This window comes from Equus quagga, chromosome 5 (assembly GCF_021613505.1).
Source record: "Equus quagga isolate Etosha38 chromosome 5, UCLA_HA_Equagga_1.0, whole genome shotgun sequence".
Classification (NCBI taxonomy): Eukaryota; Metazoa; Chordata; class Mammalia; order Perissodactyla; family Equidae; genus Equus; species Equus quagga.
Genome location: NC_060271.1, coordinates 20,836,998 through 20,908,593, shown reverse-complemented (window position 1 = coordinate 20,908,593; position 71,596 = coordinate 20,836,998).

Below are 71,596 nucleotides of genomic sequence, written 5' to 3'. Positions count from 1 at the left end.
GCACAGGCATGGCCTGGAGCAGGTTTTCTCAATACACACTTAGGGAACTGATTGTTATCACTTTGTCCCTCCTTGCCAGTCTTACCCAGTCCAGTAGAGCCAGGACTGTCCCCAGGAAGAAACTGAGGCTTGGAGGGGAGGAGACTTGCTCAGGTCCATGTCAGGGCCAGGAGGAAATGCCAGTCTCTCAGGTGATGGGGAGCAGGACCCGCAGTATGGGGCAGAGCACCCCCAGGCCTCCAGCAGAGGCAGGAGGAGGCTGGGAGCCTCCACTGAGCTGGTCACGTTCCAGCCGTCAGACCAGTGCGGACCCAGCCACAGCGGCCATAGTGTTCCCGACAATGTCCTGACTCAGAAACTGCTTTGAAATTCTCACAACTCACTCTGCCGAGTGATCTTCCAGAAATGGACCTGAGCAGAAGCTCTCACGGAATGAGTTGGCCCAGAGTCGCCTCCTCACACCCACTCTGAGAGTGGAGGCCTGCTCTCCTGGTGCGGGGGGCAGGACTCAGAAGTGGCACTCCAGGCCTTGCGGACCCAGGGAGCAGAGACTGTGGGCAGTCACCCGTCCTCCGTTGTCACCACCTCCACCACCCCTCTACTGGACTCTGTCTCAGCCCTGTCCAGAGAACACCTGGGGTCCAGCATCCTGACCCCTGTCCCAGCCGTAAGCCTTGGGCGTGTGTGCAGGGCCAGGTTCTCCCCAGCAGAGCCAAGCATGCCCTGGCTAGGTGCTTAGAAAATGTTTGATGAACTTGCAAGAATGGTGGCTGGTCTCCACTCGCTGCTGGAGTGAGCTCTTCTTTGTGATCCTGCAGGGAAAGTTGTTTAGCTGCTCCTTGAATACCTCCTGAGATGGGGAAGTCACTACTTAATCAAGTTCCAGATCTTACTTTGGGTTTTCTAGAAGCGGGCCCTGAGACAAGGATTCAAGTGCAACTAGCTTTTTGGGGAGGTGACCCAGGAAACACTGGTAGGAGAGAGGGAACGTGAGACAGCGAAGGGGAGGAAGCCAACACCGAATGTGACGTGAACAAGCTGCCACCGTGGGCAAGTGGAGCGAGCATAATGCTGCTGCAGACAGCTGAACTCCGCGTTACCCCAGTCGAGGGGCGGAGAAGCTGGGTGCTTATTCACCGACTCCCATCAGTCATTGGCTGTCGCTAACTTCAGCACTTCCAGACTGCCCTGCGTACACTCAGAGCACGCTCCCTCGATCAAAAAGAGTCACAGGTGTTGGCAGGATGCTGGGGGCCGTGGCAGGACTCTATTGCAGAGGGGGTACCTTCCGACTTTGTATTTCTTCTTAGGGAGCTGGTACCCCCGAGCTGCATCACTCATTCTCTCCCTCACACCCCCCTCCCATATCATGATTCTACCCCCAGAGCTCTGCTCCCTTCTCTCTGGCCTTCTGCCCCACGCCGGCCCGGGTGCGGTCCCCTCTCCCCTACCCCCGGCTCCCCGGCAGTGTTCCCGTCTCCTGTCTCAGCTCACTGCAGTCTGTCTCCTTCCCTTCACAGCTGCCAGCACGAGCTTTCTAAACTCCCCTGTCACTGTGCTTTCCACGTTGCACATGCACTGTCATGTGCTGACATGGCCTGCTGTCCAGTTGGTGTCCCCTGTTTGCAGACTGTGAGCTCAGGGGGTAAGATCCGGGTACTCCGCCCGCCCCAGGCATCTAAGAGGTGCTCAGTAGGTGTTGGTTGAACTGAACTGACTATGCAAACTTGATCATGGCCCTCCGCTGCTCAACAGTCTTCACTGGCCTCCCCCAGCGACTTGAGCAGAGAGCCCAAGCTCCTCAGCTCAACATATAAGGCCCAGCATGGCCTGCCCCTGCTGACCTCTCCAGCTTCAGGTTCCATAACCTTCTCTCCCAGCCCTCCATTTGGCTATGCAGGAGCCTCAAGGAGCTTTGTGCATCCCTTCCTTTCCTTGACTCTAGCAGAGTGACAGACTCAAAGCCTGCAGAGGCCAGGCTAGAAGGCAATGAGTGAAGCAGACTGGGCGTAGGGCAGCAGGGCGTGGTGGTGACTGTGGAGAGAGCTCGTGTCCCACCTATGAGCATTTACGTCCAAATGCTCAGAAAACCCAGGGCCTGCCAGCCCCAGGGGGGATCTGGCCGAAGGAATGCAGCCTGGACCATGCAGCTCTCTTTGTCTGCCCTGCCCCCTTCTGCCTCCCCCAGTGAAATCTAGCTCCTCCTTCAGAGTCCAGTTCTGATGTCACCTCCTTCATGAAGTCGGCCAGGATTCTCCCAGCTGGAAGGGCTGTTTGTCTACTCTGTGCTGTCACCACCTCTGGAACTCCTAGCAGTACTTGTGTTCCCACCAAAAAAAAAATTGAGCACTTACTCCCGTGCCAGGGACCTGCTACATACTTTATCTTATTTAATATGTATTTTAAAAATTTAATATTTTGTTATTGTTAGTGAGCAACATAACACACAAAGTTCATAAAATATAAATGTACAATATAACAAGAAATTATAAAGCAATCATCCATGTAAACACCACCCTGGTCAAGAAATAGAATTTATGTCATTGGTGAGGAAACGTGGGCCCAGAGAGGTTAAGCGATTGCCTTCTGGTCACACGGTCAATGAGTGGGAGAACCGGAGTTTGAAGTGGAGACCGTCTGACTGAGGTGCGTGTTTCTATCACATCGCAGCTGCCTCACCTATGACTAGGTTTGTCAGATTTAGCAGATAAAAATACAGGTTTGTTTTTGTGAATTTCAGATAAACAATGAGCAACACTTTAGTATAAATATGTCCTCCAAATTTATCCTCAATACTGATTTGTTACTTATTTAAAATTTGAATTTAACCGGGCATCTTGTATTTTATGTGTCAACCGACATCTCTTGGTCTTTTTCGTGTGATGGTCAGTTGAGTCTGTGTCGTTCTGCTCTCTTTTTGGGCTGTTCTTACATACAGGGCTGTCCTTTGCCTTGTTCCTCATTCACACTCCAGGCCAGACTCAGAAGGTGTTCAGCAAGTGCCACTTGTATGGGGTGGGTACAAATGGTTATCCTCGGTCAAGACTCTGGGGCATTTTCTCCTGAACTTGGCCCTGCCGCCCTCCTAAGGAGACCGTGGATGCTTTGGAGAAAGGAGATGAAAGGCAGTGGGGTCCCCTTCTCTTCCACCGCGACTCTTGGCTCCGGCTCTGGCTGCCTGCTCCTGAGACTCGAGTCCACCCCGGGAAGACCAGCTGGGACAGCAGGAAGGACCTGGAGTCCTTGAGCTGAATAGGCCCCTTCCACCTCAAGAGCATGGAGGGTCTGAGAAGTAAAGCGTGTTGTTCCCATTTTGCAGATGAGGAAACTGAGGTTCGGCAAGGCTAAGTGACCTGCCAGAGGCCACACAGCTGGTTTGTTTATGGTTATTTATATTCTGAAGGGATTTTCATAGCTCGATGGAAGTGGGGTTTAGATCAGGTCTTTCTGACTCCAGTTCTGTCCAGTTCCCTCCCCCACCTCTGGACTGAGGATGCCAGCCTACAAGGCCCTTCCTGGTGAGGGGGCAAGCCTTGGGCAGGTGGACAGTGGGGGAGGGGGGAAAATAGAGGCCTCCCTTGCAGACACAGGTGGGGAGGGTCTGGGGACAGTCGGCTGACATCCCAGTCACAGACACTCCTGGGTAGACACTCTAGGGGTATCCTGTCACCCTCCCTCTCCTTCAGGGAAGGCCACGTCTGCCAGGAGAGGCGAGGGGCTGGTTAGAGGGTTGGCTCTCTCGCTGTTGATGTTCCAGAGCAGACCCCAGGCTCAGGTTGTCATTGCTTCACTCCTATTTCACCTCATTAGCCAAAAAAGCAAGTCATTCATCAGCTGCTGCTTAATGTAGAACGGGGCCAATTGCAACCAGGTTCTTGTCTCTTGGCTTTCCAGCTCTGCTGGAGCTGAAGACCCTAAGGCGCTTGTATGTGTTCCCCAGGACAGGCTCAAGGCTCCAGTCATCCCTCAGCCCCAGCCCCAATGTCACCCTCATTCTCTGCTCCAATGTCAACTCAGCCCAGATCCATCGCCTGTCCCAGCCCCAGCCTCAGCCTCAGCCCCAGCTCCAGTCCCTCCCCAGCCTCTGGGGTCTGGAGACACCAGAATCTCTGGCCAAAGTATCCTAAGGGCACTGGGCCCAGGCTTTGCTTTCTCTGGGTCCCCTTGCGTGCTGACTCCACCCCTCAGCCCCACCAACACAGCAGCCGTGCCTGCAAACAGGACACTCCTGGGTCACCCCTGGAAGGGCCAGTCTGAGAACACTGAGACTGCATCCAGCCAGCTCTACCAGGGAGCTCTCAGATTCATGACCTTCTCTGGGGGCCAAGGGCCTGGAGCTGAGCCAGGCATCCTCTTGGTGTGAGGCCAACCCTCCTCTGCAGGGGTCTGCCCTTTGATATCACTTTGAGGAACAGGGTAGCATGTGTGTCTCGATGGTGTTTGTGTGCATATGTGTAAAACTAAACACGAGCATGTACAAGTGTATCTGCACAGGTGTGTCCACATGTGCCCCGCCCCTACACCACTCAGAGCACAACTGAAGTTGTGTCTCCTCCAGAACCCTGGCTATAGAGTGAGTCCAGAGGAGGGGAGGCTCAGGAAGGGAGGGGACTCATCCTGTGAATCTGTGTGCAAGGGACAAAGGGAAGACACTCAGCACCATGAACAGCAGCTCCGTGATCCGGGCTCCGGGAACAGAGGCTAGGATTCTCGATCCAGGTGGGCTCTGGGTCAGGGATGCAGTTGGGTCCTGGGCGGAGATCACCGGGCCTCCGGTCCTGGGCTATTCCTGGTAACCAGAGGCCGTGAAATGAGGCTTTTCAGTTCCCTGAGCCAGAAATGGGCAAACCACAGGGAGGATGGTTTCCGTATCAGATTCAGCAGCTCCTGCTGGAGGCTCCACACCTGAGCAGCCTCTTCTCTCCTCATCCCTGCAAAGCTGGTTGGCTGGACCCACGGAGGCCTGGGCAGGGTTGGAATCACAGTCCCCTGATCATCCTTAACCCCCTGGAAAAGTCAGGACAGGAGCGCCACCCCACCCCCTCCGCTCCCACGGACCCTGCAGCTGTCTGTGTGCTGCGGCCCCTGCCCCACAGCATCAGCGCCTCATCTTAGTCCACTCAGGTGATGGGTCTTTATTAAGCATTTCTTCTGATTTATGTATTTAGATATTTTTCTAGGTGCTGGGGAGCACAATAGAAAAACCCTTGCACTCCTGAAACCATCCTTCTCGAGGTGGGGAGATAGACCACAGACATTAATAAGTAAAATAGAGGGTGTGTGTGATGTGACAAGTTCCATGGGGAAAATGAAGCTGGGACGCAGGAGGGAGTGTTAAGCGTTGCGATTTTAATTAGCCTGGTCCAGGGAGGGGACATATGAGCCGAGATCTGAAGGAGGCAAGGAGAGACCTGCGAGGATTCCTGGGGGAGGAGAGGGCCAGGCAGGCGCTGGCCGTCTCCCCCGGTTCAAGGGCACACGGTGAGGAGGGACCCCTCTGTCGGGGGCTTGGGTCTGGGGAGGGAGTTACAAAATCAGAGACCTGTGGATTCATCATCTTGCTGCCATTTATTGAGCCATTTTACCGGCCGAGTTCTGTTCTAAGTTTCTCTACAATGTCGTCTCAGCCATCCCACGATGACCATGGGAGGCTGGCACTAGGATCCTTCCCACTGAATAGATGGGGAAACTGAGGCTTGCGGATGTCACAAGACTGTCCGAGGGGACAGACCATGACAGAGCCCTGATTAGAATCCAGGCTGGTCAGAGCTCAAATCCCATCCTCTTAAAACTTCAATGTCTCTCAAAAACGGGGAAAAAAGCTATTATTTATTAAACCTATCTCTACTCTGGGGAGATTTTGAATTTAGTCCCTTAGGGTTTCCTCTGGAAGGTAGCCCCTAGGTCAGAGCTTTCTGGGTGGTTGCTTCTTCCTGAATTCCCCCTGTCTCTGCTTTTAGGTGTTCTCTGTTTTCATAGACCTAACACCCTTGGGCTGCTGAAGTCTCCTTGGGTTCCACTAAGTTCTGTCTACCATTCTGCCTCCCCCAGGAAGTCTTCCCTGATTGAGCCATTGACACCTGGTAGGGGCCTCTCTCTCCGCTGGCTCCTGACACTGAATAGGTCTTTAACCCGGTTTCCCTAATTGCCTCCTGTTGTAGGTAAATTGTGTCTCCCTCCACCCCCCAATTCATATATTGACGTCCCAACCCCCAGAACCTCAGAGTGGGGCTGTATTTGGAGATAGGGCCTCTCAGTGGTGGTTAAGGTTAAATGAGGTCACTTAGGGTGGGCCCTAATCTAATATGACTGGTGTCCTAATAGGAAGAGGAGATTAGGACAGGGGCACACGCAGAAGGAAGACCTTGTGAAGACACAGGGAGGAGACAGCCACCTACAAGCCAAGGAGAGTGGCCTCAGAAGAAACCGACCCTGCCGACACCTTCATCTCAGACTTCCAGGCTCTAGAGCTGTCAGGTAATAAGTTTCTGTCGTTGAAGCCCCCAGGCCTGTGGTACTTTGCTATGGCAGCCCCAGCAAATGAACACACCTCATTTCCCTTTTTCTAGATCCCTGTTCTGGAGGGGAGAGCCAGGCCTCGTGGGCGCTCGCTCCCCTGCCAGGAGCACAGCAAGCCCCACGTCCCAGTGTTACATGGCCTGGGTCCCAGGGAATAGGGGTCAAGCTTACCAGCTCGCTGCAGCCTCGGGCCCTGCTGACATTCCCATCCACCGACAGCCTGTCAACACTACATTCCCCCGACTGACACTCCAATATGCAGCTATTCCGCCACGCTGCCCTTCTGACACACAGGCGCTCTGCCGCCCTGTCATTCTGATCTGTCGGCCGTCTTCCTCGCTTACATTTTGCCCCAGCAAAATTCCACAGAACTGACACTCGACACGTCTACTTTGGCCACAGCTGTGCTCCCCCCTGGCCACGTTCTGCCATGCTGACATTGTGCCCCGTGGACATTTGCGGTGCTGGGGGACACCGACCCCTCCATAGGCTGCCGTTTGTGTCAGAGAAGCTCAGGGTTGGTTGACCTTCCCAGTTCACAGGCTAACGAGAGATCTGTGCGTTTATCTCTTTCTCTGTGTGTAGCTGACCTGGTCCTCCAGCCTGCCCTCTGCCCCATAACTTCATTCTTTTCACCCTCACATGTGACCCCTGCATTGACCTTACCCCACATCGCTTCCTCCCATGGGCCCTCCCCTCCCCCATGACGTCCTATATTAACTGCTTCTGTTTAACCCAAACGCACTCCCCACATTTCAGGCTGCTCACCGCCTTCTGGGGTCGTGCTCGCCCCATCCCTTGCCGAGTGTACAGAAGGCCACGTGAGCCGCGCCTGGACATGACTGATCAGAAATGGATGCTTTGCCCAAGGAAGGCCTTTCCAAAGGTTGGCCACGAACCGTTGTACTGTTTTTACTCACAACACTTCTGACACCAAATATGTGGGGTCTTCCAACATCAACAACCAATCCTCTGATTCTCCAACTCCAGCTGGGGATCCAACCATTCACCTCCATTCTGACCCTAATACCCGGAGTTAGTGTCAGACACCACAAGTTAAAGGGCTCCATCCCACGAGACTGCCCCCCACCTTCAGATTCTGGGCTTCTTCTTCTTCTGGCTGACGGGCTATAAATCGGGGGCTCTCATGACCCCCTCCTCAGGTTTGATAATTTGCTAGAACAGCTCACAGAGCTCAGGGAGTCACTTTATTTACATTTACTAGCTTGTTATAAAGGCTACAACTGAGAAACAGCCAGATGGATGAGATGCACAGGGCAAGGTCTGGGCGAGGGGCTCGGGTCTTCCGTGTCCTCGTGTCCTCTCAGTTTGCGTGCCTCTCCCAGCGCCTCGATGTGCTTACCAACTTGCAAGCTCTCCAAACCCAGGGGTTTAGGGTTTTTTATGGGAGTTTCATTATGCAGGCATGATGGATTAAATCACTGGCCATTGGTGATTAGCTCAATCTGCAGCCCCTCTCCTCTCCCTGGAGGTCGGGAAGTGGGGATTAGGGGGTGGGGCTAACAGTTCCAACCCTTTAATCAAGCCTTGGTCTTTCAGGTGACCAGCCCCCTTCTGAAGCTTTCTAGGGGCCCAGGCTCCAGTCATCCCAATAGCATACAAAAGACCCTCTTAATACTCTGGAGATTCCAACGGTTTCAGGAGCTGTGTGCCAGGAACCAGGGACAAAGACCAAATATTTCTTTTTTGTTGTATCACACCCATGCACGTGTGTAATTTCGGCAAATCCCTTTTTCCCTAAAGTAATGAATGAGTCCGTCTGTTGCCACGGAGAGATCCCCAAGAGGCCCCTTTTTCTGGGCTGGCTTCCAATATTCCCCTTTATCTTTTCTTACTCCTTCAAGCCATCCCGGCAACTCTGGAGTCCTGGGTTCTAAACTAGCTGCTCTATGTACTGGTTGTGTTTTGGGCAAGTCCCACCCTTTTTCTGAGTCTCAGTTTCCTCATTTACACAATGGAAATGGTACTAAATAGTACCCACCCACCCCGTAGGGTTGTTGTGAGGAGCCGATGTGCCATGCGCGTAAAGCACTGAGCAAGAACATGGCCTAAAGTAAGGGCTCAATAAACGGAGGTGGTTTGGGCTCTGGAGCCAGCCTCGAGCTTCCCTGCCTGGGTTTGGATCTAGGTACCATCACTTACTAGCTGTGTGACCTTGGGAAAGCTGCTTAACATCTCTGGGCATTATATGTAAAATGAATATACCAGTGCTATTCACCTCATAGAATTACTGTGAGAATTAAAAGGCTTAACATGAAAAGGGCTTAGATCAGTGTCTGGCATCGAGTAAATTCTATACAGGTGTTAGCTGTTAGTGGTCATATTATTAGTTACGTTAGTGTCATATATTGTTAATCATAGTGACATGAGTGTTAGCTACTATTACGCTCCACACTTCCTAGGAATGACACCATTTCAATGGAATCATCCCACTCACAACTTGTGATGTCAGGGGGACGGCCCTTTGTCACTCCCGGAAGGCCCGTCCTGCCATAGTGTTCCACCACGTGGCCCCTGCCCCTCTGCCTGGGTGCTCCTCCCAGTTTCGCTTGGACAATCCCTCGTGCGTCCCACCTCAGGCCACCAGCTGCTTCCTTAGGGAAGCCTCTGAGCTCTTGATAGCTCGGCCCCTGTTCACGTGCCCGTGAGACCACGTGCCTCTGTACCTCACACTGACGACGATCACCGTTTTACTTCCATTTCTGTGACTACGCGATTCCAGCCGGTCTCCTGCCTTCCCTTCTCGGTAAACTCCCTGAGATCACTGACCTGTCTGTCTTTTGCTCATCTTTTTACTCCCAGTGCTGATACTTCGCACGTAGGTGCCCAATAAATACTTGCTGAACGAAGGAGGGAATGCAGGAATGAGTGAATGCGTGAAGGCCCCGTGCCACCTTCTTCCTTCCTTGTCTCCTCCAGCCCCTGGGCTGGCTCCCTCTCCTCGGGGGCTGCATCAGAGCTGGGCTCCTCAGGCCGTTCCACCGATGTCAGTCTCTGAGCTCCAAAGCCGGGGAAGAGAGAAGGAGAGCATTAGCACAGGGTCTGGGGCACCAGAGGAGCAAGCAGGACTCACAGCTGGACACACAGGCAGGAAGCAGCCCCGTCCAGGAAGATCCGGGCTCAGTATTTTCAGCCCTGTGTGGGCAGGAGACGTTCTTATCCGAAGGTGACAGCTCATCATTCCTTTTATTTCTGGGCTCCCTTCCTACCATCCCCACCCCCTTCCTGGCTTAATCTTCTGATTTCAGACACTCTCAAGTACTGCTGTGTTTTTCTAGAAGCGTCTCCTAGCCTAGTCTGGGGGTGAGAGGAAGTCTCTGAAACGCTGGGTCCACCTGTCAGTCTTGCTTTGAAATTCTGAGCACGGCTGCCTGGTCCAGCTGTCATCACTCGCTCTGCCGTGCTGGGGGAGGGGTCGATTCCAGAGACCCTGCGACCTCTGCTGCTGAGGCGCTGGCTCCAGCTCTGAGTGCAAAGTCCCTCTGGCTCGAGCGTGAGCTGTGGGCCACGCATCCTCCCACCTCCTGGGGTCGAACCCCCGCACAGGGCGTCTCACGGGTCAGAGTTGTGTCTGTGCAACAAATGGGTTTGAGTTCCAGCGCTGCCACCAACTTTCTGACCTTGGGCCAACTGTGTCACCTCTCCAAACCTCCGTTGTTTCCCTTCAACTCGTACTTTCTTAGGAAGATTTATCCAGCAAGAGGCTGTACGGGGGACATTTGTAAATGGTGAATATTGAAGCCATTTACCTCCAGCCTGCCCGCTGCCCCCAGACCCTCTGACACTTTATGGCTTCTGGGTCGCCATCCACCTCCTCCTCCTTCTCTTCTGGGCCTGGCCCAGCCCCTCCCCACATCCTGGGTCCTCTCCGCTCCGTCAGTTGAGACCCCGCCCATCAGTGCAGCTCCGGTGTGTTATTTTCTGCACAAACCCCTGCCTTCACGGGTCCTCCAAGCATAAAGGCCCTTGAACACAGCACCTCCCTCTCCACACACACGGCTTATCTTCCCTCCGCGGTCAGATTTCTAGAAGGAATAGTCTAGATGTTTCAAATCCTGCCTGTACTTGCAGCTGTATGCCTTGGGCAAGTTCCTTTATTTCTCTGTGCCTCAGTTTCCTCATCTGTAAAGTGGGGCTAATAATATTTACCTTACAGGGCTGTTAGGAGGATAAAGTGAGATAATCCATATTGAGCCCAGGCACAGTCTGGCACATAGTAAGAGCTAATTAAATATCTAGTGGCTACTATTACTGTCATTGTTTTTATAGCCCCATCTCCCATGTTATGCTCAATTAGCTTGGCTTCCTTTCCCACCTGAACATAAACCTCTCTGGGTTGACTCACTGATGACGTTCCAGTGGCTGTCCCCATCTCCCTTCTCAGGCGCCCCCCCCAACTTCTCTTCAGTCTCTGGCACTACAGTGGGAACTATCCAGGCCAGGTGGAAGGCTCCAGAAGTCCTGCAGGGAATGTCAACCTGTGGCCGGTGGGGAGCTCCTGGGATAGCCCCACAATGAACGAAGGGCTGATACAGGGCTGGTCGCGTCTTCGGGGCTCAATGTTTGTTGAATCAATAGAAGGCCCTGCCAAGAGGGGCTCTGAACGTATAAGGAACAGAACTGCCACGAGTTCCCACATGTTTGGAAATTCTGCTGGGCTGAGGATCGACCGTTTTGAGGATGCTCAAAAGGAGTTTGGATGGGCAGCCTCTTGAGGGCAGGGCCCATGTTTTATTAGACTAGCACAAAGGAGAATCCACAATTCTCTGTTGAATGCACAGGAACAGGGCAGCGTGTGCCCGAGAAACAGGCATGCAGCCCGGTCTGTGCCGTCGTGACGAGGAGCAGGGGTTATGGCTTCGTGGGGTGAGCTCTCAGCTCCGTCTCTGCAGTTCCGGGGCGGAATCCTTCCCTTTTTAGCTCAGGCAGCCTGGCTGCTGCACTGCACAGAAGGCTGGTTTGATCTCTTATTTATTACAGAGAATATTCTCTGTTATGGTGAGTGTAGGGAATGGAGTTTCTGGAGCGTGGGTTTTCACTGACTGCGCCAGCAGCCTGCTGGGGACCCTGGCACCTCCCGTGACCACTCGGATGCTGCATTCATTCTCTCCCTCATTCGTTCTCTCATTCGTCAGTGTGCTGAACACCCGTCTTGTGCCAGGTCCTGAGCCAGGTGGACAAGACACCAGAAGTGGAAAAACGGAAACTGTCCGTGGCAAGCGGAATAATGGCCCCCAAGAAACCTAATCCGAGGAAGGTGTGACTCTCACCTTATATGGCAAAAGGAACTTGGCGGATGTGATTAAGGATCTCGAGATGGGGAGATTATCCTGGACTATCCAGGTGAGCCCTACAGGTAGTCCCAAGTGTCATCACGAGATGGAGGGAGAGGGAGATGTGGCCCAGAAGAGGAGAAGGTGCTGAGGTCCTGCCGTCCTGCTCTGTGAAGATGGAGGAAGGGGCCACAAGCCGAGGAATCAGGCGGCCACTGGAAGCTGCAAAAGGCAAGAAAGTGGATTCTCCCCTCAGGGGCTCCAGAAGGAAGCAGCCCTGCCGACACCTTGACTTTCGCCTGGTGAAATGGATTTTGCATTTCTGACCTCCAGAAGAGTAAGAGAATAAATGTGTGCTGTTTAAACCACTGAGTTTGTGGCAATTTATTACAGCGGTGATAACAAACTAATATAGTGTCCTAAGGTATTCAACACCTAGGGCAGGAAATGGACACCTCCACCCAGGGTAAGTGCCATAATAGGGTACAAAGGAAGGGGGACGGGTGAACAGAGGCTGTGACCCACCCTGTGGGGTGGGGAAGGGGGTCTGCGAGGGCTTCCTCAAGGAGGAGCTGCTTGCTGAGCGAGATCCTGAAGAATGGGTACGTACTCCCCAGGTGGACAACGGTGGAAAAGGGAGGGGAGCCTTAGGAATGAAAAATAGCATGCACCCAGGCAAAGCTGGAGTGTGAAATAACGAGGCATATTTGGGGAGCTGTGGAAGTTGGGGAGTGGATGGAAGTTCAGAGCAACAGGAGATGGGAATGAAGAGGTGACAGGGTCAGCTCCTGGAGGGTCTCTGTGTCAGGGAGTTGAGACTTGACCCTTGGGCCGTGGGAGGCCGGTGCGGTGAGTTGCATTAATGGCCCCAGTCCTTCACCCCTCTTTACCCATGCCTGCCGCTAGGTAACTGCGCGTATCCTCCCATCCAGGGCAGAGTACGTTTTCTCACCTCTTGATACTAGTTCAGCTGTGTGTCTGGCTTTGGAAAACAGAATGATGCAAATTGACTGTGTGTCAATTCTGAGCCCACATCTCAAGATGACTCGCATGTTTCTGCTGGCCCCGGGAAAGGATGAGTCCCCGTGAAGCCAGATGAGAGCTGAGTCCCTATCTTACCTGCAGACCGTGAGTGACCCCAGCCAACCCACAGATGCCCGAGTTATAACAAATGACAGTTATTCGAAGCCACTGCGTTTTGGGGAGATGCGTTGTGTAGTTAATGCACTATTGAAGGGTTCTGAGGAAGAGAGGGACATGGCCAGATCTGCATTTCAGCAAAACCTCTTCGGTGTTGTGACCCTGGAGGGTGGAGTGGAATGGGTGAGACTGAAGACAGCGATCCAGGTGGCAGGTGCCGAGGGCCTTCCTGGAGGCAGGAACAGTAGAAGGAGGAGACAGTACAAGCATGATTAAGGGACCAATTAGCCCATAAAGCTAAGTTACAAATTAAATATAGGGGTTGGGGGAAGAGAGGAGAATTGGGCAATGCCAACATTTCTGGCACTGGAAATTGGATCAGAACAGGGTCTGCGTGAGGACAAAGCGATAAGATAATGGCTGGCTTTGATGTGTTGGTTTGTGCTGCGACCAGGACAAAGGTATAATTACAGGTCTGGGACAGGAGTCTGGGCTGAAGACAGAGACTAGGGAACCTTCAGAGAATTAGTGAAGCGAATTAGCGATGAATTAGTGAAAGTGGAAGAGGGTGTTTACAATAAGCAGAAAAGAGTTTTGAACCCTGGGAACGGCCGCCACTTGCAGAGCGGCGGGGGGAAAAGTCTGAGAGGCGATGGAGGAGGCGTCAGAGAGGAGAACCAGGGAATTGCTGGCATCCAGAAACCCCGGGAGGGGGCACTCGGAGGAGGAGGAGGAAACGCCATGTCACGGGCAGAATGTCATGGCCCATGAAGACCAAGGAGGCCACGGAGTGAGCCTCGGATCTGGCCAGTGGACGGTCAGGAGTCACTTTGATGAGAATAATTTCAGAGGCAGGTGGCAGTGGCTTGAGATGGGACTGGGAGGTGAGCGAGTGGAGACAGTGAGTGAAGGAAAACCCTTTTAGACCCCTGAGGCAGAGTGGAGCCGGGAGAGGGTGCAGCTGGGGCATTGCTTTCTCTTCGGTTGCAGGGACCCTGGCACGGTTTGTGGTTGAGAGTTCTGAGCAGAGGAGAGAAAGGGTCTCATTTATTTTTTTTAAAAAATCACTTGGGCAACAGCGTGGCTGCAGACGTAGGGTGGTGAGTGATGGGGGGCAGGGGACCAGCGGAGACTGCCTTAATGGTTCAGGAGACACGATGGTGGCTTTGAGCAGGGTGGTAGCTGTGCAGGCAGTAAGAAGGGGTCACATTTGGGACATTTATGTGTATGTGACATTAGGACCAGAAGGACTTGGCTATGGAATGGATCGTGTGTGTGTGCGCACATGTGTGTGTGCGTGTGTGCACAGTGACAGGAATGTGGCACGACTTCCAGGTTCCTGCCTGAGTAACTGGGGAGGCTGGAGGAGAAGTGGGAACAGGATCCATGGAGGGGGAAGGTGTGGAATTATTTTGTCTTGGAGACGTTGAGTTTAGAATACTTGGTAGAAATGCAAACGTAGATATCAAGGAAGCCACAGAAAACGCACGTCTGGCGTTCCCGGGAGAGATGGGGCTGGAGACGCAGCTTCAGGAGTCGTCCAGAACACGGAGCTTTTCCCTCCGTGTGACAGAGGGAGAGTCCTTGGGAGAGAGTGGAGCTGGAAACTCTTGCCCAGCGTCATCTTCTGTGTTAGACTCCAAATGCCATGAAAGCCAGGCCTTGTCTGCCTCGCGCATGGCTCTGCGCCGGTGCCTAGAACAGTGCCTGGCATACAGTAGGTTCTCAAGGAGCGCTCCTTTGAGGAATGAGATAAGGGAGTGTTGTGGGGGTTGGTTAACTCAAGGAAGTGAGAGGTGTGAGTGGTGAGGGCCTGTGGGCGGGAAGTTACCTGCTTACTGTTCAGGAAGGAACCATCACGAGCCCTTTCTGAGTCTCCCACTGCCCTGCTTTTGCGTTTGCTGTTCCCTCTGCCTGGAACTCCCCGGCACCCCTGGCCCCAGACTCACAAGGGCAAACCGTGCTCACCCTTCCCTCCCAGCCATGATGAACCCCCTGAGCGGCTCTGCCATCCGGCGCCCTAGGACCCACCCACGAAGAAGCTGAGAGACTGCTTCAAGCCCCCGGAGTTTCACTAGGTTGACAGGTCACTTGACAGAATAGGAAATTTGGGGGAACCTGTGCTGGGCCCCGGGGATCACGAACACGACTTGCCTTCTGTGTGTGCACAGAGTGGAGGTCCTGGCCCCTTGCCAGGGCGGAGGTCAAGTTAGGAAAAGGCACCTTTGCCTCATTTTGCCAGATGAAGAGATTTGGCTTGTCTGGAATATTCTTGCTCCTCCTCTGTTCTCCAGGATTTCTCGGGCTCTCTCATCTTCTTGGATGGAAATTTTCCCGGGGTTTGAGATGCATCTTAAGCTTTTTCCTGTTGTGTTTCAGTCCCCTTGGCAGTTTTGGCGGCCTTGGCAAGCCAGTGGTTTGGCGGTTCCAGTGGGTCTGTGGGGGCTCTCTGCCCTGGTCCCCTGCCTTCTGCACAAACCCCCTTTAAATCTGGGTTTCCCGGGGAGCTGCCTCCCCAGACAGACCTCCTTGACCTCCTTAACCAGGATTACTGCAGGTCCCGTTCACTGTTAGATTCCCATTTTCCCCTCTGGAACCATCCTCCTCTGTGAAGACCCAGAGAGGGGCTAGCATCTCTACGAGGAAAACGCCTTACACCTGCCTTTTCCTAGCGGAGGAGCATCTCTCAGACTAAGTTCTGCTCTTCTCCTCCCTGGCCCACCGGGGCTGGTACAGCCGAGGCCCTCGGTGCCTCTCGCTTCTTCTTCCCTGGCAGCGACTTACTGGTTAAAGTCTGTCCGGAGAAGTAGTTACTCTTCTTAGTTCTTTAGCAGATCTGAGCCTTGGTTTCTTCATTTATACAATGGGAATAATAACCTGCCTGCCAGGGTTGTTCCAAGGATTAAGTGAGGCCGTAGATTTGCGTGATCCCAGCACAGGCCAGACACCTGCAGGCCCTGATTGATGCGCATCGGCTCCTCCCTTTCACGCCTCTTATTCCTGTTCCCTCTTCCTCTGCCTTCTTGTTGTGAAACTGTCAGAAGGAGTCACCTAAGCCGCGCCCAGGCTGCTGGGCGGAGGGTGGAGGAGGATGACCCCATTCCTGTGGACGGCCCCAGCTGGCTCATCTATGGGGGACTAACCATCGGGGTTTGCCTAGAACTGCGGGGTTTCTGAGACATCTGCCTTTTCGTGCTAACGCTTTATCTGCATATTTCTGACCCCGTCTTGGATAAGTATGCAGGGCTGGCACATTCTAAATCTTGCAGTGCCAGCCTTGGCCAGGGGCACCGGTTCTTGGCTCTGCCAGCTGGGTTACTGTGATCCTCTCTGACTCCCTACTCATTCGGGGGCCTTCCATCTCCACCCCTGGGGAATGGCTCAGAGGTGCAGGCCAGCAGCCCTGAAACTATCAGAGGCACCAGGGTTGGCTCCCTCACACCACTGGTCACTGATACTCCCCATCACTTCCGGGGGCGCTGCCCAGCACCAGTGCGCCATATGCGCGTCAATTACCATGTACTTCCCCAGGAGCGCATCCTCAATCTGGCTCGCTGTGATGTTATCAGGACTCTTCCAGTGTTCTACCTGTCAGTTCCTGGCTGACCCTGACAAGAAGGTCTCTGAGAAGCAGCTGTCATTTCTGCTGCACCAGCCTGAGCTGGGGCTCCTGGACCCTTTATATCAGCTCCAGGAGGCCAGGCCTCTAGCCCAGCAGCCTGGCCTGTGCCAACTGGTGGTACATCCCCCTGGGAAGGGCCCATGTGAACAGGTCTCCAGGTTCCCCTGGGCATGAATGACCTGTGGACGTCGAGGCCTTTGACTCAGAAAGACCTGGTTTTTATTCCCAAGTCCACCATTTACTCACTGTGTGACCTCAGGGACATTAACCACCCTCTCTGATTTTGCTCCCTTCTTTATCTGTAGAGAGGGTAGTAAGACCTTCCACATGAGACCACTAAAGGAAAAGCACTTGTCACAGGGTGAGTGTGATACCTAGCAAGAATCTGGTGAGAGTCGGCCCTTTCTTGTCTTATTTCCCTTGTTATGGGACCTTGATCTGTCTGTCTGTTTTTTTATCTCGCTGGTGTTCCCATATCTGCCAGAGTCAGAGGCAGATGGGATAATAATAAGCAGAGACAGTCATGATTTGGCTTCTTTTTCACAGGCCTAGGACAAGTCAACTGAATTTGACACAGCCTTTTAAACACGGATCAATCACGCCCAGCTTCGTGAGGGCATTGGGGGTGGGGCACAGGACGTTGATGACTCGGTCTTGGGAGGGAAGAGAGGCCTCTTTGGCCCCCCCTTCCTCCTTCCCTCCTCTGCCTTTGCCTGGATGTCAGGGGGGCAGACTGGCGTCTGCGCTGGGCTTGGCCTCAGGATGCTGTCACGCTCTCTCTGCTCTATTGGCGAGCTGGTGTCTCGGGAGGAGCCCTTAGGTTTTCCTGCGCTTCCGTTTGGTTGTTGGTAAATTGGGGATATTAATGTCTACCCAGTTGGGGTTGCGGGGGGCTCCAACAAGACAGTGGGGCAGAAATACTCATTGAAACAAGCAAAGTGCTGGGTACATGGAGGTGCGAATATGGTTATGACGTGACTTTTAGGGAAAAGCCAGTTCAGTGTCCTGCTTTTCCTTACAGCCGTTTCTGGGGCCAAGGATGGGACCCAGCGGGGGTAAGTTTTGATGGTAGACCATGGGGGTAGGATAAGAGTGGGGTGGACCAGCGAGGGCCCTGGGAGGAGGGGGGCACAGGGAGTGGGGCAGAGGGAGTGGGTCGACGAAAGGCCCACTGTCCGATTGTCTGGGGCCCGGCTTGTCTCTCCCTGCCTCGCCCGCTCTGCCTGGCTGAATTGATTTACTTGAAAGTTTTTAAAGGGTTATAATTGGAAAAGCCCTGGGTGAGATTTGCATATTGATTTGACATTTAAGTATATGATTAAATAAAAGCTGACTGAGGTCATCACTTCACTAAATTGGCTTAATGAGTGTTGATTACCCTGTGCATGTTAATTTCATTCACCCTGATTGCTCCATCTATCTTTCTCAGGGATCTATTAGCACCTTTGACTCAATTGTACTTGATGGGACAAGAAGCAGGACAGGGGTCAGTGGGGGGTGGTCCCTGGTCTGTGTGCCTGTCCACCTGGTTGTTCGCTGAGCCCAGAGGCTCTAACCCACTGTAGCATCTTCTCTCTCTCTCTGTCTCCCACCCTCTTCCTCCTAATCATACAATCTGATCACTAACTCTTTCTAAACAGGAGTGTCACCACTCTGCTGCCAGAGAGAAATCAGGTGCTGTGGGAGGAAGAGGAATGTGGGCGAGCTGTGACACCGATGAGAAGGGTCTCCTCTTCCCCCACATTACACCTTCCCCTTTCGACACACACAAAAACACAGCTGTGTTGTCTGAGCCCTCTGGGGCCACAAGAACTGGGCTGCTCCCTCTTCCACGGGTGGCACAGCATTTCTGAAGGCAGAGATCCCTACCGCTGGCTCCTACGGCTTCTATTTGCCCCTGCAGACCCACTCTCCATCCTTCTCCACCCTGCTCACCTCTATGGACCCTTAGATGGGCTCCTTTGCCCTCTGGCTTCCCATTGGGTTCAGCCAACAGGGACCCCCAGCAGGAGAGTGGAGGGAGGGAGGAGAGTGAGGCTGGGGTGTTTCTTCCCTGGCTCCCTTCTGCCGGCTGACCAAAGGTCTCAGTCTCAGTCGGCCAGCCCACGTCAGGACTCTCTCTCTGGGTGACTTTGCCATCCCTGCCCTTGCCCCTGGAGCCCCGGGATGGTAACACAGTTCCAGTCTCCCCGCAAATCAGCCTGAGCGAACTGCACTGCCTCTGTGGGTCCCCCACGCTCTGCCCACACCTTGGTAAATAGACCCTTCATAAACTCTCCTTAAATTACCCAATTTGAGTGTGCCATCTGTTTCCTGCTGAGACCCTAACTGAGACAGCAGGCAACATATTTTCCCACTCAAAAATCTGGATGCATGATCTAAGTCCCAGTGTGACTGCAGGACACACGGCCTAGCCCATCAGTCAAGCATTACCACTGTGCCCTGCCCCCTGGGGCCCGCACCCACTCGGGACCTCCACCATCCCGGTCCTTCTGCCTCCTCCCAGCAGCCCCTTCTCCTCCCTGGCTATACCAACTACTCGGACCTTCCTAGAGCCCTAGTCCTCTCCCAACCCCTCACTCTCAGCTGACACAACTCCAGCTTCGTTAGAAAAAGAGGCCGTTAGTCGGGAATGCTCCTTAGTGCTGTGTCCTTTCTCACCAGCCACAGTTCATCTTTTGGGGATCAGATTTTCTGAATCCTTCTGTCCAAGATAAATATCCTCCCCTTTGCCCAGTATCCTTTCCCATCCACTTTGGGGGGGCCCCACTGTGGTAACTTCCCCTCTATTCTCTCTTTCCCTTTAGTCCAAAAACATGCACAGATTTCTCCCTCATCCTCCATCTTTTTCTCCTTTGTAGGCAAACTTCTTGATGGAGCCGTCTGCACTCATTTCCTCTGCTTCTTCAGCATTTCTGTCCCTGCCCCTCCACATGAGGCTTACCAATGACCTCCCAGAAGGCGGCTCCAAAGGATCCATCTCAGATTCGATTCCCCGGACTGAGGGTCACCAAAAGCAACCACGTGCCTCCTTTCCTGAGCCAACATGAAGATGACCTCCCAAACTGCCCCCTGGAGGGGCTTTGGGCCTTGGAAGCCAGGAAAGTGAGCTGAGATGTGATGTTGTCCTGACACACCTGCCTGGGTCAGTTAAAATCAATGGCCAGGGGCCGGCCCAGTGGCGGAGTGGTTAAGTTCATGCGCTCTGCTGCACCGGCCCAGGGTTTCGCTGGTTCGGATCCTGGGCACGGACACAGCACTGCTCATCAGGCCACGGTGAGGCGGCGTCCCACATGCCACAACTAGAAGGAACCACAACTAAAATATACAACTATAACTGGGAGGATCTGGGGAGAAAGAGCAGAAAGAAAAAAAAGATTGGCAACAGTTGTTAGCTCAGGTGCCAATCTTTAAAAAAAAGAAAAATCAATGGCCAATCAGCAGGCACCTCTGCCTGGAGCCCACCTGCATCCCGTCAGCTCCTCTCTGTTCTGAAGACTTCTTTTCCTTCCCATCAGAGAACGTCTCCCTCCAAAATCTAACAGGCCATTCACTCGATAGAACCAGTCTCTTCTTCTCCACCGCAGACAACACGCTCCAGTTCTGGCCTCATCATCTGTTACCTGGCCTGTTATTACAGACCCTTCACAGCTCCCCTTGGCTCCCAACGCTCCCTCCACTCCATCCTCTGCTCAGAGCAGCCAGAGAGATTGTCCTGAAGCACAAATCGAATCCCGGTATCACCCGTCTGCTTGGAGCCATCCCCTGCCAGTGCCAGGCCAAACGTTTTTCGCACGGCAGAATGTGGTCCTAGGGACCTATCCATCCTTGTCTCTTTCCCTTCGGTCCAAAAACATGCACGGATTTCTCCCTCATCCCCCATCCTCTTCTCCTTTATAGGCAAACGTCTTGACCCCCATCTCCAGCAGAGTTCCCGCTCCCTCCTCTGAGCCCCACACTGCCTCTTTCTTTTCTCTGTTTCTTTGTCAGTTTCTCCCCCTGTCTGGAAGCCTGAGACGGTGTCTAACGCGTCTTTGTAGCCGAGGGCCCAGGACAAGGCCTGGCAGAAGGAGTCATTTATTAATTTAAAAGATATTTACTTGGGCTTCCTATAGGCACACCGTTGTTCCTCGATAAGGCCCTGGGGTACAGTAAAGAACAAAAAACAGACAAAAATCACTGCCCTCCTGAGCTTGCATCCTGGCGGGGGTGGGTGGAGGGAGACAGATCACGAACCAACAAAGAGACGGTGTTCAGGAGAGGCGAGTGCTGTGTGCCCTTCTCTAGGTCACAGCAGATGAGCAGAAAAAGCGGAACTTGAACTCAGTTCTTCGATTCAAGTCTGCCGCTCATTCCCCCTCCCGCGGGGGGTTAGGAGACCCTGGTTGTCCACTTCCCTGAGGGATGTGACCTTGGGGACCTCCCCTAGCCTCTGCTTGTCCATCAGCAAAGGAGAGGAAGTCCTGCTTGCCTGCTTCCCTTGGGGTTGGCATTGGTGGGCGCAGTGGTGTCCGAGGGCTGCCGTAACAGATGGCCAAAAACTGGGCAGCTTAAAGAAACAAACATTTATTCTCTCACTGTTCTGGAGCCTAGAAGTCTGGAATGAAAAGGTTGGCAGGGCCACGCTCCCTCTGAAGGCTCGAAGGAAGGGTCCTCCTCGCCTGTCCTCTAGCTTCTGGTCACTGCTGGCCATCCTTGGCGTTCCTTGGCTTGTAGCTGTGTCACTCCAATCTCTGCCTCGGTCATCACACGGCCTTCCCCTGTGGGTCTTTGTGTCTCTTCTCCTTTTATGAGGACACCCGTCATACTGGATGAAGGGCCCATCTACTCCAGTAGGACCTCATCTGTGAAGACCCTATTTCCAAATGAGGTCACACTGACAGGTACCAGGGGGCTAGGACTTCAATGTGTCTTTTTGGGGAACACTAGTTGTGTAGTTGGTGCGAGAAGTGAGAACAGACAGGAAAACGCTTGGAAGTGAACACAGAGAGGAAATGCTAGACCTGCCTGGGGCTGGGGCCAGGCCAAATCTGGCTTCTCATTTCGAAGCCCTGGACCTGGGGAGGGGGACCAGGCCTCTCGGCTCAGAGCCTGGGGCAGGCAGCCCAGGGCTCCCGGCTCAACCCCGTCTCTTTGGGCTGTAGGTGGGTGACTCAGAGATGGGGCTGTCAAGCTAGAGGGTGTCCTAGAAACGCCATCCTGTGCTTCTGGCATATTTCCCTCACCTTACGGGGTCAAGAAATACAACATTTTTGGAAACTCGGAAAGCCTAGATTAAAAAAAAAAACATAACCCAAACCTTTTATTTTTCTTTACAGGGAAAAATAGGAATTTTGGGAAAATTTGAAACATATGCAATACTTATTTTTGCAGCACCCTTGTCATATCTAAAGTCACTCTCTTAATTTAGGAGTGCAACTGCAACCTTATGTAATTTGAGTTGCTCAATAAAATTATCATGTTTGGCAAATTCAATCAAAAACTATAGCTTGCTCAGACAATAATGACAAATTTGCTAATTGAGTGAAGTTTTCAATGTTTTAGACTTTGTTTCAGATGGAACTCTGTGCAGCTTAGCTGCAAGCATGAGCTCCTCTGGGGTGAGCAGAAAAAATATCAGGGTGATGAAAGGAAGGACTAACACATGGAAACACACACACATATATGTTGTATATAAATACAATGTTAAAGATAATATGATAATAATATTAAACAACAGCTATGACTGACTTTGTGCCGTACTCTCTCATTTCACTTAATCCTATGACAGGGCCCTTCCCATTTTTCAGATGAGGAAACTGAGGTTCAGAGAGGTTAAGACACTTGCACAAGGTTCTACAACCAGCCAACGCTTTCAAATACATTAGGAGCCAAACCTCAGTTCATTTAACAATAAAGATCTCCTTCTGTCATAACACCTTACAGCCATCTGCCCTGGCCAGGCCATAGAAGTTTCTGTTTCTTAGATTAGCTTGTCTACTGTGTAAGACAAATTTGGGTGTCTCCTGCATTAGGAAGTAATCAGAAAACACAAAGGCACCTTGGGACCCTACAGGATCTGGGACAGGGACAAGGCAGGGGTCTTGGGCCCTGGGGGATAGTTTGAAGGTGCAAGACAAGAGAAGCCTGGCCTCAGGTGATGGGCGGGGCCCTAGGGCAGGTACCCATGGGGAAGGCAGCTGGAAAGGAGTGACACAGGAGGCGCGGGCATCCGTGGGCCAGGGCTGCCTGTGTTGGTCTATCCAAGGCCAAGGATGATGCTGGACCACGTACCAGCGATGAGCTGGAAAGGAGCTATTTTTGAAAGTCCACTCCAAGCTTAGGAGATGCCCGGGGCTCTCCAGAGAGATAGAGCGGAATACAGGAGAAGGTGGAAGGTGGAGAGTGGGGTCCCCGAGGAAGCCAGACACAAACCCTAGAAAGGATGCTAGGGCAAAACAGACCCACGTCCTGAGCACGCTTTTGCCCCTGGACAGATGGTCCAAATCGGCCCAGTTCCGACCTGCCGCTGTCAGCAGTTCCTGCTCCTGGATCTTTATTATTTCATTTTGTAGCATCTCCAGCGGCTTCTGAGGAGGGTGGGTGCCCAGGATCCCTGCCTCCTCTTCCCCGAGATTTTCCTGCCCTCTCACCAGGCAGCAACTGGAAGAGCCGACTTTTTCCTGGGCTGCCCACACCTGCCCCGGCCCCACGGCTCCCCTTCCCAGTTCTCTCCGCCTTCCATCACCCAGTTCTCCGGGCCCCAGGTGGCCCTTCCTCCGGGAGGAGGGGGCTGGTTTCCTGGGCGACGACTGGTGGGGAGCGGGGGAGAGGGGGAGGAGGCTGGCATTCCTGCTGGTGAGGGCTTAGAGGAAGCATATGCCATCCCGCCTGCCCTGTGAATTATTCAGCGGCCGTGAGAACTGACTCATTCCCCAGTCTGCCGTCTTTTCCCCAAACCTTCCTGCTGTTTCTTCCCTGGCAAGACATCTCTGCTTCTATCCTGGGGGGCTTAAACCCCTGTCCTGGGCCTTTATCCTCAGGATGTTTGTCTCTGGGTAACTTTGAATCTCTCCCTCCTTATTTATTGTTATTTATCCTTTGGCTCTCTCCTTTGAGCCACTATCTGATGCTTCCTCCATACAAACCACTGTGCTAAGTGCACAAGTGTGGAAACTGGTAGTCACTCAGGTAGGGGAAATAACCTCTCCAAGATAATATGGGTTACGAAGTGTCAGAATTTCAATTCGGGTCTGGCTCCAGCACCTGTGTTCCTGGGCCTTGAAATGGCCCTTGGAGCGATGGAGAAGATTCTGTGCAGAGTCTGCCCTGAGGTCGCCTTGGGGGCCGCGAGAGGGTGTTGGATGGAGGGGTGGGGCCAGTGCAGGGGTTGTCCATGTTGGCTGTGGACTGTGCTGCGTGAATCCAGAGCTGCCCACTCATCTGCCCAGGCACCTGGCTCCAGGGCCCCCAGAGCTGGGTGCAGGCTCCTCCTGCGGGCGTGGCCAGAGCAGAGGCTCCTCAGGGGTCTTTGGGTCTAGCCACCTCGTCCTTCAGAGAAGCAGAGGCAGGCCCACCACCTTATAAGGCCTTAGATGCCTCATGAGGAGCTGGCAGGCCTCTCTCCCCTGCAGTTCTGAGGAGACGACCCCCTGCTCTGAGTGGGGGGACCCCCATATGGGGGAGATAAAGCTTGCTCAAGGAGGGAGCAGAAAGGCTGAGGGAGGCTCCAGGGAGACCTGGGGAAAAGGTCAAACAGCTCTGACCCAATGGCAGCAGCTGCACAGGCCCAGTGGCAGGCCTCTGGAGCAGGGCTTCAGCCATCCCTGTGTGGCCCTGAGCGGCCTGGCTCCCTGTGAGGGCACCAAGGGCTGCGACCCTCAGGACAGGGGTTCTGAGGTGCAGGCAGGTACGCTGGGCTTGGAGGCCAGGAAGAGGCTGCCCTTTCCCCGGTTCACTCAGTTCCATCCAAACACATCCTGGAATTTTTTGTCTAGTGGGTGGGCCTCCCCTAACCAGGGACCCTCGCTGCGAGGTCACATGCTGGAGTCTCCCATGGGACAAGGCTTCTGGGGTTACTGTCCCCCTGCCCCAAGCTCCTTATGTGGTTGGCACTCAGACCCTCATCTCCTGTTGTGTTCTCATGCTCTTGTGACCCATCCAAAGTTGCCAGTGGGACTGTTTTTCTGCTTTGGACCCTGTTCAGGGACCAAGTCAAGAGAGGTGATCTGCACTGAAATTTAAAAATTGAGCCCCCACCGGCCTTGTGGCATAGTAGGTAAGTTTGAGCACTCTGCATTGGCAGCCTGGGGTTCGTGAGTTTGGATCCCAGGCACAGACCCACACACCGCTCATCAAGCCATGCTGTGGCAGTGTCCCACAGATAAAATAGAGGAAGATTGGCACAGACGTTAGCTCAGGGCCAATCTTCCTCACCAAAAATAAATAAATAAATAAATAAATAAATAAGTAAATAAATAAATAAATAAATTGAGCCCCCACATGAGAATAATGTTTGGGTCGGTTAGCAGCATCCACCCAGAAAGACAGTTCCAGGCTCCCTGAGACTTTGCCCTTGGCCGTGGTTCAGCTGTGACCAGGTTTAGATGTACTGATGGGTGAAGGAAGGTGTGGAGATTGGGAGCCCTGAACATAGGGGTTCGCTGCTTGGGCACGTCATCCGCTCTCTCTAACTCGTTGACTTTGAGGCCTCCCCATTGATCGATGTCCAAGCCCGGGCACATGTTTTGAATGACTGAGGTCAGTAGGAACTGAATTTCCTCCTTCTTTCTCTCCCCCTGGGCTTGCTCAGAATATTTTCCTGCTCCTCGCGCGGAGTCCTCTTTGTGCTCTCCTCCTCCCTCTGGCTCCTCAGCAGTCCTCCTGGAGATGCCCTTCCCTCACGCCGGGTCTGGGCTCTCCCTGCGGCCTTCTTCCTTCCTGCCCTTGGGCCCAGGGCAGGGGGCTGTTCTTGGTTTGGGGTGGCTTCCCTGCCCCCGATTTCCTCCAGTCCCTGAGACCTGCCTGGCCTCTGAGAACCCCCCACTACCAGCCACGGAGCGGCATGCCCAGCCGCTCCCCACAGGGCTCATCTCCTGTGGGATCAGCGACTGATGGCTTCCCCTTTGCCTGCCTCTTATGCGCATCTCCCATTGGAAACTGTCAGGTGAGTTCTGGACCTTAGGCTGCAATTTGGACAGCTGCCACTAGGGGGACTGTGGGGTCCGGGCTGGAGTCCCCTGAACAAAAAGCCTCTGCCTGGTTGAGGATAATTGTGGACATTGAGTGTTTTCCCAAATCTGTGCATTGCAATAACAAAACGAAAGAAAACAAAACCCGATGCTGTGTGTGTATGTGTGTGTGTACATAAAATATGTGTGTATGTGTGGAAGAATTTATTAAACAGCACAGCATAACAGCTAACTCATCTCTAACGACTACATACAAAAAGTGATAGCTAATTTAGGGCAAGATGTAGAAATAGCCAAACAGTTAGGTAAATCAAGCATCCTCGTTAGCCCTTAACTGTTCATAATTAAGCTTAATTTTTCTTCGACTCTTCACTTTTCTCGTTCTTGAGGCAATTTAATCTTGGCTTCTCTGAGGCTTGTCTGAGCCCCCGAGACCTCTGGTCAGCTAGGCGAGGTGTTAAACCCAGTGCCTTTGCTTTCTGCGGCTTTAACTGCCCCAGTGAAGGAAGCTTATCTGTGATTGCTTTCTGCAAATCCCCGGAAGGCCTCTGGTCTCCTTTGTCTGTGCTCCCAGCCCCGACATCTTCCTCTTTCACGGTGAAAACCAGACGAGAGTGGGATCATGCGACACGTGTGCTATATTTTCCCGGGGCTGTCTTTTTTCCAATTAAGAAAAGCATTTCCTCCCCCTGATCCGTTCTCCTGGCCAAACTTCTCAACCTCTGCAGATGGCTCTTGTCTAAAATCTCAGCCTGCTTCTGATGCTTGAGGTCGTCCATTAACCTCCCGTCTGTGTAGCTCTTTGGCTCATGTGACCTCTTCTCGGTGGAACGCTGCTCTCTGTTATCAAGGTTTAGAGTTAGGGCAGTTCCACATGATCTCAGACTTAGCTTTTTGAAACATGATGAAAATTATATAGTGACATTTAAAAATGAAAATGTACACTTTCCTCATAGGGAGCTGTGCCTGGGGAGTCCCTGGTCTGAGAGAGCCTGGGCTGTAGCCTAGGGGGTCTTGGGACTATGGAGGACGTGGGCCACAGACCCCACTCCTTTCTGTCCCAGGGAAGAAACCACACGAGCTGCTCTTGTTGCTGTCTGCCCTGAACCTGGCAACCCCAAGAATACAGTTGGAAAAATACTGAAAAGAGAGCCTGAGGCAGGCACCTGGGCGCAGGTGGTTTATTTAGGGGATGATCTCAGGAAGCAGGAGTGGGACAAGAGGGAAACTGAGGCAGGGAGGGAGGAGAAGCCAAAGTAAGAGTAAGTTATCTAGGTTGCTTCTGGGGGCGATGGGAGCATGATCCCACCAGAGAAAGACCCAGAATCCTCCCCCTGAAAGACTGAGAGCTGAGGCATTTCTCCACCGACCCCCATCTCTGTTTGTTGAAGGGTGCCCCTGAGCACGCTAGCTTCTCTGGGTTGAGTTTTCCCTACAACCAAGCGAACCCCCAAGCTCCTGGAATGTTTGAGAAGGTCCTGGGGCAGAAGTGGAAGACGCCTGGAATGCTCCTTCCAGGTGGCACTTGTCTGTGCCAAATGGATCTGAGCTTGTGGGTGATTGTCCACTGCCGTGTGGCTGCAATCAGAGGTGGGCTGAGTGGAGGTGATACTGGGCTAGTGGAAGTGACTCTGGGCGGAGTGGCACCTGCTGCAAAGACTTTAGAGCCAGGGAGGGACATGGTCACTCTGCGTATTGGTGACTTCTCTCTGGCGGCTGGTGAGGACCAGGCCAGAGACCACCCTAGGAGAAGGGGACAGGAGCTGCCCTGCTTGGACCCCCCAGCTCCTCGAGGGCCTGTCCCTCCCTCTCCTGCTCTAATAATTAGTTACAGACCCTCATCCTTGTGGGGTCTAGTTATTTCCTCTGCTGCCACAGCAATCAGGGGCCGTGCCTGCACTGATTAGATCTCCGGGGCCAGCGGCCAGCGGGCCAGCTTGTCTAAGCAGCCTGGTGCCTTCCCATTTGTCACCGGCATTAACACTCACACGATGACCTGCCCGGAGTTTGGGAGAACGGGTCCCGGATGGCCAATGTGGGTTTCCAATTTAGAATTTCCGTCCATTTACCAGGGAATCACCCCTAAAGAACACCATTTACGGAGCTGACAAAGGCCAAATTAGATTTCGGATTCCGCTGCTGTGTGTCGGTGACAGGCCAGGGGGAATGAAATAGTGGGCCGGAAACTGCCAACACGGCATTTGCAGGAGGACGTGCTTGCTCGTCCTCTCTCCCACGGCCCCTCTGGGTCTTATTTCTTTGCAACAGCCGCTGCCACTGGCTCCATGAACTTTCTCAGCCACTGTCCCCTTCTGCGCCTCCCTTGGCCGGCATCTGTCACTCTGCATCCTAGGCATCTTCCCTTGGTCCCCTCACCCCGCTGTCTCTGCCTTTGTTTCTCTCGCTGTGGGTCCTTGTCTCTAACTCCTCCATCTCCTCCTTTGGCTTTTCCGTCTCATTCTCTGTCCACTTTTGGTGGCTGGCTTATCCAGCTGATGCAGGCCTTTGTTCTGTGTGATCAGACGGCTGTGGCAGGGATAACGTCCTGTGTTCACCAAATCTTTTTCTACTCCTTCCCTGGGCAAATTGGAAGATCTTAAATGGGACAATGGTAAGTCGAGACTCAAAAGGTGAATAGGAGCCAGCCATGGGACGAATGGGAGAGGGTGGGAGAGGGCATCCCAGGCAGAGGGAACGGCTGGGATAAGGGCTGTAAGGGTGCGAAAGCCGGACCCAGGCACTGACAGGGGCCAAAATGACTGGATTTGCTGGACAGAGTGATTTGTCCCAACCCCTCTCTCCTCCGTAGTTGTATTATACAGCCATATGTTTGCTGTGGCCTCACAGCAGGAGCTGTGGTGGCAGGAGCACATTCCTCCACTGTTTTAATTTAGGCCTTGATCATGTGACTTGCTTTGGTCAATGGGATGTTAATAGCCGCGATAAAAGTAGAGGCTTGAATTGTGCTCATGTGGTTGGGCTTGTGTCTTGCGGTCTGCTGCTGTTAAGAGAAAGACATGCCCCAGAATGCCCCAGAAGAATGAAAGGCATGTGTAGGAGACCTGAACTCAATTCACGGTCTGGAGCCAAGTTCAGCCAAGCCCAGACTACATCAGCAAACCCCAGCTAACTCACAGACTTCTTGTTATGGGCCGTTGAGTTTGGGGCTGGTTTGTTATGCAGCATGATCGTGGCACTGACTGATACACTGAAGCAGTGAATGATGGGGACGGTGGGCTGAGATGAGGCCGGAGAGATGAGCAGGGCGAGTTCATGCAGTGTCTGTTAGGCATGGGGGGAAGTTTGCACAGGAAGCTTTTGAAGTGTTTTGCTCTATAGGTACAGGCTATAGATAGAGGCTATTGGTTCCATAGTGGAAATGGGAGAAAATAAGGCCCAGAGAATTCAAGCACGTTGACCAACACCACAGAGACAGTAAAGTGACAGGGTGGGTTCAGACTCCAGATGTCTCTGAACCGCCAGATGGTTGTCTGAATTCCTCCCCTTTGAGTCAAGTCTGTTGACCTCAGTTTCACAGTGTGACATGCTCTGGTCCTGCTTCCAAGCTCTTTGGTGTTGACCACTTCTCCTTCCCTCCCTCCTACCCTTCTCCTCATGCTCCACATGGCCACAGGCCCTTCTGCTCTTCTCTGTCCTCATGGTCCCTTGTAGGCCACCAGCACCACCCCACCTCCCCCCTGGCCCAGACCCCTGGGCAGCCATTCTCTCCTGGTCTCCCAGCTCTCTGGTCTCCTGGCCCCAAGGCACCACTGGCCAGTGTAGCCCCAGCCCTGAGCTGACTCCACATCTCTGTCTCCCCTCCCACTCCCTGCTGCTAAGTGGTGCTGAGGATAATTACAGAGTTTGGTTCACAGGTCAGAAAAAAGATCATAGGGCTTGGCATCTAACTGTCTCAAGTCAGAATTCCAGCTCTGCTGCCTAAGTGCTGTGTTACCTTGGACAAGTTACTCAATTTCTCTGAGCTTCAGTAACTTTGTTTCTACATAAGGGATGAGACCTCTCTCACTGGGCTCTTATGAGAATGAAATAACTTACATAGAGATACTCAACAAATGGGAGTTATTGTAGTTGTGGGTAATGAGAATGGTTTCCAACATCATCTGGGCCCTCACTGCCCCATGACCATCGTACCCAGCTCTGTCTGTCTTCCTGTCACATGGCCCCAGCTGCTCACCAAATCTTTCCTCCCTCCTCCAAACTCTACCCTCCTTCTATTGCTGTCACTCTCTCCTGACAACCTCAGTTTGACCTTACTGTGCAGGTCAAGGTCATCAGATGTGGGCTCCCTCTACTTCCGTCCATTCGCCCTCACTTTTCTCACTTCCACCCTATTTCAGAGGGAAGGGTCCATCTCTTGGCCAGGCCTCCCACCCTTTCTGTGAGTGCCTTGGATCATGTTCCCTCCAACCAGCTCTAAGACCTGCCTCTGTCAGTTAGCTCCCTAAGTCTTTTCTTCTTCATCCATTTGGTCATTTCTTCAACATCTCCCCGTCTTTCTCCACCTCTGGATTAAGCCCTCAGCTGGCACATTTGCTCCCGTGTTCCCCAGCTGGAAAGCCCTTTCAGTGCCTCCTAAGTATCGCCCCACTTCTCACCTGCCCTTCACAGCAACACTCTTCAAAGGCTCACTCCCATTTCCACTTCCTCATCTCTGCGCTCTCCTCACCTGCTCTCTTCTGGCTTCTGTCTCCACCTCTTGCCAAAGCCACCGCTGACTCACTTACCAAATCCGATGACACAGCTCAGTCCCTCTCTTACTAGATCTCTTGGCAGCAGCTGACACCGTCAATGCCTTTGCTTTCTGCAAATTCTCCCTTCCCCTGTTTTGAGACATCTCCTTTTCCCAGATTCTCCGCTCCTCTCTCATCGCCCTCTTGCTCTGGTTCCCACAGCCGTCCTCAGGGGTCAGTCTCCGGTCCCCTTTTGTCTCCCTCTGGCAGTGGCATCTAACCACACAGCATTAACTACTGTGTGACCTCTACATTGTTTTCCAAACCCACGTCTTCAGCCCAGGCCAAGCTCCCAAGCTGCAGGCCCATCCCGCCTCGTGCACGCCAGGCTCACCATCTTGTCTTCTCCTCGTCTCTTCTGCTACTTGTGTTCTGTACGTAGGTTGTGGTGCGTCCCATCATGTTCCTTGGGTCAGAAATCTCATCTTCACCTCCACTGTGTACTCAGTTGCCAGGCCCGTCAAGTCGACCATCCTAAGAGGCCCGGCTCAGACCCTCCCTCCCCCTCCTCCACCTCCCAGGAGCCTTCTGTGACCCTCTGGAGAGGCAGGGCCCCTGCCATGTGCACTTATGATTCTCTGTACTTCTGGGCAGCATTTAATCACACTTGCGATTAAATAAATCATCATATATTTAGTGGTTTAGCCTATCTTCCTGCCAGACTGTGAGGGCAGGGGCCATTTCTGTCCTGGTTGTCTCTGTACCCTTAGTACCTGGCGTGGTGACTGGTGTATGTTAGGGACTCATAAATGCATGTGGAGGGCATGGGCAGCAATGGGGAGGGTTCTACACCAGGGGAGGGTGGGACGAACGCCCTGGTGCTTGGTGCCTACATAGGAAATCACACGTGGAGCCAGGTGCAGACCCCTGAACCCCTTTGCCTGTACCCCACCCCCAAAGCCTCTGGAAACAGCGGCCGCTGAGCCTTCTGTTCTAGTGACAGGAGGCGAAGCAGCTACAAGCTCCTTAATCACCTCTCCACAAACACGGGGAAGCCTCATTAATCCCGGTGAACGGATGATCTATTGTTTCCGGCTCAGGGCTCTGGTGGACTGGCCTTCCTCTGTGGAGAAAGAAATCCCCGTGGGTGGGAGCCGTCCTTTCGCTTCCCTCCTGCAGGTACCCCTGGTGCGGCTCTTGGCTCAGGTGAGACCTGGACTGAGATCAGGATCAACCCTCCACGGATGGCCCATGCTCACCTATCAGGTGGGCAACATCGAAACATTTGATAATATCTAGTGGCTGCCACAGGGGAAATGGGCACTCGCATGCGCTGTTGGCAGGGGTAGATGTGTGCGTGTGTATGCGTGTGTGTGTGTGCAGTCTGGTAGCCCGGGTGGTTAAGTTCATCAACTCTGGAGACTGAGTTAAACCCCAGCGTTGGCACTTGGCAGTTCTGTGAGCTTGGGCGAGTCACTGATCGACTCTTTATGCCTCAGTTTCCTCTTTGTAAAGCAGGGATGGTAGCAGTTCCTCCTCGTAGGGTTATTATGAGAGCAGGTGGGTTAGTGTATGTAGAAGATTGGTTTAGGTTATCTTCTATCCAAATCAAAGCACTTCAGAAGCCTTGCTCTTTCTCCCCATCCCAAACCAGGGCCCAGAGGGTTGCTATGGAAACCATGGGGTGGAGGAGCAGGACTCTCATTGGCTCCTCTTTGGCCAGTGTTTTGGGGCCTCCTTAGAAGTGAGGCTCAAATCTCCCCAACTCTGCCCCACTGTGTGGCCGTATCTTCTGCCCTCATGGCTGGAATTAGAGGCCGGGATCTCCGGGTTGTCATCTGGATTTTGCTTCTGACTTGTGTAAACCTGGGCGATTTACTTTTCCTCTGGGCTGCAATTTCTCCATCTGCACAATGAAGCAGTTGGCCTGGAAGAGAAAGGAATTTTATTTCATGTGGCACTTCAGGCCAATTGGTGGTAGCTGGAGATGTGGGTTGAGAAGGATTCTGTAGCTGTGCCCAGGGTCCTTAGGAAAGTGTATCTGTGATTGATTAGTGCTGTCTGGAATGGACACAGGATGAAGGAGTGGTGCTCTGCGTGTCTCAGATTTACCATCCCTAGGCTAGATTCTTGATTTGCAAAGGATCTTCTTGATCTAAAGCTGTTCAGTGCTATGAATGTTCAAAATGAGGCTCATTAACAATCTAGACATAATCTAGACATTAGTGTCAGGAAGCCCTAGTCACTATGCTTCAATTTTATTCAGGTCTGAGGGGTAGGGGGTCTTCTAAAGCTCTGTCCCAATTACCCATAAAGATAGCTGATGGTCACCATGAAAGGAAGAGAGACTTTGGTTCTGGGGAGTGGAATCCATTAGGGGGCTGGGAAGCATGTGAAAGGGGCAATGACTAGCCTTAGGAGGGGGTCAGGGCAGCAAGCATCATGGGATTCAATGGAGCAGGCAGGCTGGGAGAGTTACCTGTGAGTTTTAAGGCCTGCGATGAGAGGGCAGTGGGCAATGAGACCAAGGGAGGTGACTTCACAAGTGTGCCTGGGGCTGGCCCTGCTTAGGGCAGGACTGGTGGTGGGGCTGGGTCATAGCAGGCCTCTCTGAGAACTTACTCAGTAGACTCCAGCTCAAGACGCTGGTCCTATTGGCCTCATTCCTAAGAGAAGTCACTCCTGGACATAGGAATTGGGCAGGAAGCAAAGCCCAAGAAGATTGGCTGGGGTTGGGGCTACAGCCTTGAAATCAGAAACTCTGAGTGTAGAGGGGAATTTTCTGGAGGCTCCTTGGAAGCCTGAGGTCGTTACAGGTTGCAACGGTGGGAGGCGGGGAGTAGAAGGGTGTGAGTAAGGGGCTCCATTCCTGGTGGTGACAGTTTTGTTGGAGGACATCTGCCATTTAATAGCCTGCAGGCAATTTTAGAATCGATAAAGTTCATAAGCACAGAGCTCATCAACAATTAAGCTCATGTAACCATCACTCTCTTTATAAATTCATTGAAAGTTAGGAGAATGAATTTCTTTGTTCTTTAAATTTATTGTCTGCTAACTCAATCAAGGTTCTTTTAGTAGCTTAATTGTTTTTGAATTCAGGAACTCCTAATTCAACAGAAGTGTTAGAAAATGAAGTTGATAGTTTAAAAAACTTTATTCTACATCCGGCAAGTACCTTTTCATGTCTTTAGACAATGAGCCATTTTCTGTGCTTAGGCCCTAAATGTGAAAGTACAGTACAAGAGTTATACAGCTGCTGTCACAAATAGCTGCAGTAGTCAGGCAGACTGAGGGTCTAGATTCTTCCCTGCCCTCCACTGCCACATACTGATTGTGTGACCTTGGGTAAGTGAGTTAACCTCCTTGCGTCTCAGTTTGCTCGTCTGTAAAATGCGAAGAATAACATCTATCTTGCAGGGTTGTTGTATGATTTAGTAAGGTAGTTGTATGTAAAGCATGCAGCTAAAGAGGGCCTGACACAGAGAACTTGCTTAACAAAGCAGCTATTATTATTTTGTTATTGGAGGAAATGCAAATTCACAGTAACATTTAGTTGCAAGAAAGCATGACTTTAGTGATAAATGCAGTAACATCTAGCTACAATAACATAAATACAGTAACATATAAATAGAGTAATACAATTAGATTCCTACACACAATAACAGAATCAGTTACATGGATAAAGTAACATATAGATGCAGTAATGTAATTGCAGGACACATAGATACAGTTGCATATACACAAAATAACTTTTAGCTACACTAAGATAGATAAATAACAAAAAAAGTAACAAAATTACAATATCAAGATACAGTATCACATTATAGCAATAGATATGTTATAGTAATGTGTAGATACATTAAGTCGGGTACAGTAAAAATAGGTGCCATCAGTCATAATTAGAGTGACATTCCTTATAAGGGATAGATAACTACAGTAATACATGGATACTATACTACGGTTACAATTTCTTATGGGAATTGTAATGTATCAGTACAATAACATGCAGACAGAGTAATACGCAGTTGCAGATCTGTGGGCGCACTGATATAGACAGGCCATGTTGCATCCCGCAATCTCTCTGCAGCTGGAATTCTTACTGTTTTTGGGTCATAGTTTTTCTGAGAATCTTAGAAAAGCTACAGACACTCTTCTTAGGAAAAAAACCCCTAAACCTTCCCAAATGCAGTTGTAAGTGGCAAAATTCTGAACCCATGTAGCCCTAGCTCTAGTCTGATATTTCATGATTAAGTGTCCCTGATTCAAATACTTGCGGACCAGAGCAAGAAGAAATAATCTCTCAGGAGATCAGACTTCAGTCTGCAGGCAGGCATAATCCAGGCTGGTGCCTCAGTCCTCTTCCTGCTTTCTGGACTCTGATTTGACTTGGTATTTAGGCGACCCAGACTTCCATCCTGCTGGAGTAAACAGAGACCTATTTCTCTTTCTCTCTGATCATGGTCTTGTTGCTCAGCTACTCTTGTTTACTAATCCTCCCTCTGCTGAGGAGATCAGCTTTGTTGGAGCAAAAGTCTCTTTTGGCCAATATCCTGTAAAACCCAAGAGGTCATTTCCAGATAGCCCGTGTGAAAGCCAGTTGGTTCTGTTGTATGCGGATGTTGGCCGCAGAGGAAGACAAGTGACTACTTAGGGACAGATGTTGTCCATTGGAGCCAAATGGTCAGACTTCTTCATAACCACACTTCCCTGGACCCGTTTGGGGACCCAAGTACTCACTTGCTGTATCAGTAAGCTATTGCTGCATAACAAAATGTTCCAAAGCTTGGTTTAAAACAACACACATTTATTACCACTCACAAGCTTACAGGTCAAGCATTTGGTTCTTCTGATCTGGGCCAGGCCTGGCTGGTTTTGGCAGGACTTGCTCATGCATCTATGGTCAACTGGCTGGTCTAGGATGGCCTTGGTTGGGGGAAATGACCCAAATGGGGGTTCCTTCCACTTGTCTCTCACATCCCTCCAGCAGGCTTGTTCACATGGCAGCATCAGAGTTCTGAGAGGAGTGGAGTGGTGGGCGGGGAGAGAGAAAGCATCCAAGCTTTTTGAGGTGTAGGCTTAAAACTGGTGCACTGTCACCTCTGCTGCCTTCTATTTGTTGAAGCAAGTCACAAGGCCAGTCCAGACTCAAGGAGTGAGAAAACAGACTCCACTTCTTGATGGCGGGAGCCGCAAAGTCACATTGCGAGGGTATTGATGTTGAGAGGAGTCAAGGATGGGAGACATTTTTGTAATCTCTTGACCATATTCACTTTTCAGGGGTCATTGCTGGGGCCTCTGTCAAGCCTCCGTTAGATCTTTGAGCAGAGCCAAAGCTGCATTTTGGGTGAGGTTTCCAACCCTGCCTGCATGACGCCTGGCAGGGCACATTGGCCCCTAACCCTCATAAGCCCCTCCTTCCCTCGGCTGATTGGCCCAGGGCTACCGCATTCTGACTCCAAGAGGCTTCTCCACTGGCTTCTAGTGACCTGCACCTTGCAGGCTTCTCCCCAAACAATGAGCTGGGCTGAATTTCTCTACTGGGAATTTGAAATGTGGACGCAGATGTCTTGGAATAGTCAGTAGGGAGTGGAAACTGAGAGATCATGATGTAGAACCAGCACTTGGAGAGAGAGCAGAGCAGATTCTCAAAGAAATGCAGAGAAGAGAGAGGCCGCGTGAGCCCAGAAAGGAGGTGGAGAGAGGGGTGGCCTGGTCCCTGTGCCCCTCTGCTTCCGGAAAACTTGGGTGAACTTTGTTTTCTGTCCTTGAATCCAGTGAAACTTCTGTTTCATTATAATATACTCTTTATTTTTGCTTGAGAAAGTCTGATGGGGGTTCTAGTCTTTGCAACCCAACACTCTTGGTTATAGGACCCGCTTTGGAAGAGAAGGCAGACCAGACAGCTTCCATGGCACAGGGCCAACATGGAGACTGCTCAGCTGGGACTCCCAGCTCGTGGGTGTCCTTCCATTGGTGCCAGAGCATCTGCCTTCCTGGATTACACTGGGAGCTCAGCCGGGAAAGAACCAGCTCTCCATATCTAGCTTCTGCCCCAAATCAGAGAGACAATTAACAGCTGAGAGAGAGGATAAAGGGTGACTGACATGCATTTTTGAACACGCTAGAAGCTCTGCCTTCAGAAGAGAGCCGCAACTCACTCACCACAAAGACAATTTCCCTAACCTCAGTTTGAATGTTTTGCTTTTACTTTTATGCAGAGCTGATTGCGAAACAGGCATCTGAAAAGAAGTTCTACACCTTCTTTTAAACTCTCATTGAAAGCATCCTCTCTATAAAATCCTGTCTGATCAATTCCTCGAAGAATTCACTGACAGATGAAAGTTATGAAGAACATTTTATGAGAGAGACTTCTAAGACCCACTCTTTTCTCTTTTTGCCATAGTTACCAGGAAGCTCACATCCAAATTACCATTCAATCACTTGCAGAGTTCCTGATGGTTTCCCATGTCTCTCTGTCTGAAAACATTCTCTGGCTGTGAGAACATGCCTTGCATCTTCAATCAATGAAGGATGTGAATTGATGAATTAGAAACCAACTATATACATATGTATTTCCTCTTGCTGTTGTAATACATTACTACAAACCTAACATTTTGAAACAACACAAATTTATTATTTTGCAATTCTAGAGATCACAAATCTGTAGTGGGTCTTAAGGGCTAAAATTAAGATGTTGGCAGAACTATATTCCTTCTGGAGGCTGTGAGGGAAGATCTGTTTTCTTGCTTTTCCATCTTCTAGAAGCTGCCTCCTTTCCTTGGCTCATGGCCCCTTCCTTCACCTTCAAAGTCAGCAACATAGTATCTTCCAATCTCTCTCTGATTCTGACCTTCTGGCCTCCCTCTCATAAACACTTACGATTAAATTGGGCACACCGAGACAATCCAGAATAATCTCCCCATCTCAAGATCCTTAACTTACTTACATCTGCAAAGTCCCGTTTGCCATGTAAGGTAACGTGGTCATAGGTTCTGGAGACAAGGATGTGGACATCATTGGGAGGCCATTATTCATCCTGCCACAATATATATACCTCAGCTTCCCTGCCCCATTGATGGGATGATTCTGAAGTGTGGTCTGCAGCCTCACAGAGGATCCCCAGGAGGACAGAATCCAGTTGTTCACAGCAGTAATCCACTCAGGATTCCTCCTTATTGGTTCTCTTCCTTCCTTGTGTTCCTGATTCCTCACATGCTCCCTGGGGTCACCTCTCAAATAAACTCCTTGCATCAAAGCCTGTCTCAGGTGTGTTTGGAGGAAACCTCAGCCTAGATTTATTGGTATAATTGCCTTGCCCTCCTTTGCAGTCCTTTGAATTTTCTATTTTTAACAGTTGAGTTATTAAAAAAAAATGCAGGATAAGGTAGAAAAAGAACATGAGCTTAGGAGCTAGAAAGACATGGATGCAAATGCTACCTCAATTGCTTATTGTATGTTTTAAAGCATTACAGTCTGAAATGTCTTCTGAATCATCCAAAATGCAGTGCCCTCCAGCCAGTTAGTGCAGTATTAGACCAAAGTGCATTTAATGTTACTCTGATTTCTTTAAAATCAACGATCCGTGTATCTACACTCTACTGTGCAGGATATTTGCTTCACCAGAGCATTTATTTCATGATCAAATGGAATACTAGAGATTTACCAGTGTGTGCATTTTGTTTAATGAGAACTCCTAGTTTTGCATTGTTGAAGACCATGTTTTCCCATATTTAAAATGATCAGAGCATCTGTGCTAGGCCTCTGAAAGACTTGCTGGCTAGGCTGTGGCCCTCACTACGTGCTGGTTGGGCAAGGCGGGGAGGATCTGATTTTAGAGTTGTGTGCTGCTCATCATTGGGACCCGCGGGACCCGTCCATGGTCCTGATGTGGGCTTAGAACTGAGGAACAGCTGTCTCCAAAGTGGGGTTTTCAAGACTGTCCTTTGGGAATGTGAAAATATTAGAACTGCAATTTACATTGATTTATCCATTTAAAAGTGAGAGCCAAGTTCATCTTTACTAATGGTTAATATACGGATTGACACTCGTGTCCCGTTATATGTCAGGCAGCCATGGGGCATGAAGGGGCCAAGGTACGCTGAGGGAGCAGCAGGGTTAATGGCTGTGCCTGCCCTCATTTGTCACTTCTGGCTATATACGTCCATTTTATGTGGCCAGTTAAGGGATCTATGGATTATGCAATCTAGTTTGACTTTAACTAAACTTTTAATCGAAGAATAATTTATATACAGAAAAAGTGCACAAATTATAAGGATACAGGTCAATGGATTTTCGTGAAGTGAGTACTTCCAATGAGCCAGCACCCAGACTAAGAAACAAAGTTGCTAGCACTTCAGAGGCCACTTTTGTGCCCCGTTCCTGTCACTGCCTACCGCTGGGTAACCCCATCCTGACTTTTAGCACTATATATTGGTTTTGCATGTTTTTGAACTTTGTATGAATGAAGCACTATATTTGAGTTACTTCTTTCATTCAATGTTACATTTGTGAGGCTCTTTCAAGTCATTCATTCTCGTGCTGTATAACATTCCATGGCATACATATATCTCTTCTCCTGTTAATGGTGCTTCCAGTTTTTGGATATAATAAGCAATATCACTAAAAACGTTTTTATATGTGCCCTTTTATAAGATAATTCAATTTTAATTAAAGCCATCCTCTCAAAATGGGCACGTGGCTTTAAAATCATTAATACTAATAAATGCAAGTACAATCAAACAGCCATAAGATGGAAAGGCTGATATTTCTACTCCAGATAGAAATTTTGGGGTCAATAATGATGATTTAATCAGATTCAACATGACTTTAGACAAGAAAGGAGGAAAAGTTTAAGAAGTCTTTGCTATGTGGATTTACACACATGACTGTCAATGATAAAACTTGAGATATGTGCTAATGAGAGTGTGAAGCATCTGCAATTAACAAGCGTGGATGTCATCGGTGCTGCACCCCAGATATTTCTGGTTCTCTTCTCAGGCACGTGATATAGGATTGACTTCCTGGGCTGGTTAGAGTTAAGTGTGGCCATATGACTTGTTTTGGGCATTGAAATGTGAGCAGAAGTGACAGACGTCACTTCCAAGTAGAAGCTTTGAGAGCCAGTGTGCAATCCATCACACTCTCTTTTCTTTTTGCCACAAGGGCTGGCAACGTTCTGGAAAGGAGCTGCTTGGTCAGTCTGGGTCCCAGGGTGAGGACGCTGTGTCTCAGAGCCACAGCTGACCTGTGACGCGCCTACGGCATGCAATCCACCTGCATTGCTTTAAGATATCAGGAATGTCTGTTATCATGTAACCCTACCGATGCAACAAAAGCCTTAAAAACAAAGTCCCAGAACACAGAGATAAACCTGTAATATATTTTTTTTCAGGGATGTCTGTTACGTGACACTCCCTCTGGTTCTGTACATAAGTTCGGATACTTTGTGACAACTATTTAGATGCCTCTTTTGAGATTTTTCTTACTTAATAGTGAAAGTTAAAAAAAGGCACATACCATCAAGAAAATGCTTGTTCTTGCTTCCTCGGGCAAAAATGGATGAAGTAATCCACAGAAAACAATTCATGGACAAAATAAAATGCATTTCTTTGTCAGCAAATGTGGTTGGAAGATGCAAGAGGGCACCTCTGAAGATGCGAGGTGACAAGTACCAAAACAAACGATGCAGTGGGGGAGACTCAACTGTACGACTGATGGAAGTCCAGATGCTCCTAACACGTCTCAGTTTATGGTGTGTGCTAGGTTTGGGTTTCAATAAGAAAATATACAAAGAATTACTTTTTTATGAGATGGACCGGAGAAGATGTAGTTTCAATAAGCAATGACTTTTTTTAATAAAAACAATGTTTTATGGAAAAACAGTCTAAATATAACCCTCTATAGAGTAGATTCTTAACTGCAATACGTGAAGGATTCCAGGTTAAAGTTAGAGAGATTGCTCCAAAGATGAAATTGACTCAAACACTAGCTGTTGAAATAAAGAAGTTGAGGCCAGACGTGCACAAAATGATGCAGGATGCCATCGATGCGACTTGTATAATAAAAATAAGACCTTTGATATATAGTAGGATCCTTACAGTATTTTGCAACAAGGAGATAGAGGTTTGATTATTTTGTAATGAGATATGAAGGTTTGATGGTTATCTCGTGGCAAAATACTTTAATAAGATGGGGAACTTAAAGATGAGTTATGCATTTTTCTCTTACAAAAAGAAAAGGGTTTCTCACTTGCTGTCTATTTTTATAATGACAACTTGCTATCACTAGTAGGCTACAAAACCAAATTAAAAACAGTTCTAATTTTGAAATAATTTTAGGCTTACAAAGGTTGCAAAGAAAGTACAGAGAATTCCTGTGTACTCTTCTCCCAGTTTCCCATGATGTAACTTCTTACATAACCAAGGTACATCTGTCAAAACTAAGAAATTAACATTTGGTGAATTACCATTAACACGACTCCAGACTCCATTCAGATTACACCAGTTTTTCCACTAATGTCCATTTTTCTGTTCCCGACTCCAATTGAGGAGACCGCATTGCATTTGGGGAACAGACATTTTGAAAGAAACACACACACACAGACACACACATTTTCTCTGTCCCTCTGGGATATGTTTGACATGCAAACAATGACTGAAAGACAAATTGCGTTCTGAAACAAACTAGTGCTATAGAGAGGGCATTTTTAAAACAAATATTTGGAAATGTTTCCATTGTTGCGATTTTTGTGATGGAAAATGATGAAAATATATCACCTATAATAGCTCCCATGTATATAAGCTTTAAAAAGTTGGAAAGAGGGTTTTTTAACCTGTTTAAAAAAATCTTTCAAACACAGTGTTTTAGAACCTATTTGCTAAAAATATAAAAATGTAACACCTTTTGATTAGTTTGCAAGAACCACTGATTGACATCAGGGAAGATGGAAATTTGCTCGCTGAATTTCAACAAAAAACTTTGCATAATTGGTGGATGGGAATGAAAAATACCTATGAGAATTTAGAAGTGTAGGCAGCCTTGCTGTTTTCCCATTTGGGTCAATGCATCTTTGCGTGGTATCTTTTTTTTCCCTCTAGCCGTAACAGCAATTAAAACCAGGTATCAAAATGATCTGAATTAAGAATCAGACCTTTGAGCTGCTGTATCACAAAGCTTTGTTTTTTTTTAAATGAAACATTTTCAATCACATGGCTCTCATTAAAATTTTTAGTGAGGGCAAAAATACTTTGAACCATTAATAAATACAGTAAATCAAAAATTTAAAATATTTTATCTTATCTTTAATCTAAATAATTTTAATTATGTCTTACAATGCGTGTAAAATATTAGCACAGTGATACAGGAATATGTTCTATAAATAAACATGCCGAGTGTAGGCACGTGCTCATTTAAAAAGAACTCATAAGGGTGGCTGGATAAATAGTTCAGGATGTTGATGCTTGTGCAGTTACTGCCTGGCTGATACTGAGGAGGGGTCTGCTCTGTGGAAGTCTGGAGGGCTGCGTGGGACAGAGGAGTCAGAACCACCAGGCTTCCATGGCATGAGCCAGATGTCAGGCTCTGCACAAGGAGGCAGCCAGGATTAGCATCAAAGCAGAGGCCGCATCCCATTCCAGATTCAAGGAGAGGAGTCTGAAATTAACCTGTTGCCCTGAAACCTGCAATGTCGGTGTCCATAGAAATCCCTCGGGCACTCCTGTGCCTATCAAGTTGTGGCCCTCTCCAGTCCCACCTCTTATAACCAGTGTGGATGGGGGATCCCTGCTGAGTTGGGCGACAGCGCCCGATGCCTTCTCTGGGCCCTGGAAGCTCAGGCTTCTTGTCTCTGTGTTGACACTGCTCAGGCCAGGTGAACTCCTCCTCAGACTGAATCCCCTCTTACATGGCACACCATATTGTCTGTGTGGGGTCCCATCATTTTGGGCCATCTCTTGCTCCCCTTTGCCTGGCAGACTCCCACTATAGTGGGTTGAATGGTGACCCCTAAAATGATAGGTCCACAGCCTAACCCCCAGAGCTTGTGAACATGACCTCATTGGGAAAAAGAGTCTTTGCCAACGTAATTAGGTTAAGGATCTTGAGATGAGATCATCCAAGATTGCCTGGGCAGACTCTAAATCCAATGACAAACATCCTTAAAGGAGACAGAAGAGGAGACGACGCACATGCACAGAGGAGAGGAGAAGGCCGTGTGAAGATGGAGGCAGAGACCGGAGTGATGCAGCCGCAGGGAAGGCCAACAGCCAGCAGCCTCTGGAAAAGGCAAGGAATGGATGGTCTCCTGGGGCCGAGAGGGCGAGAGGCCTTCCCGACACCTTGCTTTTGGGCCTCTCATCTCCAGAACTATCAGAGAACAATCTTCGGTTGTAAGCCAGCCCGTTCCTGGTCATTTATGGCAGCCCCAGGAAACTAACACACCCACTAACTTTTCAGGCCCAGCTGGCACAGCTGGGGGCCTTGTCTGGCCTCTGCAGTCTGGGTTCTACCCGCTCCTTTGGGTTTCTGACCCCTCCCTGTGCCCAGCTTCTCCTATTAGCACTTAGCTATTAGCTATTAGGAATACATCTGATCTAGCTGATTAGCCACGCCATTCTTAATAACCGCTGTTCTCTAGGGCCCACGAAGAGCCCAGGACATGGTAAAAATGATGACAATAGCTCGCACTTGTTGAGAATTTACAGAGTAAAAGTCACTGTTCTGGGAGCATTAAGCAGAGTATCTTATTTATTCCTTGCACCACCCCTATGTGGAAGGTACTTTTATTTGTTCCATTATATAGATGAGGGTAACTGAGGCTGGGAGAGGTGATATAATCTGCCCAGATTTGCGGCGTTAGTAAATAGAGCCAGAATTTGAACTCAGGTCTTTGGCTTCCTCAATTAGTAGGTGCTAAGTGAAAATTTGTTTAATAAATGAATGACCCTTTTTTCTAGGCTGAGAGCCTGGTCTTCCTCATCTGGGGTCCAGACCCCTTACAGCAATGCCCAGGACAGGGCTCATTGCAAAATCCATTTTGTACATAAGTCGAACAAACGGGTGATCTGGTTTCACAGCCAAAACTGAGAAATTCGTTCAAGCTGGGGAGGGCTGCAAGAGGCGGTCACTCTGTGACAGCTGGCAGCTTGATGGGAAGTGGCTGGGGGGGGGAGGGGGATGACTCTGGAAATCAGAGCAAGATCCTACAGCCTCCCACCTGTGCTAGCCCCAGGGCAGTGCTGGGCAGCACCTCACTTCAGCAATGCATGTTCATTGGTGAGCACTGTATCTGAGCCAAATTTAATTAATTCTCCCCAGCATCCTGTGCGTGTATGTGTATGAGTGAGTGTGTGTGTGTGTGTGTGTGTTGGGGGGATGTAAAGAGAAAGGAAAGATAGATGTCAGAGTGATACATTTCAGATGATCTTTTGAAATAAAAAACAGTTGAAATCAAAATAATATTTTGGTGCCTAAAGGGGGTAAACTTCAATTATCTTGAAAATTTCCTTCTGAGCAAAAGCTTGTTGCTGATAATGTTGAATAAATGAGGTGTTACCGTATTAATATTGTCGATAATGACAAACATTTGCACAATTATTTTCAGGCTACAAGATGCTCATTCCTTCACTCATTCATTCACTCACTGGACACTGTATCAGATAGCAATGTTTACAGCTGTGAGCAGCTGCGTACTAAACTGGAAGTGGCTTCAACCTAGTGGACATTTCTTGGTAATTAAGAAGGAATTTCATGGTAAGAGGTTCCAGGGTTGATTTGGCAGCTCAGCAGGATCCATGCTGTTCTCTCTCTCTTCTGCCATCCTCAGATAACGGTGACATTTCCACTTGTGGTTGCTAGTTATCATCTCCAAACACCTTACTCCCCAAAGCAGCCTGGAAAGCATGAGGAGGAAGACGGGCCTGGTGCAGGCGTGATCTCCCCACGCGCCTCCCTTCTTTTATTGAGAATGGAAACTTTCCCAGAATCCCCAGCCAACTTTCCCTTTTATCTCATTGGCTAGAACTGGATCACATGCCCACTCCTTCACCAATCACCGTTCACCAAGCACCATAAAAGGAACAAGGTTGCCATGACTTGTTGAGAGCCATCACATGCAATTATCATCTGGCCTGAACTGGGGCTCTGTTTGCAAGAAAGAAGTTGGAATGGCCATTGGGTTGGCTGCCTCCATTCATTCCACAAACATCTTTCCTGTGCCCTGTTCTAAGTGTGAGGGGTACGCACATGAGGATACCATCCAATGAGGATGAATTCAGAATTTGACCCCACATCATTCCACAACTCAGGCTCCTTCTGCTGCGTGGAGTTGCCTCTTTGCACTGATCTAACTGGAGCAGCCTGAGTGGCTAGACTGTGTCCTTCCTCCCCAGCAGGACACTTGGAGGACTGTGTTTTATGTCCCGACCTCTCGCTGGCAGGTACTATCCTGCTCGTCCTGAGATTTACGGAGTCCCAGGATGCTCCTGTGGGATGCAGATGGGCGATGCCTGCTCTCTAGCTAGCAGCAGGCTCCCTGCAGATGGGCCCCAGATGGTGGCATCATCTGAGCAGAGGGATGGAGCCAGGGGAGGGGTGCTGGGAGACGGTGGGGGCCAGGCTTGGGCAGCCAAGTGTTCAGTGGAGAGCATGGCCCAGGCCGCAGGGATGGAGCCTCATGGGTTCAGAGCTGCTGGCCTGTGATAGCTTTGGCCGAGGTCACACAGTTGCCCCTATCCTAGCCCTTGACATTTCGCACGGATCGGGGATCAGTGCCTGGCAGACCCTGAGCTCGCTGGAGCTTCTGAGAGATGCTAAACCTGGAGTCAGGGATAGGAGGCCTCCCGGCTGTGACCGCGTCTGCAGACCAGAGGTCAGGCTCAGGGGGCACTCTGCTCCTGGGAGCCCTGTGTGGCTCTCTCATTTGCACCCCTTGTCACTTGTACCCTTCATGCCCCATGAGGCAATAACAGTAGTGGCTGGACGTGTGGACTCTGGAGCCTGACGTTGTGGGTCCGTCTGCTAGCTTCACCACTGATGAGCTGTGTAACTTTAGGCAGGTCATTTAACCTCTCTGTTCCCAGCTTTTCTCATCTATAAAGTGGAACTAATAAAGGTGCCAACGCCATAGGACTGTTTTGAAGATTGAATAAGTTAATGCGTGTAAGTGCTATGCCCAAGACCTGGTGTGTAGAGAGAGCTCGATGGGTATCAGCTGGTCTTATCATCGCCAGCCCCTTGGCGCCATACGAACCTCACTCGTTTGTTTAACCCAGATGTCAGTTAGAAGCCTTCTTGTTCTTGCATTTAAGTTAAAATTTGGAGAGAATGTCCCAATTCCTACGACTTGGGGAAGTCCAGTGACTTCTCCAGGATTGCTGTGACATCTCGGGGGACTTGAGGTCTTTCGTCCCCTCCACTTCACCTTGAGTCCTCTTGGCTAAAGAATTCAGGTGTTGCTTTGCTGGTTTTCACAACAAATCCAGTCTCGGCAAGCATTTCAGGAGTGACGGCGAGTGGGGGCAGGGGACAGGGACGCCACAGGTACGCCATGCGGTGCTGTCTCACGGCTCCTCCCCCTGTCGCTCATCCTTTCTAGACCCCTCCAACTGCTCCTCCCTCTGTTAAACAGTGGGGCCCCCCCTGACGCACGCCAGGAGCTAGTTTTCCCAGCACTTGTGACGGGCCAGGAACATTCTAAGAATTCTGAAGAGTCACGAGATATCTGTGAGGATGTGCTTTTGCTGTCCTCACTTTGGGGACGAGGAAATGGGTGACGCATTCGATACGGGCAGTGTGGCTCCGAGCCCAGGGTTCCACCACCCAGTGCACTGCTTGGCTTTTCTGAAACCTTAGCTCCAGGCTCTGGGGCTAAACTGGTATCTATGTGAATTTATAAAACAGTCTTTTCCCAGCAAACATGGGTCTCTCCTTGCAAGGAATCCTACTCAAGTTGTCTCTCGGCACACACAGGGAGGCAGGGATGGGCAGAAGAAAGAGGATGAGCTTTGATGCTGCTCAGCCTGGAATTCCTGGTCTGGCTCTCTGCAGCTCAGTTTCCTCTCCTGTGGAATGGTTATAACAGTACACGAGTTGTTGGGAGGGTCAGTGGTGGCCAATAATGGGTGGCCACTCTTATCAGCATCTGTGTCCCCGGCTCCCAGCACGGGGCCCAGCCTGGGTAACATCAGAAAGGGCTTGTTGGGTTGTCTGCAGGGTGACTTCTGTCTGCATAGCTGGCCTAAGGTGCAATCTTTCTTTGTTCCATCCGTTTGTGTTTCTGCCTTTGCTGGGTCTTCTCCCACCCTGAAGCCCCACTTCCTGCCTTTGGTGTCTCCAGGGGCAGACAGGCTAGTCTTTCCCATGCCTCCTGATCCCCCGCAGAGCCAGCTCTAGGCCAGAACTCATCCAGGCTTGTGGGGGTCAGACAATCCCTGAGTGAATAGATGTGCTTCCTGCTCGCCCACCCCTGCCGGTGGTGGCGGCCTCGCCCAGCCCAGAGAGTGCCTGGCCCGGCCCACCAGAGGCCGAGAGGGGCGGGGCAGCTGAGCTCTTCTCAGGATGCAGTGGGTCCAGCTCCAGCTCTGGGAGCTGTGCTGGACCAGGGCTGTGACGGACAGCAGCCTGGCTGGGCAAAGAGGCTTCTCCTGGTGGTGAGAGAAGCTGGGAAAGGCTCCCGTGCCCGCAGTCTGCCCAGTTCCCACTGCCACCCCTGAGGCTGCCTTCCCGAGTGGAGCTGCAGAGCCAGATGGAGGCTGGAGGCAGGAGTCCCAGGTTCCAGTCCCTGATCTGCACGGCCTGGCTGAGGCCCGGGGCAGGTCCCTTCCCCATGACCTGGGCTCCCTCTCCTCGGCACCATGAGGCCTTGGGGGCAGCTCCACCGTGATGGGTGTTTTGACTCTGATATGAAACTGCTGGCTCCAGGGCACCCCCTGTGCTCTGTGTGGACACACTCACCCTCTCAGGGGTGGGGAGATCCGGATTGACTTGGCCTCTGTGGGGCTTTAGGGGAGAAGAAATCCCCCTCCCCCAACACACCATGGACCACTGACCACTGTGTGTTTGTGTGCGTGTGTGTCTATGTTTGCTTGTATGTATGGGTATGTGCATGTCCGTGTGCATGTCTAAGTCTGTATGCATGTGTGTGTATCCATGTGTATGTGTGTGCCTACATGTATTTGTGCTGCTCGAGTGCTAAGCTTTAAATGCTTCCTCCTGCTCACCCACCCCAGGCTCCGGGCCACCAGGAACCACGTGTGAGCCCAGCCCTCCTCTGGCACACACTCCAGGCCGTCTTTTCCTCGACTCCTCAGCACAGAGTGTGAACAAGCCTGCGTGTGTGCATCTGAGTCACTCCTCCCAACGGCAGGAGTGGACTTCGTGGTGCGTCGGAGATTTCTCTTCTCTCTCAGGTGCGTCTGCTGCCTCTCGTCCCAGACTCTCACCTTCTCTCGTCTCTCCCTCAGCTGTGGGATCCTCTGCTCCGTTCCCCTCACGGCGGTCTCTGACTCCCTCGCCCTCGTTTCCGGCCTCTGGCTTGCTTCCTCTCTCAGTCTCCCCTCTCCGCCTCTCCCTTCCTCGCCCCGTGTCTCTCTGTCTCTGTCTCTGTCTCTGTCTCTCCCATCCCCGCCACCAGAACGTGCTGACAGCTGCTCCTCTGGGAGGCGTGAAGACAGACTTGGCAGCAGAGGAGCCGTGGAGGGTGCAGAGCCAGGAGCCCGGGCGGGGCTGCTGTGTGTTCAGGATGGGGGAGGACGGTGTCCACGGGGGCAGAGGAGCCCCATAGAGCACCAGGACGAGCTGTGGGGTCAGATCAGGTCTGCCCAGGTGGGGGCTGAGGTCTGCAGGGAGCTGGAGATGGCGTGGATGGGGATGAGGTTCTAAGGATGGGGGTGGGGGGCGGGGTGACGCCTGGAAGCTCTCAGGAAAGAAAATCCTGCTTTTCTGGGTCTCATCTTGCCCACTCTAGCTCAACATGGACCTGGGCACTAACACACGGAGTCATAGTAGATGGCACAGGAGCCCAATTCCTGTGAGCTGGGGTGGCAGGAGACCCGGAGAGGCCTGCCAGTTTTGGAGCAGAAGGTGCCCAGCATGCACTACTGCGCCATCAGTGATGCCAAGAGGCTGTGGAGGAAAACTGGGTGGCAGTAAGCAGGAGTGATATCCATGGGTCCCTTGCTCTCCAGTGCCCTGACCATGCTATACAGCACTGAAGGTGACCTGAGGGTCAAGAACTCAGAGTCGCCTTGTACTCTTCAGTGCCAGGGAGCTCATGGCCCACAGAAGCAGCCAATTCTGTTTTTGGAAACCAGCGCCTCCTAGAAAGAACAAACAAACAAGATGACAAACTCCTATTCATCCCTCAACGCCCAGCTCAGATGTTACCTTCTCATGGGACGCCATTCACGACTCTTCACCCAGAGACACTCCCCTCTGCGCATCTCTCTACCTTGAACCTGCTTCTGTTACAGCACCAAGTCCACCATTTGGTACTATTTATGCACCTGTGTGTCTTCCTCATGAAACTTGCAGCTCCTCGAGGGCAGGACAAATGTCTGATTTACCTCTGTGTCCCCAGCGTCCAGCATGTGGTGGACCCAGAGTGGGTTCTGAGATCCTTGGGTGGCTCAGACTGGGCCTGAGGGGTGGCGTTGGGCAGACGACATGCTCCAAGTCTGGGGGCCCCCAGGACACTGGATCCTCGTCAGTTGGTGAGCAGCACGGACTGGGGGTCCCCTCCAGCACAGCTTGCCCTGGACCCTGGGGTGGAGAACAATCTGTGGGTGTTGGGAATCCCTCCCTGAAGGAGACACATGGCCCTGACAGGACCCCCCAGTTGGAGGAGGACGACCACAGCCCATAGAGGGGGTGGGTCTCCTTGCCCTCCAGGCTGGCTTGTCACCACCAGCCTGGAGGATGTCTGTCTGTCTGTCCTGTCTTTAATTCAGTTTTAAAGCAATTCCTCCACCCCCAGTCCTGTGTCTAATGAACCTGACATTCAGAGAAAATGTCTTCGGTAAAGGTCACCAGAGGGAGGTGGCATTCTCGCTGACGGCACCTGTCCTTCCCCCACCAGCACTGTCTCCTTCAAGACAAGGTGCCAGTGCTCGTGTCCCTCAGAGCTGCCCCTCCCCCCTACTCGCCATCTCCAAGCAGCTTTTCCCCAGCCTCTCAGTCTACGTGAGCCCTCTCATAGAAACACACATCTCTGGACCTGCCTCATTCATTTATTCATCCTCCCTGCTGGTCCTCGAAGACACAGGGATGGCTCAGATCCCAGCCCTCCTCGGCAGGACACCTGGGAGGGTGTATCCAGGGACAGCTGCCCTGAAATCAGGGCTGCAGGGTGTACCTGCAGGGGCGGGCAAGAAATGAGGCAGGCACGGGTGGCAGAGCCTGGGCGGTGGGAAGACACATACTCCACGCTCAGAAGTTTGGCCTCAGTCCTGGGGAAAATGGTGAGTCACTGAGGAATTTAAGCAGGGAGATGCTGGCCATATTTGTGTCTTAGGAAGATCGCTCTGGCTGCAGGACGGATGCAGGTGGAGGCAAGAGATGATGGTGGCCTGGTCTAGGATGGTGGGTGGATTTGAGCGAGTTTCCTGGGCCTGTGGAGAGGGGGTGGTGAGGATGGAGCTGCAGCTTTGGCAGTGGGGACCAAGTAGGAGGTGGCGCTGTCTCCCGAGACGGGAGGGGCAGGGTGGGAAAAAGATGATGAGTTGGCACCTGCTGTGTGTGAGGTGCCTGGGAGAGGAAGATGTCCAGGGAACAGTTGGAAAGGGGATCTGGAGCTCGAGGAGGAAGTCTGTGCGGGGAAAGGAGAGCTGGCAGACACCTGCAGCTAAAGTTGGTAACCGAGACCGTGGGGGTGGATGTGGTTTCCAAGGGACAGCGTGCAGACTGAGCACGAGAGAGGCCCTGGACGGCCCCGCGATGGCTGCTGATGTCGCATGAGGAGGAGGCCATGTGGGAGTCTGACAAGGAGGGGTCAGAAGAGAGGGCTTCAAGGGGACAGTGGGCCCCAGGCCACCACCTTGTCAACCCTCAGAGGAAGCACTCGCTCCTCTCATTTTACAGGTGATGTCAGCAGAAGAACCTGCCCAGGGTAGTGTGGGTCCCGGCTGGTCCTTGATCCCGAGAAGGTGGGGCTTGAGGGGGCCAGTCCCACCAGGGCTGAGGCCTGTCTCGGTCCTGATGCTGTTGATCATGTGCCTGGGAGGTCCCACCCATTCTCTCCCCAACCTCACTCCTGAGTTAACCCCATGTGACCCTGTCTTCTGCCTCAGTTTCCCTGCTTAGCTCTCTAATTCCCAAAGAGACCAGAGTCTGCCCTGACCACTAACCTCATAAATGCTAACATTTCCATGGCATTTCCCATGTGCCAGGCTCCCCACACACCAATTCCTAGCTACCCTTGAGGTAGATAGTACTATCCCCATTTTACAGATGGGGAAACTGAGGCACTGAGCATCTAAGTGCCCTGCCCAAGCTCAAGCAGCTGGCAAGTGTCTGAGCTGGGATTCAAAGCCAGGCTGCCTGTGCTCTTCACCTCTCTGCGCTCGAGAACCACTGTGAGCCCCTCCTCTCAGCCCGGAGCCGTCTCTTCTTTAGATGCTGTTTCCTCCCATGATGTACTGATCACCCAGCACCTGCCGCTGCCGCTCCCGTTGGTGGTGGTGGTGATGGGGCCGGTTAGGATGACAGGCTACCCTTATCTCTGAAGGTCATGCCTCCGATCCCGCCTCGGGTGCAGCTGCAGCCTCTGACAGTTGGTGGGGATGCATTTGCCCTGGAGGCATCGGCACTGGTGTTTCAGGGGAGTTAAAGGGGCAGTTATAGGGCCTGGAATTTGTCGTCATAAAGCCACCATGGTGCGAGACTGTGGGGACTTGGGCACGTGAATTAAATCTATCCATGACTCTGGTTCCTTGTCTGTAAAATGAGCACAATGATAGTGGCCCACCCTGTAGACACAGGATGGTGGGAGAGGGACCTAACTGTAAATGTGACAAGTTTGGTCCATGTGTGTCATTGTTAAAGATTGTTCATTGAAGTGCCTCTCAGGCTCTGGGAGACCCTACGACCCAGTGGTTAAGAATGCGTGTGGTCATGGGGCCGGCCCCACAGCATAGTGGTTTAAGGTCAGCATGCTCCACTTTGGTGGCTCAGGTTTGCGGGTTCAGATTCCCAGTGCAGACCTATGCCAGTCGTCAGCCATGCTATGGTGGTGACCCACATATAAAGTGGAAGAAGATTGGCAACAGATGTTAGCTCAGGGCTAATCTTCCTCAGCAAAAAAAAAAAAAAAAAAAAAAGGAAAGAAACGAATGCGTGTGGTCATGGCAATCAGAAGGAGTTTGAATTGTGGGTCTGTTACTCTCTCACTGCCTCTCTCAGCCTCCATTACCTGATTTATAAGATGGGGTGATGGTAGTACCTACCTTATAGAGCAACTGCCCTTTTCAAACCAAAGCTGTGTACAGACCCTTCCATCTTTTGGGAAAGAGGCATAATTTTTCTCCAGGATAGATGGAGCAACATATCTTGATATTTAGGTGCATTTTGCAGTGAAAATTGCCTGCCCCTTTCCCAAGGGCACGGACTCGATGGGCTGTGAGCGACCTTTCCCGTCTATTGTAGCAGATGCTCTGGCGCCCTGCTCACATGGCCCAGTGGTCAGTGCCATCCTCTGCAAGGTGCCGCAACCCTCCAACCGAGGGCTCTCTCTTGCCTTGCTCTGGGTGCAGGTGGGAGCGAATGCCACCACGAGCAGCCCTCAGCCAGTAATGGACGGAAGCAGAGGCCGAGTATGGCCTCTCGGACCCTCGGGTGGGTTACCTGCGAGGCACGTTCCACACTGTCTCCCAGAGGTCCCCAGCGAGACAAAGTCCCAGGTGCCCTCGGTGGTACCCTGCTCGTTAACTCTGCACCTCGGCTTCCCTCCCTCCCCACCTTCCCTGTTCCCCCAGCTCTGCTTCCTGGGAGCACCCCCCAAGGGAACCACTTGCACCCAGACCCTTATCTCAGCTCTGCTTCTTGGTGAACCCAGCTCAAGACATCTGAGGTGATGGGTGCTTTCCCAGGGTATACAGGAAGAGGCGTAAGGAGGGTTTTGACAGACAGGGAGTCTGAGCCACATGGCAATAAACCCATGGACTTGAAGGTAAAAGATGGCGATGAACTGTCCCCAGGAACCGCTGAGGTTCAAGGGCATCAGCTCGATCCTGAGTCAGGAACTGCGCTGTGTGACCACTGTCATTATCCTCAGAGCGTCGGTGAAACTCACTCACGTGGGACGGCACTGTGTCGTGGTTGCTTTGGGGAATGGAAGGAAAGGCTGCAGCGTTCTTTGTTAGCCCAGGGCAGAGAGAAGACTCCAGTGGCAGGAGGCAAGACCCGGATGCGATGGAGAATTCCGCCGGGTGAGCTCTAGGCGATACATACGGCCCTGAAGGTATTGCTGGGGTTGCAGGGTTTCCCACTAGATGTGGGATGCAAGCTGGGGCCATTTGCCTTCTATGTTACAAGGAAGGTGAACTCACAAGATCGGACAATGTGGGGACATCCAGGTGCCTGCAGTGTGAGGTTATATGTGCAACACACTGGGCACAGTGCTCGGCTCGCACTCATCACTCAGGAGATGGTGGCGAGGGTCCCTTCCTAGGAAGCAGGTTTTCTGTGCTAACTATGCCACTCACAGGGACTCGGAGCTTGGCCGCATCCAGCTGGATTTGAAACACCTGGTCTACCCAGACGGGCTGCACCCCATCCCATCCCCCCAGCCTCACCAGGCCCCAGCGAGCCCTCTGCACGCCTCACTTGCTCCTTTGTTAAGCAGGAAACTCTGGGCGGGCTTCTTGTTCCTCTGGTCAATTCGCTGGACCTCCTTCATTCCAGAGCATCCAAATTTCAGACTCTGGGGGCCTTTTATTTCTAATTGTGGCCAGACATATATAGCCATAAACAGGACTGCAAATAAAAGTTGCTGAATGATCAGGAAACAACCGTTTCCCACTCTCCCTTTTGTCTTGTATCTGTAGTATTTTTCTTGCTGCCACAGGGCTTTTGCATATGCTGTTCCTTCTGCTCAGAATGCCATTCCCCCAACACTGCCCTTCCTTGCCTAGTTAATTCCTACCCATCCTTCGAATCTCAGCCCAGGTATGGCTTACTAAGGAAAATCCTGCTGATTCCAGGTTCCTTTCTTGCAGACTGTGTTGTTTTCCTTCAAATTTCAACCTACATAATTATGTGAACAGCGTCTGAAAGCCAATAAGCACCAGGAGGCTGGGATCCTGTCTGATTTCCCCCCCATCCTCCCGCCAGCACCACACTGCTGGCCCAGAAAAGGTGCTCACCGGATATTTTCTGAAGACATAAGTGAAGAGATTTTAGTCCCAGGGTAATGGGGTAATCTTGGACCTCGTCTATGGGTTCCGGGGCTAATGGGGCCCCTGGACAGCCATCTCACCACCTTCTGCCTCCAGGGGAACCGTTCACCTGCTTAAAATGCAAACATTCTCAATTCCTCGTTCAGCTTTTCCCACTGTGTGACTGAGGAGTGTTAACTGTGTGGGGATGCCAGTGTGCCCTACACGAACAAAGGCGAGTGTGGGGCATGCATGGAGAAAATTAAAAGGTATGTTATCTTTATTTTTTTTTCTTTCTCTTTCTCTTTCTCTCCTTCCTGCCTTCCTTCCTTCTTTCTTTCTTTCTCTCTCTTTGTTTCTTTCCTTTCTCTCTCTCTCTCTCTCCCTCTTTCCCTCTCTCTCTTCCTTCCTTTCTTTTTCCTCTCCACTTTCTCTGAGCTTTTAAATGCTAATGAACACAGCGAATCTCCAGGAGGAGGGGTCTACTCTGCAGAAGATCCCGAATGTGTTTGATCCCAGAGTTTATTGATTCATTGATTTTGCATAGCAAATTCGAGATTCGCGTTTCACAGGAAATTCCTGAGGAAATGCTGATTTACAGAGTAAAGTCCAAGAGTCTTCGCTTCACATTTAAGGTCTTTGAAGACCTGGGCCCCGCACCCATCAAAGTCCCTCCTTTGCTCTTTGCTGCAGCCCTCCAGGGAAGGGTAGGCTTCCAGTCACCACACGCTCTCTCGTGCCTCCACTGCCCCTGTTGGGATGTGGGTGATCCTATTGCCTGCTCGCTGAGCTTCTGTTCGTCATTCAAGGCCAAGACCAAGTGTCACCTCCTCCGTGAAGCTCTCCCTGACCCTTCAACTGTGTTGCCAGAGCCCTCTCTGGGGCTATTCCTCCAGGACATGTCCACGATCTGCTGTAAGGAGCTGTTGATGTGTGTGTCCTCCCTGTGAACTCCTCAGGGTCAAGGCTGAAGTCAAAGTCACTTATTCATGGCTGTGTCTCCAGTGACTGACACAGGACTTTTCACAGAGTGGAAGAGCATAAATATTTATTTGCTGAAGAATGGCATGAAGGAGGATTGAAATGGCAATGTCTCCAGTCTTAAAAATGGTAGTGAGGGGCCGGCCCCGGGGCCGAGTGGTTGAGTTCGTGTGCTGCAATTCAGCGGCCCAGCGTTTCGCCGGTTCGGATCCTGGGTGTGGACATGGCACCGCTCATCAAGCCATGTCGGGGTAGCATCTCACGTAGCACAACCAGAAGGACCTACAACTAGAATATACAACTGTGTGCTGGGGGGCTTTGGGGAGAAGAAGAAAAAAGAAAGAGAGAGAGAAGATTGGCAACAGATAGTGGCTCAGGTGCTAACCTTTAAGAGAAAAAAAAATGGTGGTGAGCGAGACAGCCCAGCCTCTCTTGCCAAGATCTGCAGGGACAATCTCCATCCGTCCATCCTTGTCTTCTGCTTGTGCGGTCAACCCCGTCCTGAGCAGCTGGAGGTGATGTATGACATTCTGGTGGGGTTTGATTCTCAAAAACCCATTTGTCTTTGGCTTTTTCATCTTATCAATGAAGAGTGCAGGAGAGGATGAGGGATGGGGGAAAATGTGGAATGGGTGAGGCTCAGGGCTGCACATAGTATTTGCCCTAACCAAGGTCGTGGCCGGACTCCACTGGTCACTTCTGGGTCTTCATCTCACTCGGCCTCTCATGGACATTGAACAGAGCTGTCCGCTCCCTCCTTCCTGAAACATCATCTCCTCTGGTTTCCAGGACACCATCTTCCAGCTCACTGGCCCTTCTCCCTTGCCCTGTTGGATCTTCACATGTGGGAGGGCCCAAGGGCTCAGTCCTGGGCCTCTTCTCTATAGGTCTCTCCCCAAGGAGACCTCCTCTAGTCCACTGGCTCTAAGTATCATCTCTACGCTGATGTGTCCTGTCCTGCCCCCGACCCTCAGCTTCTCATCTGTGTGATAAGGATGAAAACAACCACTTGCTTTGGAGATGAGGCTTCTCTAGGGTCTTCTCTGCTGTGGTTAAAATGATGAGATGGGGCTACGGGGTGGACCTCTTGGATTTGATTTCACAGGAAAACACAAAATCAGACTAAACATCATGGGAGAATTGCTCTGGAAATATACACATGCTGTCTTGTGACTGTTATAATTATGTCTGCTAAGTGTCAAGTTCTGATGCATGATGTTTAAAACGACCCCATCGGATACACCCGTGCGAGAGACACAGAGTAGTTAAGTAACCTGTCCAAAGGCACACAGCTTATAAATAGCAGGGTCCACATTTTCTGTTTCTTGGACCCCCAAAAAGCTGTGCTTTCACTTTGTGTGACCAGATCGACACAGAAACAGCCCCACCCATATGGAGGTGGCCTCACTCAGCAGACAGCTCCCTGGCCTTGCGGCTCGGGCTTGGGTTCGAGTCCAGGCTCTCTCTTTAGAGAGGTTGCCTCAGTCAAGCCACGAACTCTCTCAGAATCTCTATTACCCTGCGAGAAAAAGCATGAGGACAATGGCAGTTACTGGTCAAGTGGTGTGACCTCGAATGCTATGTTGTGTGCTGTCATGTTCTGCAGACTGAAAACACACGAGTGGTGCCTCACCCCTCAGTACTTGTGGGCAGGGTGGATCCAGAGGCTGCTTTGCTCCGGGGGCTCCACCCCTCCTCTCGGAGCGCCCGCACGCGCCCCAGCTGCTCCGCTGTCCCCGCCTTCCTCACTCTGCGCCACGGCTTCTGCTCCCTCTCCCCTTAGCTCCTATGGTTTTCTTGACTCCGTTTCTCACTGGAGCTCCTCAGCCTCTCTCCTCGGCTCTCCGTCTTTATGTTCCGCTCTTCCGGCCTTCCGGGAAGCCTGCCTAGAGGGTCTCACTTGGAAGACCACATGGGCAGGCCAACGCCCACTTTATATTACTGTGCTGTTCTCACCTGGGGAAGATGGCAGGATTCTTAACCCACAGTGAGAATTTTTTTGAGCTCCCATTTCCAGAGATGTTTCTTATTGGGATGGTGCTGTGAGAGGCTGCCTCTGTTCATACCTGTGCCACCTTCTGCTTCCTCATTTGGGTCCCTATCGTGTACTTACCTCGACCGGTCTTGGGCCTGGGGCATTGAGCACATGAGGGCCTGTGGCCAGTGGGGGCAGCAGAGGGCAGAGAGTGTGGACTAGATGGGAGGCAGAGGGGTCAAGTGGTCCCGCTGGGAGGGGCCCTGGTGGAAGGGTCCTATCACTGGGTCTGTCCTGCTCCGTGTCTCTGGGCCATCCCCTCTGGAGTGGTCTGGAGTAGACAGCAAAGATGTGGGAGTTGCCTCCAGAAGGCCGGGAGAGAGGACGCATCTGTAACAGTGTGGTGGGGTGCTGGCTGCAGGTGACAGCGACCCCACTGGAACCAGTTAAGGCACAAAGGGGACTTTATTGGCTCACAGAACCTGGGTCTCAGGGACCATGGCAAGCAGGAGCTCCAAAGCCGTCAGGACCATCTCCCCCCTTCTCAGTCCTCTTTCTTCTGTGTGTCGGCTTTATTCTTTTTTATTTTTAATTCCTTTGTAGATTGGTTCCTTCCGGGGACCAGAACCATGGCCACCAGCAACACCTGCCCATCATGTTGCCTGATTCCCTGTCTTCCTTTGGTTCTGAATGGACAAACCTCAGGGGAAGACTTTCCCTGGTCCGGGGTTGGGTTGTGCCCTGCCCATGTGGTCGGGGGTGGAGTCCTTTGATTGGCAGCCAGGATGGCAAATTGGTGTGGGGGAAGGTGCCTCCTCCAGTTGAGGGGCTTTCTCTTAAGGAGGAATAGATGGGTGCTGAGCAGACAACAATGTGCACCCACCACAGCCCGCAGGGGTGTGCGACATTCTCCCTTGGGCACAAAAGCACCAACCCATTTCTCAGATTCGTGAGCTGACCTTCAAGGCCCAGGTTAGCAACTCCCGCCCCCAAACCCTTCCTGAAATGAAGGGACAGCATCCCGGGAGGACTGTGGCTTGTCTTCACCTTAATTCATCTCCCCACCCCGGGTCCTCCGTGAAGATGGACTCTCGGGTGGGTGTGACGAAGGGGTCACCAGTGTCTGAGCTGGACGGCAGGAGAGGAGAGGAGGGTCTGACCACCTCAGCGAGGTCTCAATTTAGATCAGCAAATAAGGGATCATTACAAATGTTCTGCCCAATATGCACTGTAAGGAGCAATTCGCTCTGTGCCTGACATTTCCCGTCAGCCTTGAGAGCTAAGCAGGGCCGCCTGGGGCCGCCATAAATGTCATCATGCGAGCATTATTAATGGTGTCTTCTGACCCGTGGGGTCATCTGGTGAAGCATGGATGGGGGACATCTGTGGAGGTTTTAGGAGACCTGAGCAGTGTCCCAGAGCCACCCCCCCCCCCCCACCCAGAGGAAGAGGCAACAAAGGATGGGGACAGTGTGCCCCCCACACCTGGTCCAGGTTCTGCTGTGGGTCCAGTGGTGGTGGGGGGTGGGGAGAAAAGACTGAGGGGGCCTGGCTAGACTTTTGGGCATTTTCACCCAAATTCCTCACAAGTGTAAAGTATCTGCACGCACTGTCTTGTTTGACCCAACAGTCTTTGGTCCCATTCTACAGTTGAGGAGACGGAGGCTGTGGGAGAGAAAGCGACACGTTTAGATTCCCGAAGGCAGTTGGCAGAGCTAGGATGGGAGCTCAGGGCTCCTGAGCCCAGACCAGGTCGCTCTCTGTTGCCTGGAGCAGAGACAGCTGGAACAGGAAAAGAGATGGCAGCTGATGGCACACAGCAACAGACATCTGGAGTGGGAGGCTGGTCCACACAGTAGCACCCTGGCAGGGCACACAAGGGGAAGTCTGTAAAGGGAATCACGGGGGTTGCTGTACCGATAACATCCTGTTGCCGAATGCTTTTGGAGCAAACGGGTGTGTGCTGGCTTGTCCCGTGATGGTTGCATTCCACCCTCTGGGACCTTCTGCATGCCCAGACCTCTCTCCTGAGCTTCCACCCTGCTTATGATTACAGCACTTCCTCATTAGAAACCCACGGTCATCTCAGCCTCCCTAGATCTCAAGCTCTCATCTCTTTCTCCATCCCTAAACTGCTCCTTCTCAGGGACCTCCTACCTCAGTGAACCATCTTCCCCGAATCCCTTCCAGTCAGAAATCTGAGCATAACCTGCAACTTCCACTCTCCCTCCTCCCCACATCCAGTCAGTATCCCAGGCCCCTGGACTCCTCTTCCTTAATGTCACTCAAATATGTCCTGGCACAGCTCCGCTCCTGTGCCAGGTAACCCGGACCACAGAAGCTGGCATGGCTTCTCCAAGCACACGTCCTCTGGGGGGTTGTGTGTCTCTGCTTGCCAGTGCTGAGGGTGAGGCGTGACAGGAGATGCCCCCATCGAGGGAGGGGACAGCAGACTTGGCATCCTTTGGGGAGGGAAAGTAGGCACAGAACAGAACTGTTGACAGACTCTGAGCTGCTATATTGGGAAGATTTGACAACACACACAAGGAGAGAGTGAGGGCGCGTTGACGGCTGGTGAGAGGCGTGGGGGCCGGCTGGGGACGTGCCGCCACCACCCACGCAGGAGGAAGTTGGGAACAGATTGTTTGGGACCTGTGCCAGCCTCTTGAAGAGCCATCCATTCCCTCTCCCCGGGTTCTGGCACCTGCTGAGCAATCGGGAAGGGGGCTGACTGGTTGCAACCCTGTTGGCCAGGAACATGGGCTGCAAGGTTGCGTCTTGAGATGAGAGCTCAGCTCTGCACAGAAGGGCCTCCCTGCCATTGGGTCTTGCTTCCCCCACCCCATCGTGGTCCACCCCCATCATCCTCCACCTTCATATTCCCATTCTGTCTCATCCTTATTCCATCTCATCCCCTTTTGTGTCTGCAAACCCTCCGCCATCTTATCGCAGCCCACACTCAGCAGTACAGGACGTTTCTCCAAGTTTTGTTTGTTATTATCTCACCTTGAGTGGATGAGGAGTCAAGAGAATGAGCCTTACTTATTCTCAGGGGGCTTGGAGCAATAATCCTATTCTGCTCCCCAAACTGGTTTGGAACCAGCTGAACAATAAGTCAGGAGTTGGGCAGAGAGAGTCATGGAAGATGTGGCTTGGAAGCGTGGCCACCACTGGGCCCCTAGGCCCCCTGCTCCACACCTGCCCTCCAGGCACGCGCAGAAGTGGACAACCGCAGGCCTCTCCTCTAGAGGCAGCCCCAAGGGGTCCACCCACACTCCGTGTTCCTTCTCCCCAACCTCCCACCAGATGAATCATTCCCTAGGGAGTTAACAGGGAGGTTTCCAGTCCAACACCTCTGGCCACATGGCAGGATTGCATTTTTGGCCCCTCCTGGTTGAGCAAGACCTGGCAGGAAAAGCAAAAAGGTAAATACAGTTTAGGTGTTAGCTACTCTCCCCTGCCCCACCCCAACTGACGTAGGGGGGTTGAGAGAACAGTGACTAGACTCCCACATCACTGACTAGATCTTAGGAGGAAATGAGAAAATGAGAAGTAACCTCCTTTAAAGTGCCTGATGTGGCTACTCAATTCATTGAACAAATGCTGGTGGGTTGCAGAGAATTGAAACCAGCCATCTTTAATTCCTCTAATTACTCCGGAGGCTGCTCTGCCCTGCCATTTCATCACACTCCCACCCATCTCCCGGAGTCCCCTCAAATGGGATCCCCACTCCCACTGGATCTGTTGTCCCTCCGAAGGCGGGGGGCATGAGGGAAGACAGTGGATTCCGAGGGCCTGGCAAGTCTCTGCCCCTCTTCTCCTCCCCTCGGAGAAGGGCACGCAGCACCTCGTAGGGCTGGATCCCAGCTGCCGCCCCTTTGTCCCTGGGCTCCTTCCCGCTCCCCGCCGTGCCTCTACGCCCTCCCTTATTCTTGCACAGCGCTGCACATTGGATTCCCACGCCCCTTCTTGTGCTGGCTGGAATCTGGGCGTATTCCGATGCCTCTTATTCTCTGGAAAACTGCTGCTGGGGTTAGCGATCACCCTCCTTCCTAACCCAGATGCCTGGTTTTCCCTACGCCTCTCAAGTGACAGGGGTCTTGAACGCAGTTCAGAGACTTGGGACAAAGCCGGCGATTAATGAGTTCCTGAGTGGGAGGAGTTGAAGCACTTGCTGAGTGAGCGCATGCGTGTGTGTGCGTGCGTGTGTGCACATATATGCACGTGCTGAGGGGGGCACAATCTGTGAAGGCCCCTAAACCGACCAGTTAAAAGCATCTAGAAGCATCTGGGCAATGAGAGGGGAATGCCGGACTCAGAGTCAGTCGTCCATTGGAGTTTTGGCTGTGAGCATCAGGAGGTGTGTGGCCTTGGGCAAGTCGATTCCCCTCGTGACTTCATCGTGCCCACTGTACATGGGTGCCTGTGGTAGACGTGGCTCCTTGCCAGGGGCAACCAGTGAAAGCAGGACTGAGCAGGAGCCCTGGAGAGCCAGGTGCTTTGACTGCCGTTGTCGTCATCAACTGGCAATTTGTAGTAGTCATCACCGCTGACGTTCTGGAGGATGGCTGAACCAGGTATGCTGGGCAGAGACGGGGCTTCTGGCTGGGGATGTCCTGGAAGGTTTTAGTGAGCAACTCCACCCACTGACTTGGTCCCAGAGGAGGGTCAAGAGTTCGTGTGTGTGGGGGGGGTGTGTGTGTGTGTGTGTGTGTGACTCAGGAGAGATCGGCAGATTTGCAGAACCATTGGCATTTCAGGCTGAGGAGGATGGAGCGCTCAAATGGGCCCACCCATCGTTTTTACAGATGGGCAAGCGGAAATTTGGAGAGAGACAGGGTCATCGGTGCTGCAAAAGGAACTGGGCAGCTCAGGGCTGAGACCCATGGCTCCAGGTTCCTCCAGTTCCAGGACCCCAAATGTTCAGCTAAAGCCCTGGATCGATCTTGCTGCCCCAGGAAGTCACTGATGCCTTCTGTGTGGAGGAGAGTGGCCAAGAGACGACAGCAGATGGACTGCATTGTCTTTCTCTTGAGTCTTGTTGCCATGTGGATGAAGTTGGGAGTTTCAGCCGATGACACAGACATGTCAGACTCTGCCAGGCGTTGTGGGTCTGGATGCTGGGCTGAACCATTGGCCTGCATCTGGACAGGAAGTTTTCCATCCTGGCTGCAGGTTGGAGCCACCTGGAGAGCAGAGCAAAAGCAAGGGGCTCAGCCCGTGGCAGGCTCTCTGAAGCCCTCTCGACAGGTGGTTCTCTCACGGCCAAGCTGGTCTTCGGGTCTCCACAGGGAGATCACAGAGTCCCCACCAGAGGGGAGTTTGAGGAATGGATTTTCCTGAGAAGAACATGCTGGCAGTGTGACTTGTTACTGCTGTATTTCCATGGGAACACGGCCGGGGCAAGGATGAAAACTCGTGCCAAGTGCTCCAGTCGGTCCCTCCCTTGCACAGGTTTCTAATCACATCCCATTGACCTGTCGGAAGTGCCTCACCCTTCGGCTGATTCCAGGGATACAGCAGGCCCTGCCGCCTCTGTGTGCCATGAATTCCTAACTATTAGCACCTCAACATTAATATCTCCGTTGTCCATCACCGTGGTGATTAGGATCTGCGACTTGCTGGCCATCTCATGGGAGAGGGGGTGTGAGGTGGGTCCCCAGGGCCCGGCTGCCCTGCCCCGAGTGGGTGTGGGAAGGTGGAGGGACAGGCCAGCTTGTTAAGTCTAATTACCTGGCTGCAGACAGCCGGCCTGAGCTCTTCTGAGAGCCGGCTCAGCCCACCGCGTAATCCTCTGCCAGCCTTTCCGCCATAACGAGCCGGCCCGCCACCAGCTGCCGCACGGCTAGATGGGACTGAGTTTAATTGCTACCCAAAATGTCAGCCCTTTCAAACCCACAGTATTTTATCACTTACCTTTAAAGAAGAGGGGAAAAAAAAAAAATCAATTTGGACCGTGAGTTTCGGCAGCAAAGCCTGCAGAAAGGGCTGCCCAGTTCTTTAGGGGAGCCGTTCTTTTCATTAAAATAGCTATTTTTAAAACTCTCTCCCTCTCTCGCTCTCTCTTTAACACGAGATGAAAAATCCCAGCTACAAGAAGAAACCCTTTCATGAGGGAATAATAATGTAAAAAAGAGAGTTTAAAAAAGTCCACTTCTAAAATGGGTCCCCTTTTTTTTTTTAACCTCTCAAAGGTTAAAAAAAGAAAAGAAAAGCGTTTTCTTCTCAAAAGGCTTTCACCCGTGTGATCTCATCTCACCCTCACAGCGGCTCTGGGTGTTGGGGGAAGGCCGATGTCATTGTCCCCATTTTACGGATGAAGGAATGTCCCAAGAGGCGAACGGCTCTGCCGGATGCGGGGGTGGGGGGGGGAGGGTCACACATCTATTCAGGAGGCAGGAAAGAGATCCCCATTTTCTGCTCCCCACACCAGTCTCTTCCTGTGGGTCCATGCGTCCTGTCCCCAGATACACTCACGTCTCAAATTCAAGCTATTTACCTACTAGTCAGAAAGTAAAAGTAGAGGCATTAAAAAAAAACAACCACAGGGGCTGACCCCGTGGCCGAGTGGTTAAGTTCGCGCGCTCCGCTGCAGGCGGCCCAGTGTTTCGTTGGTTCGAATCCTGGGCGCGGACATGGCACTGCTCATCAGACCACGCTGAGGCAGCATCCCACATGCCACAACTAGAAGGACCCACAACGAAGAATATACAACTATGTACCGGGGGCCTTTGGGGAGAAAAAGGAAATAATAAAATCTTTAAAAAAAAAAAAAAAACAACCACAGAGGCCCATTAGAGTTTAACACTCATTTAACTCTCCGTGAGATCACAGCCATCCTTTCCTCCCTAGGGAGAATTTTTTCCCCTTTCCTCAAGAAGAAAGGAACGTAATTCTTTTGGAGATTACGTTCCCTGGAAACTGGTTTCTTAACCTCCCGCCTGAAGAAGTGTTCTGAAGTCTGCAGACTAATTAACCCCATTGTTCAGAATTAATCACCTCAGGAATATCTGGAGTCAACAAGAAATGTATCAATTGGGCTCTTAATAAACCTAATGAAATGCCTCAACATAAAGGCATATGAAATAGACTTTTAAAGCATTAGCATAAGCCGCCAACCTCCTGGAGTTCTCGGCAGCACCATCAATCTTAATTGACACTTGATTAGCACCAAGAATTGCTATCAATTTGGCAGATCCCCCCACATGGCCTAGTGAAAGGATAGACAAAGTTTTTTCAAAGGGAAAAAAGAGAAAAGAAGAGACATGGAGTTTTTGGTGAATGAAGATAGAGGGGAAACTGAATTGGATTCTCGGGGTGGACACGGAAGTGGCGGGTCTAACGCATCCTCCCCATTCTGTGGAGTGCGATGGAGGCGGGGGTCTCCATCACTGCGTCCTTCAGGGTTGAGGAATGGTTGACACACAGCTGGAAGCAGCCCCAGCTGTCTGCTCCACGTGGGCTCACCAGCAGAGGGACAACCGCAGTGCTGGGGGTGGGGAGCCGGGCACAGGCGGAAATGAAGGAAGCGGGTTGCCACAAGGAGCTGCTGGGAATCCTTGTGGTTTGGTTTCTATTGTGAGAAACATTTGCTTCCAAGGGTTGGGCACTGTTTTTAATCATGCAAATCATGCATTCTCTAGTCTCTCTTAATTTCTAATAATTCTGCTCTAAGTTTGGAGTAAATGTCAGAGGGGCCCCAGCTATTGCTTAGCAATCTCAAATCAACCATGGGCCAGGAAATAAAATCCCCTGGGGTTTTATTTCAAGGGGCTTCACACTGTTTGGTTGTCTGCCCTGGGTGTCTGTCACCACTCTGACATCACTGTCCTCCCTCTCCCCCTCCTCCTCTTTCTCATTTCCCTCTTCCTCCTTCTGTTATTGTTAGAGACACAGTTTCAGGGCTTAGCCCAGCTAGGCAAGGTGGCCCCACACTTTGTCGAGTGGTTCCTGCTTACTTGGAGCAGCCAGAGAGGAAGAAGTTTTGGGAAAAACTCAGCGGTGTCCTAGAGAAGGCATGGATACCTGCAGAGCAGCCAGCCCGTGGACGGTTAGACGGAGAAAAGAAGCGGGGGTGGGGGGGGGTGGGGGGGGCGGGCAGCTCATGCTTGACTTGAGACTGACAGAGGAGCCTGGAAGTTCCTGTCATCTGCCCCCAGCTTGGATTAGAGTTCTGCATTTTGCAGCTGTTATGTGCACAGGTCTCGGGCCGGATGCCTGGGTTTGAATCCTGCCTCTGCTGTATCTTAGCTGTGTGACTTTGTGTGCCTCAGTTTCCTCATCTGCAAAATGGGGTAATAATAGTGGCTCCTAAAAGGATTGTAATAAAGACTGAGTAAGTTAATATAAAGCTCTTAGAATTGCACCTGTCATAAACACCATATAAATGCTTTGCTCTTATTATTTAAAAAGAAAACTAGAAGAAAGTAATAGCTAACATTTATTGATCATCCACTATGCGATATTATGAAAGCCGAAGGTGGAAGGAATTGTGAGAAGGAAGAGTCAACAGTATCAAGTGCTCCAGATTGATAAGATACTGCCCGGGAGTCTCCCATTGAGTTGCTGGTGACCGAGGGATCCAGCCCTATAGGGATCTGATGTCAGAATGACCTTAAGACCAAGCACAGTCCTAAGCCCTTCACATGCATTATCTTATTTCATCCTCACAGAATCTTCTGACTCTTTAGGGACAATATTTACCCTCATTTACATACAAGGGAACTGAAACAGAGCAGTTAAGTATTTTGCCAAAGATCATACAGCTAGTAAGTGACAGAACTAGGGTTCTAACCCAGACAGTCTGGATCCAACGTCTGTAACCTCAAGCAGTTGTCCGTGCACGGGTTGGGACTGAGTGCTTCTATTTTGAAAGCAGCATCAAGGAGGACAACCACAACAGTTTCTCCAGAAATCATGCCAGGGCTCAAATCTGGGAGCAGAGGACACCGCGTCTTTCTCTGGAGGCCATTTCTAGAGCAAATGAATGGAGGCAAATCTGTCTATAAAGTATTACACAATTTTGATCAAGCAAATGATGGTCAGCACTTAGTCTTCTTTAGGTCCCTGTCATGGGTGTGTAGGGAGACTTCTAGAATGCCACAGCACTTTCCTCTCAGGTGCACTTCCCCTGCTTTGCCCAGGCCGTATGAACCCCCGCTGCTGACACCCTTAGTGTGACGTTCTGAAACTTTGCCGCATTTCCTTTTGCTTGAGTATTTAGAGTGCCTGTAGAGCTGGGGTGTAGTGCTATACTCTGCCAGTAGGTGTCACTGTCCAATAGAGGCAATCCTCTACTCTGATGTTTCCTTAAATCTAGAATTTGGGTTCTGCAAAACAGTCATTATTTCAACACATGCTCAGTGAGTAGCTGAACCTCTTACATGATGGAGAAGATAAGAAGAGGACGCATTTCAGGGAGGAAGCTGGCAGCTGGTTCTGAATATGTTCAGTCTAAGCATCTCCAGGTAGTCTGAGCTGGGACATGTTTGTCACCCAGGGAGCTTTTAAAAATTAGACATGATCAATACCACTATAATTACCTGTGAATTTCTCTCGGGGCTCATTCCCTGGCCCCTCCCCCTACAAAGAATCTGCTCTTATGAAATTTCTCTTTATCATCCCCTCTCTTTCTTGCTTTAAATGTGATCTGTAAACAATATATCCATAAATAATACAGTGTTTAGTTTGACTTTATAAAAAGAGTACAGTTGAATGGTCTTTTCAAAATACAAACCTGATAAATCAACGTAATACCTTATATTAATAGAATAGGGAACAAAAACCACATGATCATCTCAATAGACAGAAAAAGCATCTGACAAAATCCAACACCCTTCATAATAAAAATGCTTTTCATAATAAAAATGCTCAAGAAGCTAGAAATAGAAATTTCTTAACCTGATAAAGAGCATCTATTAAAAACCCACAGCTAACATTGTACTGAGTGGTGGAAGACTGTATATTTCTTCCCTGAGATTAAAAACAGACAAGGATGGGGCTGGCCCCGTGGCCGAGTGGTTGGGTTCGCGCGCTCCGCTGCAGGTGGCCCAGTGTTTCGTTGGTTCGAGTCCTGGGCGAGGACATGGCACTGCTCATCAGACCATGCTGAGGCGGCATCCCACATGCCACAACTAGAAGGACCCACAATGAAGAATATACAACTAGGTACCAGGAGGCTTTGGGGAGAAAAAGGAAAAAATAAAAAAATCTTTTTTTAAAAAAAAGACAAGGATGTCTGCTCTCATCACTTCTAATCAACGTTAGATGGAAGTTGTAGACAGGGAAATTAAGTAAGAAAATGAAAAAATGAAATACAAGGCATACGGATGGGAAAGAACGAAGTAAACATACCTCAATTTGCAGATGACATGATCTTATATGTAGAAAATCCTAAAGAATCTGCAGAATAACTATTCGAGCAAATAAACAAGTTCAGCAAAGTTGCAGGATACAAGATCAATATACAAAAGTCAGTTGTATTTCTATATACTAGCAATTCTGAAAATTAAGAAAACAATTCAGTTTACCGAGCATAAAAAAAAAAATACTGAGTAATAAATTTAACCAAGGAAGTGCAAGAGTTGTGCTTGAAAACTACAAAACATTGTGGAAAGAAATTAAAGATCATTTAAATAAACTGAAAGACATTTGTATTCATGGGTTGGAAGATGTAATATTGTTACGATGACTTTGCCACCCAAAGCAAACTACAGATTCAACGCAATTCTTATGAAAATTCCAACTACATTTTCTTTCTCTCTCTCTCTTTCTTTTTTTCTTCTTTCTTTCTTTCCTCCTCCCTCCCTCCCTCCCTTCCTCCCTCTCTCTCTCTTCCTTTTTTTCCAGAAATGAACAAACTGATCCTAAAACTTCTATGGAAATGCAGGGCGCCCTAAATAGCCAAAACAACCTTGAAAAAGAACAAAGTTGGAGGACTCAGTTCCCAACTTTAAAACTTACTACAAAGCTACAGTAGTCAAAACATTGTGGTACTGGCATAAGGGTAGACATACATCAATGGAATGGAATTGGGAGTCCAGAAATAACCCCATACATCTATAATTTTTGATGAGGGTGCCAAGATCATTTAATGGGGAAAGTATAGTCTTTTCAATAAATGGTACTGGAACGACAGGTTATCCACATGCAAAAGAATAAATTTGGACCCCTATTTCACATAACATAAAAAAACTTAACTAAAAGTGGATCAAAGACCTAGATGTAAGAGCTAAAACTATAAAACTCTTAAAGAAAGAAAGATACAAATCTTAGTGACTTTGGATTAGACAGCAGTTTCTCAAATATGACACCAAAAGTATAAGTAACATAAAAAAATAGGTAAACTGGATTTCAACAAATTAAAAACATTTGAGCAGCAGAGGACAATGAAGGGAGCAATACACAATCTGCAGAATGGGAGAAGGTATTTTCAAATCCTATATCTGCTAAAGGTTTATGATCCAGAGTATATAAAGAATTCCTACAATTTGACAACAAAAAGACAAATAATTAAAAAGCGTACAAAAGATTTGAATAGACGTTCTCCAAAAAAAGACATACAAACGGCCAATAAGCACATGAAAATATGCTCAGCCTCATTAGTCATTAGGATAATGAAAGTCAAAACCACAATAAGATGCCACTTCACACCCACTAGGATGGCTACATAAAAACCAAAATGGACAATACAAGTCTTGGCAAGGATGTGGAGAAATTGGAAACCTCACACATCGCTGGTGGGAATGCAAAAATGGTGCAGCTGCGTTGGAAAACAGTTTGGCAGTTTCTCAAAAAGTTAAACATAGAATTGCCATATGACCCGGCAATTCCACTCCTGGGTCTACACCCAAGAGAACTGAAAACATGTTTCCATGAAAACTCGCACAGAACTGTTCATAGCAGCAATACTCATAACAGCCACAAAGTAGAAACAGTGCAAATGTCCACCAACTGATGAATGGATAAACAAAATGTGTTATATCCATCCAGTGGGATACTGTTTGCCCATAAACAGGAATGAAGTGCTGATCCGTGCAGCAACATGGATGAACCCTGAAAACATTCTGCTAAGTGAAAGAAGCTACACACAAAAGGCAACGTATTGTCTGCTTCCAGTTACATGAAATGGCCAGAAAAGGAGAATTCGTAGACAGAAAGTAGATGAGTGGTTTCCAGGAGATAGGGGGAAGGGGAATCTGGAGTGACTATGAGTAGGTACGGGATTTCTTTTTGGGGTGGTGGAAATGTTCTGGAATCAGATAGTGATGATGGTTGCACAGCATTGTGAATATATTAAAACCACTGAATTATACATTTTTAAACAATGGGCTTTATGTTATGCGAGTTTTATCTCAATAAAAAAATTGCAAAAGAAAAATGCAAATCTGATCGTGTCAGTTCCTGGCATAAAATCCCTTCACGGGTTTCCCATGGTTCTTGGGGCTGCCTGAGCTGCTTGCCACCATCTCCTTGGCCTCATTTCAGGTCACTTGGCCCTTTCACCTTTGGATTTCAGCCTTTTTTCCTTCGATCCCTTAAGAGAATGTGCCAGTCTTCCCACCTGCCTCTGGGCCTTTGCACAAGATGTTCCCTCTGCCTAAAACACTCTTGTTCCACCTTGTGTATCTTACAAGGAGCCTTCCATGGCCTTTTGAGCCATGTCAAGACTCACATAGCCCTTGTTTTTCCTCTGAGCATTTGCCCCTATTTGTATGTACACACACATACACACAACACACACAGAGTTTATTTGACTGATGTCTACCTTCCCTACCAGACTCCAAGCCTCGTTCCCTATTTTATCCCTGGTCCTCAGTGCAGTGCCAGCTTCTAAATGAAGCCTCAGTTGGTCCTTTCTACTGTGGATCACAGGTCCTGACTTCACCTGCCCCTGGTTCTTCTTGGCAGTTTCATTTCATTCTTCTGGCCCACAGGGTCTCAATCCTGGCTACCCTCTTGAATTACCCAGGGGAGTTTTTTTGAAAGATTCCATGCCCAGGCTCCAACAAAACCACTGAGTCAGAATTTCTAGGGATAGGACCCAGGCAAGAGTGATTTAAAAACTGCTCAGTGACCCTAATGCGCAGCCAGGATTGAGAACTGCTGCTCTAGCCTCGCTTCCCTTCCTGCTCAGCTCAACCCAACCTGCATTTATCCTGAGCTCCTGTGATGCGTCAAGTCCTGTGCAAGTTCCTGGAGAGCAGAGAGACCTTAGACTCCATTCCTGGAATGAGCACACCCCTCTTCTGCGTTTTCCCAAGGGCTTTTTAATACCAGCTACTACCAAGAAACAAAGTATAGCAAAGATGCAGGGGAGTGCTTCTGAGTCAACAGAAGGCTCGGAAGTTTCCAGCTCAAATTTAGTACTGGGGACGCCTCCAAATACAGCTGTGACATCTCTTGGCCTGAGATCTCCCCCAGTCCCAGACCCAGCTCCTCGACCCTGCCTCACTTTTGCCCATGGCTGGGGGCTTCTCCAATCTTCTTTTTGTGTCAGTCCTGGTTGGGTAGGATGGAAAACCCCTAGGTTCCAAGTCTAGGGTAATACATACTTGTGATTCTATCCTGGTTCTGCTTTCTGCGCCAGCTTCCACCTTATACAGAAACCCCGCAGGGGTGGCCCCGAGTTTCTTGGGGTTCCAAGTGGGAGGGATTGGGGTAACAACCTGGTTGAAAGCAGTTTGGGGTAGGGCTAGGGGATTTGTGTTGGAGCTATATACATAGAACGCATGTGATTTTAACTTAAGTTTTATGCTATGGATCAAAACAACTAGCAAAAATTTTATAAAGATGACTTCAGTTATAATTTACACAAGACTGAGAAAACATCACATGCTCAGATCTAAGAACATTATTATATATATACATTTTTTACAGTAGCTCTGGAGGTGAGATGTTGGTGAAGATTTTGATGGGGCCAAAGTTATCCCTTGGCACTGCCTCTGAAGAGACTTCTCCGGTCTTCCCGGGACGTGATCTAACTGTTCACCAAGCTTAAAATGAGAGCAATACTCGCATCCTCTAAAATAAGGGTGTGGCGTGTGAGCCAAGGAGCAAAGGGCTTTGGCCTCAGTTTCTGCTCTGCTGTTGACTTGCTGTGTGAGCTGGGGCCACTAACACCTCAGTTTCTTCTTTTATCAAATGAGCCCAACCTCAGAGGGTTTGGGGAAACTCAATAAGATCATACATGTAAGGCGTTTAGCACAAGGCTTGACACAGAATAAACACTCAAGACACTTTATTATGATTAAACGTATGAGTTGCACATGGATGTGGACAGCTGTATGCATATGAGGTCCAAGCCCTGTATTTCTGGGTTTCTCCCTCATGTACCATATCATCTAACATATATAATCGTATGAATAGTTGAAGAAAAATAAGGCGTTAATATTTAAACTGTGCTCTACACTGTTGATGTTTTATAATGTGGGATTGGTGTTGAAATTGTTTTTGGTCTGTGGACCAACATGGTGGCAAACGCTTTATCAATGGACCCAACTGCTTGTTTTAAATGTCTCTTCCAATGTCATCTGCATGAGAGGCAGCTTTTGATGACTCTAGACCATTATGAGCTCAGGTCACAGGCCTGGGTCTTTAGACCTGTTTTGAGCTTCCCACTGCTGCTGGGGCTGCAGCCGGTCTCCGGGATGATGGACGAGCACTGACAGGGGAGCGGCAGGGGTGTAGAGGGTAAGGTTGTGAACTTCGCAGTCAGGGAGGCCTGGGTCTCAGTCCCTGTTCGGCCACACCAAGCCATGCGGAGGTTACAGGAGATCAGCAAAATGCATAGTCAGTGCCTAGCACCCAGCGGCCCCCCACAAATGGTAGCGGTTACCA